Source organism: Salmo salar, chromosome ssa06 (genome assembly GCF_905237065.1).
Source record: "Salmo salar chromosome ssa06, Ssal_v3.1, whole genome shotgun sequence".
Lineage (NCBI taxonomy): Eukaryota > Metazoa > Chordata > Actinopteri > Salmoniformes > Salmonidae > Salmo > Salmo salar.
Genome location: NC_059447.1, coordinates 85,407,881 through 85,478,564, shown reverse-complemented (window position 1 = coordinate 85,478,564; position 70,684 = coordinate 85,407,881). Strand labels below are relative to the sequence as shown.

The window sequence follows — 70,684 nt, the reverse complement described above, 5'->3', positions numbered from 1 at the left end:
TAGAGTGGAGGGGGAGAGGATGAGGGGAGGAGGAGAATAGTAGAGTGGAGGAGGAGGAGGGAGAATAGTAGAGTGGAGGAGGGAGGAGGGAGGAGAAAGTAGAGTGGATGGAGGGAGGAGAATGTAGGAGGAGGGAGGAGAACAGTAGAGTGGAGGAGGGAGGAGAATAGTAGAGTGGAGGAGGGAGGAGAATAGTAGAGTGGAGGAGGGATGAGGAGGAGAATAGTAGAGTGGAGGAGGGAGGAGGAGAGGGAGGAGGAGAATAGTAGAGTGGAGGAGGGAGGAGGGAGGAGAATAGTAGAGTGGAGGAGGGATGAGGAGGAGAACAGTAGAGTGGAGGAGGGAGGAGAAAAGTAGAGTGGTGGAGGGAGAGGATGAGGGAGGAGGTAGGAGAATAGTAGAGCGGAGGAGGAGGAGAATAGTAGAGTGAGGGGGGAGGAGGAGGAGAATAGTAGAGTGGAGGAGGGAGGAGAAAAGTAGAGTGGAGGGAGCGGAGGGAGGGAGAATAGTAGAGTGGAGGAGGGAGGAGGGAGGAGAACAGTAGAGTGGAGGAGGGAGGAGAATAGTAGAGTGGAGGAGGGAGGAGAATAGTAGAGTGGAGGAGGAGGAGGAGAATAGTAGAGTGGAGGAGGGATGAGGATGGAGGAGGGTAGGAGAATAGTAGAGTGGAGGAGGAGGAGGAGAATAGTAGAGTGGAGGAGGGAGGAGAACAGAAGAGCGGATGAGAATGAGGAGGAGAGAGGAGAATAGTAGAGTGGAGGAGGGATGAGGGAAGAATAGTAGAGTGGAGGAGGGAGAGGGATGAGGAGGAGAACAGTAGAGTGGAGGAGGGAGGAGAATAGTAGAGTGGAGGAGGGAGGAGAATAGTAGAGTGGAGGAGGAAGGAGAATAGTAGAGTGGAGGAGGGATGAGGGATGAGGGAGGGGGAGGAGAATAGTAGAGTGGAGGAGGGAGGAGAATAGTAGAGTGGAGGAGGGAGGAGAACAGTAGAGTGGAGGAGGGAGGAGAACAGTGGAGTGGAGGAAGGAGGAGAACAGTAGAGTGGAGGAAGGAGGAGAACAGTAGAGTGGAGGAGGATGAGGATGAGGAGGAGGAGAATAGTAGAGTGGGGAGGGAGGAGAATAGTAGAGTGGAGGAGATAGGAGAATAGTAGAGTGGAGGTGGGATGAGGGAGGAGAATAGTAGAGTGAGAGGAGGGAGGAGAATAGTAGGAGGAGGAGGGAGGAGAACATGTGAGGAGGAGAGGGAGGAGAACAGTAGAGTGGATGAGGAGGAGAATAGTAGAGGAGGAGGGAGGAGAAAGTAAGTGGTGGAGGGAGGAGGGATGAGGGAGGAGAAAAGTAGAGTGGTGGAGGAGGAGGGATGAGGGAGGAGAACAGTAGAGTGGAGGAGGGAGAGGAGAGAACAGTAGAGTGGAGGAGGGAGGATAATAGTAGAGTGGAGGAGGGAGGAGGAGAGGAGAAAAGTAGAGTGGTGGAGGAGGAGGAGGGATGAGGGAGGGAATAGTAGAGTGGAGGAGGGGAGGGAGAGAGAACAGTAGAGTGAGAGGGAGGAGAACAGTAGAGTGGAGGAGGGAGGAGAACAGTAGAGTGGAGGAGGAGAGGAGAATAGTAGAGTGGAGGAGGGAGGAGGAATAGTAGAGAGTGGGGAGGAGAGGAGAACAGTAGAGTGGAGGAGGGAGGAGAATAGTAGAGTGGAGGAGGAGGAGAATAAAAGTAGATGGAGGGAGATAGTAGAGAGGAGGAGATAGGAGAATAGTAGAGTGGAGGTGGGATGAGGGAGGAGAATAGTAGAGCGGAGGAGGGAGGAGAATAGTAGAGTGGAGGAGGAAGGAGAATAGTAGAGTGGAGGAGGGAGGAGAATAGTAGAGTGGAGGAGGGAGGAGAATAGTAGAGTGGAGGAGATAGTAGAGTGGTGGAGATAGGAGAATAGTAGAGTGGAGGTGGGATGAGGGAGGAGAATAGTAGAGTGGAGGAGGGAGGAGAATAGTACAGTGGAGGAGGGAGGAGAATAGGAGAGCGGAGGAGGAAGGAGGGAGGAGAGATGAGAATAGTAGAGTGGAGGAGGGATGAGGGATGAGGGAGAAGAATAGTAGAGTGGAGGAGGGATGAGGGATGAGGGAGGAGAATAGTAGAGCGGAGGAGGGAGGAGAATAGTAGAGTGGAGGAGAGGGAGGGAGGAGAATAGTAGAGTGGAGGAGAGAGGAGGGAGGAGAATAGTAGAGTGGAGGAGAGAGGAGGAGAATAGGTAGAGTGGAGGAGGAGGAGAACAGTAGAGTGGAGGAGGGAGGAGAACTAGTAGAGTGGAGGAGATATGAGAAATAGTAGAGTGGAGGAGGGTGAGGAGGAGAATAGTAGAGTGGAGGAGGGAGGAGGAGAATAGTAGAGTGGAGGAGGGATGAGGATGGGGAGGAGGGAGGAGAATAGTAGAGCGGAGGAGGGAGGAGAACAGTAGAGCGGAGGAGGGAGGAGAATAGTAGAGTGGAGGAGGGAGGGGAGGAGAATAGTAGAGTGGAGGAGGAGGAGAATAGTAGAGTGGAGGAGGGAGGAAATAGTAGAGTGGAGGAGGGAGGAGAATAGTAGAGTGGAGGAGGGAGGAAAATAGTAGAGGAGGAGGAGGAGTAATAGTAGAGTGGAGGAGGAGGAGAATAGGGTGGAGGAGGGAGGAGAATAGTAGGGGTGGAAGAGGGAGGGAGGAGAATAGTAGAGTGGAGGAGGAGGAGAACAGTAGAGTGGAGGAGGGAGGAGAATAGTAGAGTGGAGGAGGGAGGAGAATAGTAGATGGTGGAGGGGGGGAGGGATGAGGGAGGAGAACAGTAGAGTGGAGGAGGGAGGAGAACAGTAGAGCGGAGGAGGGAGGGAGAATAGTAGAGTGAAGAGAGGGAGGAGGAGAACAGTAGAGTGGAGGAGGGAGGAGAAACAGTAGAGCGGAGGATAGGAAGAGAACAGAAGAGTGGATGAGGGAGGAGGAGGAGAATAGTAGAGTGGAGGAGGAGAGGAGGAGAGAAAAAGATGGAGGAGGAGGGGGAGTGTGGAGGAGGAAGGATGAGTGGAGGAGGGAGGAGAACAGTAGAGCGGAGGAGGGAGGAGAATGAGAGTGGAGGAGGAGAAGAGATGATGGAGGGAGGAGAATAGTAGAGTGGAGGAGGGATGAGGAGGAGAATAGTAGAGTGGAGGAGGGAGGAGAACAGTAGAGTGGAGAGAGATGAGGGAGGAGGAGAGGAGAATAGTAGAGCGGAGGAGGGAGGAGAATAGTAGAGTGGGAGGAGAGAGAAAGTAGAGTGGAGGAGGGAGGAGAATAGTAGAGTGGAGGAGGGAGGAGAAATAGTAGAGGGAGGAGGGAGGAGAACAGTAGAGTGGTGGAGGGAGAGGGACAGTGAGTGGGAGGAGAACAGAGAGTGGAGGAGGAGGGAACAGTGGAGCCGGAGGAGGAGAGAACGTAGAGCGGAGGAGGAGGAGAACAGTAGAGTGGAGGAGGGAGAGAGAGGGAGGAGAGATAGTAGAGCGGAGGAGGAGAGGAGGAGAATAGTAGAGTAGGAGGGGAGGAGGAGAGAGAACAGTAGAGTGGAGGAGGGAGGAGAATAGTAGAGTGGAGGAGGGAGGAGAAGAGTAGAGTAGGAGGGAGGAGGGATGAGGAGGAGGGAGGAGAAACAGTAGAGCGGAGGAGGAAGAGAAATAGTAGAGTGGAGGGGGAGGAGAAAGTAGAGTGGAGGGGGAGGAGAATAGTAGAGTGGAGGAGGATGAGGAGGAGAATAGTAGAGTGGAGGAGGGATGAGGGAGGAGGAGGAAGGAGAAAGTAGAGTGGAGGAGGAAGGAGAATAGTAGAGTGGAGGAGGAGGAAAAGAGGATGGGGAGGAGAGAGGAGAATATAGAGTGGAGGAGGGATGAGGAGAAGAATAGTAGAGTGGAGGGGAGGAGGAGAACAGTAGAGCGGAGGAGGGAGGAGAATAGTAGAGTGGAGGAGGAGGAGGAATAGTAGAGTGGAGGAGGGAGGAGAATAGTAGAGTGGAGGAGGGAGGAGAATAGTAGAGTGGAGGAGGGGATGAGGGAGAGGAGGAGGGAGGAGAATAGTAGAGTAGGAGGAGGGAGGAGGAGAATAGTAGAGTGGAGGAGGGAGGAGAACAGTAGAGTGGAGGAGGGATGAGGAGAAATAGTAGAGGAGGGATAGGAGGAGAACAGTAGAGTGGAGGAGGGAGGAGAACAGTAGAGTGGAGGAGGGATGAGGGATGAGGAGGAGAACAGTGAGGAGGAGGGGGAGAATAGTAGAGTGGAGGAGGGGAGGGAGGAGAATAGTAGAGCGGAGGAGGGAGGAGAACAGTAGAGCGGAGGAGGGAGGAGAATAGTAGAGTGGAGGAGAGAGGAGGGAGGAGAATAGTAGAGTGGAGGAGAGAGGAGGGAGGAGAATAGTAGAGTGGAGGAGAGAGGAGGGAGGAGAATAGTAGAGTGGAGGAGAGAGGAGGGAGGAGAATAGTAGAGTGGAGGGGGGAGAGAATAGTAGAAAGTGGAGGAGGGAGGAGAACAGTAGAGTGGAGGAGGGAGGAGAACAGTAGAGTGGAGGAGGGAGGAGAATAGTAGAGTGGAGGAGATAGTAGAGAGGAGGAGATAGGAGAATAGTAGAGTGGAGGTGGGATGAGGAGGAGAATAGTAGATGGAGGAGGAGGAGAATAGTAGAGCGGAGGAGGGAAGGAGAATAGTAGAGTGGAGGAGGAGGAGAATAGTAGGAGTGGAGGAGGGAGGAGAATAGTAGAGCGGAGGAGATAGGAGAATAGTAGAGCGGAGGTGGGAGGGAGGAGAATAGTAGAGTGGAGGAGGAAGGAGAACAGTAGAGTGGAGGAGGGAGAATAGTAGAGTGAGAGAGGGATGAGGGAGGAGAATAGTAGAGCGGAGGAGGGAGGAGAACAGTAGAGTGGAGGAGGGAGGAGAATAGTAGAGTGGAGGAGAGAGGGAGGAGAATAGTAGAGTGGAGGAGAGAGGAGGGAGGAGGAGAAATAGTAGAGTGGAGAGGAGAGGAGGAGGAGAATAGTAGAGTGGAGGAGAGAGAGGAGGAGAATAGTAGAGTGGAGAGGAGGGAGGAGAATAGTAGAGTGGAGGAGAGGAGGAGAATGAGCAGAGTAGAGGAGGGAGAGAGGAGGAGAACAGTGAAGTGGAGGAGGGAGGAGAACGAATGGAGGAATGAGAATAGATGAGAGTGGAGGAGGGATGAGGGAGGAGAATAGTAGAGTGAGAGGAGGGAGGAGATGATGGGAGGAGGAGATGAGGAGGAGGAGAATAAGTAGAGTGGAGGAGGGAGGAGGGAGAGAACAGTAGAAGTGGAGGAGGGAGGAGAATGGAGGAGGAGAGAATAGTAGAGTGGAGGAGGGAGGAGGGAGGAGAAAAGTAGGGGTGGAGGAGGGAGGAGAATAGTAGATGGAGGGAGGGAGAGGAGGGAGGAGAATAGTAGAGTGGAGGAGGGATAGAGGGGAGGAGAATAGTAGAGCGGAGGAGGGATGAGGGGAGAATAGTAGAGTGGAGGAGGGAGGAGAGGAGAATAGTGAGTGGAGGAGGTAGGAGAATAGGTAGAGTGGAGGAGGGAGAGGAGGAGAAGTAGAGTGGAGGAGAGGGATGAGGATGAGGAGGAGAATAGTAGAGTGGGAGGAGGATGAGGGAGGAGAATAGTAGAGTGGAGGAGGAGGAGGAGAATAGTAGAGTGGAGGAGGAGGAGAATAGTAGAGTGGAGGAGGAGGGAGGAGAAAAGTAGAGGAGGGAGGAGGGAGGAGAATGAGTAGAGGGGAGGGAGGGAGGAGAATAGTAGAGCGGAGGAAGGAGGAGAAGCAGTAGGAGTGGAGGAGGGAGAAGAATAGTAGAGTGGAGGAGGGAGGAGAATAGTAGAGTGGAGGGAAGGGAGGAGAATAGTAGGTGGAGGAGGGAGGAGAATAGTAGAGTGGAGGAGGGAGGAGAAATAGTAGAGTGGAGGAGAAAGGAGGGGTGGAGGAGGAGGAGATGAGTATAGAGTAGAGAGGAGGGATGAGGAGAGAATAGTAGAGAGTGGAGGAGGGAGGAGAATAGTAGAGTGGAGGAGGGAGGAGAATAGTAGAGTGGAGGAGGGAGGTGAGAATAGTAGAGTGGAGGAGGGAGGAGGAAGAATAGTAGAGTGGAGGAGGGATGAGGGATGAGGGAGGAGAATAGTAGAGCGGAGGAGGGAGGAGAATAGTAGAGCGGAGGAGGGAGGAGAATGAGAGTGGAGAGGGAGGAGAATAGTAGAGTGGAGGAGGGAGGGGAGAATAGTAGAGTGGAGGAGGGAGGAAAACAGTAGAGTGGAAGAGGAGAGAGGAGGGAGGAGAATAGTAGAGTGGAGGAGGGAGGAGAATAGTAGAGTGGAGGAGGGAGGAGAATAGTAGAGTGGAGGAGGGAGGAGATAGAGAGGAGGAGAAGAGAATAGTAGAGCGGAGGAGGGATGAGGGAGGAGAATAGTGAGCGGAGGAGGGAGGAGAATAGTAGAGTGGAGGAGGAAGGAGAGAATAGTAGAGTGGAGGAGGGAGGAGAATAGTAGAGTGGAGGAGATAAGTAGAGTGGTGGAGGAGGAGAATAGTAGAGTGGAGGAGGAGGAGAAAAGTAGAGTGGAGGAGGGAGGAGAATAGTGGAGTGGAGGAAGAGGAGAATAGTAGAGTGGAGGAAAGGAGGGAGAGAGAGAGAATAGTAGAGTGGAGGAGGAATGAGGATGAGGGGAGAATAGGAGTGGAGGAGGGAGAGGGATGAGGAGGAGAATAGTAGAGTGGAGAGGGGGGAGAATAGTAGAGCGGAGGAGGAGGAGAATAGTAGAGTGGAGGAGGAGGAGGGAGGAGAATAGTAGAGTGGAGAGAGGAGGGAGGAGAATAGTAGAGTGGAGGAGGAGGGAGGAGAATAGTAGAGTGGAGGAGGGAGGAGGGAGAATAGTAGAGTGGAGAGGGAGGAGAATAGTAGAGTGGAGGAGGGAGGAGAACAGTAGAGTGGAGGAGGGAGGAGAACAGTAAGTGGAGGGAGGAGAAAAGTAGAGTGGAGGAGGATGAGGAGAAGAATAGTAGAGTGGAGGAGGGATGAGGATGGGGAGAACAGTAGAGCGTGGAGGGAGGAGAACAGTAGAGAGCGGAGGAGGGAGGAGAATAGTAGAGAGGAGGAGAGAACAGTAGAGTAGGAGGAGGAAGGAGAATAGTAGAGTGGAGGAGGGAGGAGAATAGTAGAGTGGAGGAGGGAGGAGGGAATAGTAGAGTGGAGGAGGGAGGAGAATAGTAGAGGGAGGAGGTAGGAGAATAGTAGAGCGGAGGAGGGAGGAGAATAGTAGAGCGGAGGAGGGAGGAGAATAGTAGAGTGGAGGAGGGAGGAGGGAGGAGAATAGTAGAGCGGAGGAGGGAGGAGAATAGTAGAGTGGAGGAGGGGAGGAGAATAGTAGAGTGGAGGAGGAGGAGGGGAGGAGAACAGTGGAGGAGGGAGGAGGGAGGAGAATAGTAGAGTGGAGGAGGGAGGAGGAGAATAGTGAGGGAGGAGGGAGGAGAATAGTAGAGGGAGGAGGAGGAGAATAGTAGAGTGGAGGAGGAGGGAGGAGAGAGGAGGAGGGAGGAGAATAGAGAGTGGAGGAGGGAGGAGAATAGTAGAGTGGAGGAGGGAGGAGAATGGGAGGAGGGAGGAGAACAGTAGAGCGGAGGAGGGAGGGAGAACAAGTAGAGTGGGAGGAGGAGGAGAATAGTAGAGTGGAGGAGGGATGAGGAGGAAGCATAGTAGAGTGGAGGAGGGATGAGGGATGAGGAGGGGAGGAGATAATGAGTGGAGGAGGAGAGAGGAGAATAGTAGAGTGGAGGAGGATGAGAAAGTAGAGGGGGAGAATAGTAGAGTGGAGGAGGGAGGAGGAGGAGAATAGTAGAGTGGAGGAAAGAGGAGAGGAGAATAGTAGAAGAGGAGGGAGAGAATAGTAGAGTGGAGGAGGGAGGAGAAAGTAGAGCGGAGGAAGAGAGAACAGTAGAGTGGAGAAGGGAGGAGAAAAGTAGAGTGGGAGGAGGGAGGAGAATAGTAGAGTGGAGGAGGGAGGAGAATAGTAGAGTGGAGGAGGAGGAGAATAGTAGAGTGGAGGAGGGAGGAGAATAGTAGAGTGGAGGAGAGGAGGAGAATAGTAGAGTGGAGGAGGATGAGGAGGAGAATAGTAGAGTGGAGGAGGGATGAGGGAGGAGAATAGTAGAGTGGAGGAGGGAGGAGAATAGTAGAGTGGAGGAGGGAGGAGAATAGTAGGTGGAGGAGGAGAATAGTAGAGTGGAGGAGGAGAATAGTAGAGGGAGGAGGGAGGAGAATAGTAGAGTGGAGGAGGGAGGAGGGAGGAGAATAGGTGAGAGGTGGAGGAGGGAGGAGGGAGAGGGAGGAGAGATAGTAGAGTGGAGGAGGAGGAGAGGTGGGAGGAGGAGGGATGAGGGAGGAGAATAGTAGAGTGGAGGAGGGGAGGAGAATAGGAGTGGAGGAGGGAGGAGAATGAGTGGAGGAGGGATGAGGGAGGAGAATAGTAGAGTGGAGGAGGGAGGAGAACAGTAGAGCGGAGGAGGGAGGAGAACAGTGAGGAGGAGAAGGAGAATAGTAGAGTGGAGGAGGATAGGGGAGGAGGGGAGGAGAATAGTAGAGTGGAGGTGGGAGGAGAATAGTGAGTGGAGGAGGGAGGAGAATAGTAGAGTGGAGGAGGGAGGAGAATAGTAGAGTGGAGGAGGGAGGAGAAATAGTAGAGTGGAGGAGGAGGAGGAGAATAGTAGAGTGGAGGAGGGATGAGGGAGAATAGTAGAGTGGAGGGAGGGAGGAGAATAGAGAGTGGAGGAGGAGGAGAATAGAGTGAAGAGGGGAGAGAGGGGAGGAGGGAGGAGAATAGTAGAGTGGAGGAGGGATGAGGTAGGAGAATAGTAGAGTGGAGGAGGAGAGAGTGGAGGAGGAGGTGAGCGGGGAGAGAACAGTAGAGTGGAGGAGGAGGAGAATAGTAGAGTGGAGGAGGGATGAGGAGGAGGAGGAGAATAGTAGAGTGGAGGAGGGAGGAGAAGGTAGAGTGAGAGGAGGAGGAGAATAGAAGAGTGGAGGAGGGAGGAAGAGGAGTGGAGGAGGAGAGAGAATAGTAGAGTGGAGGAGGGGGAGGGAGGAGAATAGTAGAGTGGAGGAGGAAGAGGAGGAGAATAAGTAGAGTGGAGGAGGGAGGAGAATAGTAGAGTGGGTGAGGGAGGAGAATAGTAGAGTGGAGGAGGACGGAGAATAGTAGAGGGAGAGGAGGGAGGAGAATAGTAGAGCGGAGGGGGGAGGAGAACAGTAGAGTGGAGGGGGGAGAGAATGAGGGAGGAGGAGGGGAGGAGAATAGTAGAGTAGGAGGAGGGATAAGAATAGGAGAGCGGAGGAGGGAGGAGGAGAGGGGATGAGGGAGGAGAACAGTAGAGTGGAGGAGGGAGGAGAATAGTAGAGGAGGAGGGAGGAGAATAGTAGAGCGGAGGGGAGGAGAATAGTAGAGTGGAGGAGGGAGAGGAGAATAGTAGAGTGGAGGAGGAGGAGAATAGTAGAGTGGAGGAGGAGGAGAATAGTAGAGTGGAGGAGGGAGGGAGAAGTAGAGTGGAGGAGGAGGAGAATAGTAGAGTGGAGGAGGGAGGAGAATAGTAGAGTGGAGGAGGGAGGAGAATAGTAGAGTGGAGGAGGGAGGAGAATAGTAGAGTGGAGGAGGGAGGGAGGAGAATAGAGTGGAGGGAGGGAGGAGAACAGTAGAGTGGAGGAGGGGAGGAGGGAGGAGAATAGTAGAGTGGAGGAGGGAGGAGAATAGTAGGGAGGAGGGAGGAGAACAGTAGAGTGGAGGAGGGAGGAGAATAGTAGAGTGGAGGGAGGGAGGAGAATAGTAGAGTGGAGGAGGGAGGAGGGAGGAGAATAGTAGAGTGGAGGAGGGATGAGGGAGGAGAATAGTAGAGTGGAGGAGGGAGGAGGGAGGAGAATAGTAGAGTGGAGGAGGGATGAGGGAGGAGAATAGTAGAGTGGAGGAGGGAGGAGAATAGTAGAGTGGAGGAGGGATGAGGAGGAGAACAGTAGAGCGGAGGAGGGAGGAGAAAAGTAGAGTGGAGGAGGGAGAATAGTAGAGTGGAGGAGGGAGGAGGGAGGAGAATAGTAGAGTGGAGGGGGAGGGAGGAGAAAAGTAGAGTGGAGGAGGGAGGAGAATAGTAGAGTGGAGGAGGAGGAGAATAGTAGAGTGGAGGAGGAGGAGAATAGTAGAGTGGAGGAGGAGGAGGAGAATAGTAGAGTGGAGGAGGGAGGAGAATAGTAGAGTGGAGGAGGGAGGAGAATAGTAGAGTGGAGGTGGGATGAGGAGGAGAAAAGTAGAGTGGAGGGGGATGAGGAGGAGAATAGTAGAGTGGAGGAGGAAGGAGAATAGTAGAGTGGAGAGAGGGAGGAGAATAGTAGAGTGGAGGAGGGAGGAGAATAGTAGAGTGGAGAAGAGGGAGGAGAATAGTAGAGTGGAGGAGGGGAGGAGAATAGTAGAGTGGAGGAGGAGGAGAATAGTAGAGTGGAGGAGGGAGGAGAACAGTGAGCGGAGGAGGGAGGAGAATAGTAGAGTGGAGGAGGGATGAGGAGGAGAATAGTAGAGTGGAGGTGGGATGGGGAGGAGAACAGTAGAGTGGAGGAGGGAGGAGAACAGTAGAGCGGATGAGGGAGGAGAACAGTAGAGCGGAGGAGGGAGGAGAATAGTAGAGTGGAGGAGGGAGGAGAATAGTAGAGTGGAGGAGGGAGGAGAACAGTAGAGTGGAGGAGGGAGGAGATAGTAGAGTGGAGGAGGGAGGAGAATAGTAGAGTGGAGGAGGGAGGAGAATAGTAGAGTGGAGGAGGGAGGAGAATAGTAGAGTGGAGGAGGAGGAGAATAGTAGAGTGGAGGAGGGAGGAGAATAGTAGAGTGGAGGAGGGAGGAGAATAGTAGAGTGGAGGAGGGAGGAGAACAGTAGAGTGGAGGAGGGAGGAGAATAGTAGAGTGGAGGAGGGAGGAGAACAGTAGAGCGGAGGAGGGACGAGAATAGTAGAGCGGAGGAGGGAGGAGAATAGTAGAGCGGAGGAGGGACGAGGAAGAGGGAGGGGAGGAGATAGTAGAGCGGAGGAGGAGGAGAACAGTAGAGCGGAGGAGGGAGGAGAATAGTAGAGCGGAGGAGGGAGGAGAATAGTAGAGTGGAGGAGGGAGGAGAATAGTAGGTGGAGGAGGGAGGAGGAGAATAGTAGAGTGGAGGAGGGAGGAGAATAGTAGAGGAGCGGAGGAGGGAGGAGAACAGTAGAGCGGAGGAGGGGAGGAGAATAGTAGAGTGGAGGAGGGATGAGAGGAGAATAGTAGAGCGGAGGAGGGAGGAGAATAGTAGAGTGGAGGAGGGAGGAGGGAGGGAGGGAGGAGAACAGTAGAGTGGAGGAGGGAGGAGAACAGTAGAGCGGAGGAGGGAGGAGAACAGTAGAGTGGAGGAGGGAGGAGAATAGTAGAGCGGAGGAGGGAGGAGAATAGTAGAGTGGAGGAGGGAGGAGAATAGTAGAGTGGAGGAGGGAGGAGAATAGTAGAGTGGAGGAGGGAGGAGAATAGTAGAGTGGTGGAGGGAGGAGGGATGAGGGAGGAGAACAGTAGAGCGGAGGAGGGAGGAGAACAGAGAGTGGAGGAGGGAGGAGAACAGTAGAGTGGAGGAGGGGAGGAGAACAGTAGAGTGGAGGAGGAGATGAGGAGAATAGTAGAGTGGAGGAGGGAGGAGAATAGTAGAGTGGAGGGAGGGAGGAGAATAGTAGAGCGGAGGAGGGAGGAGAATAGTAGAGCGGAGGAGGAAGGAGAATAGTAGAGCGGAGGAGGAAGGAGAATAGTAGAGCGGAGGAGGGAGGAGAATAGTAGAGTGGAGGAGGGAGGAGAACAGTAGAGCGGAGGAGAAGAGAGGAGAATAGTAGAGTGGAGGAGGGATGAGGTAGAAGAATAGTAGAGTGGAGGAGGGATGAGGGAGGAGAATAGTAGAGCGGAGGAGGGAGGAGGATGAGAGGAGGGTAGGAGAAGAGTAGAGTGGTGGAGGGAGGAGGGATGAGGGGAGGAGGGAGGAGAACAGTAGAGCGGAGGAGGGAGGAGAATAGTAGAGTGGAGGAGGGAGGAGGAAGAGGGAGGAGGAGGTGGAGGGAGGAGAATAGTAGAGTGGAGGAGGGAGGAGAACAGAAGAGCGGATGAGAAATGAGGGAGGAGGGAGGAGAATAGTAGAGTGGAGGAGGGATGAGGTAGAAGAATAGTAGAGTGGATGAGGGATGAGGGAGGGGGAGGAGAATAGTAGAGTGGAGGAGGGATGAGGGATGAGGGAGGGGTAGGAGAATAGTAGAGTGGAGGAGGGATGAGGGAGGAGAATAGTAGAGTGGAGGAGGGAGGAGAACAGTAGAGCGGATGAGAAATGAGGGATGAGGAGAAGAATAGTAGAGTGGAGGAGGGATGAGAGGGAGGAGAATAGTAGAGAGGAGGGAGGAGAATAGTAGAGTGGAGGAGGGATGAGGGAGGACGGAGGAGGGAGGAGAATAGTAGAGCGGAGGAGGGAGGAGAACAGTAGAGCGGAGGAGGGAGGAGAACAGTAGAGCGGAGGAGGGAGGAGAACAGTAGAGCGGAGGAGGGAGGAGAACAGTAGAGCGGAGGAGGGAGGAGAACAGTAGAGCGGAGGAGGGAGGAGAACAGTAGAGCGGAGGAGGGAGGAGAACAGTAGAGCGGAGGAGGGAGGAGAACAGTAGAGCGGAGGAGGGAGGAGAACAGTAGAGCGGAGGAGGGAGGAGAATAGTAGAGCGGAGGAGGGAGGAGAACAGTAGAGCGGAGGAGGGAGGAGAACAGTAGAGCGGAGGAGGGAGGAGAACAGTAGAGCGGAGGAGGGAGGAGAACAGTAGAGTGGAGGAGGGAGGAGGAGAACAGTAGAGCGGAGGAGGGAGGAGAACAGTAGAGCGGAGGAGGGAGGAGAACAGTAGAGTGGAGGAGGGAGGAGAACAGTGAGGGGAGGAGGGAGGAGAACAGTAGAGCGGAGGAGGGAGGAGAACAGTAGAGCGGAGGAGGGAGGAGAACAGTGAGAGCGGAGGAGGGAGGAGAACAGTAGAGCGGAGGAGGGAGGAGAACAGTAGAGCGGAGGAGGAGGAGAACAGTAGAGTGGAGGAGGGAGGAGAACAGTAGAGCGGAGGAGGGGAGGAAGAACAGTAGAGTGGAGGAGGGAGGAGAATAGTAGAGCGGAGGAGGGAGGAGAACAGTAGAGCGGAGGAGGGGAGGAGAACAGTAGAGCGGAGGAGGAGGAGAACAGTAGAGCGGAGGAGGGAGGAGAACAGTAGAGCAGAGGAGGGAGGAGAACAGTAGAGCGGAGGAGGGAGGAGAACAGTAGAGCGGAGGGAGGGAGGAGAACAGTAGAGCGGAGGAGGGAGGAGAACAGTAGAGCGGAGGAGGGAGGAGAACAGTAGAGCGGAGGAGGGAGGAGAACAGTAGAGCGGAGGAGGGAGGAGAACAGTAGAGCGGAGGAGGGAGGAGAACAGTAGAGCGGAGGAGGGAGGAGAACAGTAGAGTGGAGGAGGGAGGAGAACAGTAGAGTGGAGGAGGGAGGAGAATAGTAGAGTGGAGGAGGGAGGAGAATAGTAGAGTGGAGGAGGGGATGAGGTAGGAGAATAGTAGAGTGGAGGGGATGAGGGAGGAGAACAGTAGAGCGGAGATAGGGAGGAGAACAGTAGAGCGGAGGAGGGAGGGAGGAGAAAAGTAGAGCGGAGGAGGGAGGAGAACAGTAGAGCGGAGGAGGAGGAGGAGAGAGTGGAGGAGGGAGGAGGGAGGAGAACAGTAGAGTGGAGGAGGGAGGAGGGAGGAGAATAGTAGAGTGGAGGAGGGAGGAGGGATGAAAGAGGAGGAGGGGAGGAGGGATGAAGGAGGAGGGAGGAGAACAGTAGAGCGGAGGGGAGAGGAGAATAGTAGAGTGGAGGAGGGAGGAGAATAGTAGAGCGGAGGAGGGAGGAGAACAGTAGAGCGGAGGAGGGAGGAGAACAGTAGAGCGGAGGAGGGAGGAGAACAGTAGAGCGGAGGAGGGAGGAGGGAGGAGAACAGTAGAGTGGAGGAGGGAGGAGGGAGGAGAACAGTAGAGTGGAGGAGGGAGGAGGGAGGAGAACAGTAGAGTGGTGGAGGGAGGAGGGATGAAGGAGGAGGGAGGAGAACAGTAGAGTGGAGGAGGGAGGAGAACAGTAGAGTGGAGGAGGGAGGAGAATAGTAGAGTGGAGGAGATAGTAGAGTGGAGGAGATAGTAGAGTGGAGGAGATAGTAGAGTGGAGGAGATAGTAGAGTGGAGGAGATAGTAGAGTGGAGGAGATAGTAGAGTGGAGGAGATAGTAGAGTGGAGGAGATAGTAGAGTGGAGGAGATAGTAGAGTGGAGGAGATAGTAGAGTGGAGGAGATAGTAGAGTGGAGGAGATAGGAGAATAGTAGAGTGGAGGTGGGATGAGGGAGGAGAATAGTAGAGCGGAGGAGGGAGGAGAATAGTAGAGCGGAGGAGGAAGGAGAATAGTAGAGTGGAGGAGGGAGGAGAATAGTAGGGGTGGCGGAGGGAGGAGGGAGGAGAATAGTAGAGCAGAGGAGGGAGGAGGGAGGAGAATAGTAGAGTGGAGGAGAACAGTAGAGTGGAGGAGGGAGGAGAACAGTAGAGTGGAGGAGGGAGAAGAATAGTAGAGCGGAGGAGGGAGGAGAATAGTAGAGTGGAGGAGAATAGTAGAGTGGAGGAGAATAGTAGAGTGGAGGAGAATAGTAGAGTGGAGGAGACAGTAGAGTGGAGGAGACAGTAGAGTGGAGGAGATAGGAGAATAGTAGAGTGGAGGTGGGATGAGGGAGGAGAATAGTAGAGTGGAGGAGGGAGGAGAATAGTAGAGCGGAGGAGGAAGGAGAATAGTAGAGCGGAGGAGGAAGGAGAATAGTAGAGTGGAGGAGGGAGGAGAATAGTAGGGGTGGCGGAGGGAGGAGGGAGGAGAATAGTAGAGCGGAGGAGGAAGGAGAATAGTAGAGTGGAGGAGGGATGAGGGAGGAGAACAGTAGAGTGGAGGAGGGAGGAGAATAGTAGAGTGGAGGAGGGAGGAGGGAGGAGAAAAGTAGAGTGGTGGAGGGAGGAGGGATGAGGGAGGAGAACAGTAGAGTGGAGGAGGGAGGAGGATAGTAGAGCGGAGGAGGAAGGAGAATAGTAGAGTGGAGGAGGGATGAGGGAGGAGAAAAGTATAGTGGAGGAGGGATGAGGGAGGAGAAAAGTATAGTGGAGGAGGGAGGAGAATGGTAGAGTGGAGGAGGGATGAGGGAGGAGGAAAGTAGAGTGGAGGAGGGATGATCTGACCAACAAATACAGTAACTGTCTCTTCACAGGGTCAACGGTTTCATTTTGAACTCGAAGAGCGCCTCCCTGAAAAGCAATTATGAAGAACTTTTGACAGTGTTTTTTATTTGTTTTAAGATTTGAACGCTAACTCACCAAAGGTAAGTAGTGGTGGAAATACTGCATGTGTCCTCTGATTCATTTGGCCCTCGAGTCCATCAACACTTCCAGCTCTGACGTCCATGTTTAATCCTTCCTAGACAAACATAGGAAACATGTAAGCCATTCAACATGAAATGTCATGCATGAATAAAGCAGAACACTGAGGTATAATAACAGATAAACAACAAAGGAATGATTCAAAACGAACATCAATCTAATAAAGTGGAAAACAAATATCATATTTTGTTACCATCAGGGGTGGAAATGAAAAATAAATCACTCTGGTTACCCACCAAGTTGGTCATGACCAGGTGACACCAAGCCCAGTGAGAGTTGACCAGGATAACCAGGTGACACCAAGCCCAGTGAGAGTTGACCAGGATAACCAGGTGACACCAAGCCCAGTGAGAGTTGACCAGGATAACCAGGTGTCACTAAGCCCAGTGAGAGTTGACCAGGATAACCAGGTGTCACCAAGCCCAGTGAGAGTTGACCAGGATAACCAGGTGACACCAAGCCCAGTGAGAGTTGACCAGGATAAGCAGAATAGGTCTGAAACCTGGTCATACTTTTGGGGGACCTTCTTCCGTATAAGGTGAAGCAGGCGGCCCAGAATGTGTCTGCCTATGGCTGTCTCTGACAGCTGCCTGGCCTGCCTTGTTCAACCCCCCAGCACTGCGTGTGTGTTGGGGGTTGAGACACACACACACACACACACACCATCAGCAATGGGTAGTCATCCCTGTAGGCAGCTGTTCCATTGGCCACAAATATTTTTTTAAATGCATTGCATCTTGGTGGACGTGATTTTTGTTTACCATTCAAAAAGACTTCTTTATCCATCACAGGCTTGTGCAGCCTAGCAGTGTGATAAAAAAAGGCAATTTTTTAAGTGAAAATCAAGCTAGAAGTATACAGTCTCTCGCTTGTGGTGGTGGTGGGCCACTGGTATATTCATTGCAAAGGACTTTCATTGTATTTTAGGGCCACCAACACGTGCAGTTCATGGCAACATTTTGACTTCACACCTGTTGTTGGGTGACTGGGACTGAGAGACTCCTGAGAGCAACTGTGGGGAAGGAACCATGGCTTTAGATAGTAAAGCAGATAAGCAGTTTGTCTGTTTTCAAAGAAATGTGCTTTGTGTCATAAAAACATATTAGTGGACATAAAAACAACCAAAAACATACTACTGAACTGAATGACACTGAGGGAGGAACAAAATGGAGATCCTTGACAGTGGGCTAATTGTATTCTCAGTTGTAACCTGTCCTTAACGCTATGTGATGGGATGTGCGTGCCACATGCCATCTCTAACAGCTTCTGGCAGTACAGCAGTAGACAGAATGCACCGTGAGAGGCATGTCAATCAAGAACAGCAATAGAAATATTACTGAAGTTGATGTGCGTTTCTCACTGTAAATCACTGACTGTAGCTGTCAGCAGAGGACTGGTAGTAAGCCATGGCACAATCAATTCACTCTGTTTCCTGAGGACCCTGACTGGTTCTAGAGGTGAGATTATATTGACTACTTAAGACCTCTATACTCTCTGAGACAGGATTTAGATGCAGTTGGACACCTTGTTGAGCCGTGGTGGGAAAAGTACTAAATTGTCATACTTGAGTAAAAGTAAAGATATATGAAAAGAAAGTAAAAGTAAAAGTCACCCAGTAAAATACTACTTGAGTATAAGTGTAAAAGTATTTGGTTTTAAATATACTTAGTATCAAAAGTAAATGTAATTGCAAAAATATACTTAAGTATCAAAAGTAAATCATTTTTAAGTATCAAAAGTAAATCATTTTAAATTCCTTATATTAAGCAAACCAGACAGCACGATTTTCTTGTTTTTGTAATTTATGGATCACCAGGGGCACACAGTAGGGATGACCAGGAATGTTCTCTCGATAAGTGTGTGAATTGGACCATTTTCCTGTCAAAATGTAATGAGTACTTTTGGATGTCAAGGAAAATGCATGGAGTAAAAATTATTTTCTTTCAGAATGTAGTGAAGTAAAAGTAAAAGTTGTCAACAATATAAATAGTAAAGTAAAGTAGATACCCCAAAAAACCTACTTATGTAGTACTTTAAAGTATTTTTACTTAAGTACTTTACACCCTTATTGTTGAGTAGGCTCTAAAGAAAGACCATGTGAGAAGGTTGGAGCATGAGTAAGTCATACAATTTGAAAAAGGTGAAAATAAATATGATTTATAGTATTTTATCTGCATTATTACTTAGTTGAATTATAACTGAATTCTCAACTCAAATAGCTAAACAGTTTGCCATCTACTGCCATTCTGTGAATGTGTGTTATAATTTACTGCCATGTGACGTGTGTGTGTAACTGTGTTTTACAGTGTGTTGTTATTGACAGGCATTCCGTTGTGTGGTTGTGTTTTACAGTGTGCTGAGAGAGGGACCTGTAGTAGGGAGTGGGGCAGTTTGAAGGCAGATGAGGTCGTGCCGACAGTTTGTCACATAGTGTCAGCTCTATAAATATGTGAAGTGCTTTGGAAGTTTCCATGTCAGCACTAACCCTGTTGTTGTCCTGTGCTGCTACAGGTGTGTGGTGGTTGGGGGAGTGTGTTAGGGGAGGGGTTACTGTTTATGTGTGTTGGGTTGCATTGCACATACTGTATAATGTCCTACAATCATCTGTCCTATTGTGAATTATATTCATATCAACACTAAAAAGAGTAGTTTACAAGACTAGTTGAGGTGAGCTTTGGAGGATGACCCTGAATGGTTGGTCAGATTTACCACCACACAGCTGAGGAAGACTTACTGTAGTAAGCCTAAATCACCAAACAAAGTCAACCCCTGCAGGGTGGAAGAGAACTGATGAAGGCATTTTTGACAGGGCACAACAGCGAGTTAATAGCTAGCCTAGAAGTCATGGGGAGAGTTTAAATATATGACGGACAAAAATAGCATTTATTTCATTATATTTTTACACAAACTGGAGAACAGAGCCATCTTCTGCCCAAAACTTCACCAAATACCGTGTAAAAAAAAAAAAAAAACATTTCTGCATTGCATTTGATATAATATGAAATATGCATTGAACCCATATAATGTATTTTTTTTATGTCTATTTTATCATTTATCTGAGCAAGATACAGTGCTCCCTTTTGCAAATGAACTTATTTCATTGGCTGAGGCGATGTCAGCAACCTCAACGCGTTTCCACAGCAACAGGAGACATGGTGGACGAAAAGAAAGAAAGTTATCCAACTATTGATACGTATTCATCTAAATGTTTCTTTTTTTGTGACTGCGTGTATATTCTGTCAAATGAGGATGGTCCTCCTGCGGCTGAGCCTACACTGCAAGATGGGACTTTCCAAATTGCTGGAACTATCTCTAACAGCGAGGGGAGAATTCCCCGTTTTGAATTAGAATGCTATTTAGTGAGTATTTATACAACGGGTGGGTCTAATTCTGAATGCTGATTGGTTAAAACCCCATTCCAGACAAAAACAACTTTTTATTTACCATTCAGGAAAAGTCCAAGCTCTCCATTTATGATGTGGTGGCGGGTGTCCAATATAGAATGGGAGAACCTTCTGGACTACTTCTTTATTAGACTATCAAGGCTTCGATGGATGTTTTATCACTTTTTTTTCTGGCTCGACTCACCAGGGTGTGTTGGCTTGGAGTTTGCAAGAGTTCGTGTTTTTGGGCCTGGCATAAATATTTTCCGTACCATTTATGTCAGCGACCTTGCAGAGTTCCTGTTTTTCTATGGGTCCATTCCATTATGGAGATGTTCATTTACTGCTTATTCAAAGATATCTGCCAGAGTTTGGGTGAAAAAAAATAGTATTCCTACAAATACTGTTTACTTTAGTCTACAAGGGTTATCCAGAATGTTATCAACCACAAGCCAAAATACACACAGTTTCATCGCTGTAGATGATTCCAAGTACGCTGGAGGATATTGTCCCATGTGGCTCAGCTGGTAGAGCACGGCACCTGCCTTCGCACAAGGTTGTGGGTTTGATTCCCAATGGGGACCAGTATGAATTTTTTGGTGGGTGAATGTATGCATTCACAACTGTAAGTCACTCTTGATAAGAGTGTCTGCTAAATGACTAAAATTTTGTTTTATTAAAAAGCTAAGCCAGACATATTTATGATCATTAAGTGTATTTCTAAAATTGTTGCATTTCTTTCTTTTAAATAGATGTGTAGATTTAATTCAGCAATCTGGGACTGGTCTAAATTGGAGCATCAGTTTGACCCATTTAAAAAAAAAAATAATTGCACACAGATGTGAATTACTGTAGTGTCAATAACCAGTCTTCTGAAGGATACCTTCCTTCTCCACTGGGTGTTCGAGGCTGGAATTGTTGATAAATCAACCGGGTGGTGGAGGAGAGTGGTCCAGCTGTGGTATTAACAAGAAAAGCTGTCAGCATCAGTTTACAATTATGTATTATAGGAGTACAGGGCTGTAGCAAGTACACAGCAATGCTGAGTGTACCATGGTATTATTGCCTTATACCCATTTTCAAGCCAGACATAGAATATTGAGATATTGTGCTGTTTGTTTTCCAATCAGTCTGTCTCCTGGGCCCTCCAGCGGTAGGGAAGAGTACTGTGGCAGAGATACTGTGAAGCTGACATTAGGGACAAGGCAGAGAGATGTAAGACCTCGCTCTCACACAGTATCTGCGCATGTGCACTGGTTCTTAACGTGGGAAACAAAACAGCGTACAAGTTTAACCTCGCGCTTCAACGCTATTAGTTGTTGCGGACATTGACCCACTATGCGGTTTACTTTGCATCTATGTCATATCGCTGAGTCTTTAATACAAAAACGTACAAAGATACATTTAGGAAATATTCTATTGCAGGAGGAGGCTATGAAAATGGTTGAGCGGGAGAGTGAAGAGTCAAAAGCATTTCCCAAGTTCATGGAAATCACCAGTGGCGACGACCAATCATACCGAGTGGTTCCCATGACGAATGTGACGCTCTGCGACCAATCGCTGGTGACGTTCTTCAGCAAATAGAAATACCAGGATGGACGTAATAACGTCATGAGGCGTGCAAAAAAATTCTTAGTTAACGTAGGTAAACGCATATGTCATAAAGTTAATTTACGAAAATCGCTATTTAGCAAGCTAGCTGACTACTAGCTAACATTAACCAGCTAGGTAACGTTAGCTTTATGGATGTTGTGACATTGTAATTCTGGTTGTTTAATGGTTTTAGGGACTCCTGAGAAAACCAGCCTTTCGTCTTGTGAAACAGTGGATGTAAAGAATCTAGAAAAGCATTTACTGCAAATTAATGTAAAATTGTTTAAGCTTGCCTTGACATTTCCCATGCAATGCAGCTGAAGTAATGTAGCTAGAAATCTAGCTATTTTCTTGCTTGTGGAGTATAAAAATACCTGTATGCCCATGGATGTATACCTAGCTATGAAACTTTAGCCGATCTGTGTATGGACCCTAAAATGTTTGGTATAAATATTGGTTCAGAACCTGGCTATGAACCTCAGCTATCATAGCCTGTTGTAATGACTACAAAACAGTCTGAATGAAGCCTATGGATTGAGTAGAATATAATAACGTTTTGCCAAGGATGCAAGTCCTATATACATGTAGTTATTACCAAGCATGAGATCCTCACATTTAATATATTCACTGATCATGTACTCTAAATTAGCAAATAAAGGTGCGATTCAGGTATGAATGTCAGAGACATTTCAGTCATATCCAATACCAGGAGTATCAAACTCTATTCTTGAATGATGCTGTGTATGTATGACAATTATAGACTTCCACTGTTTACCAAGCCGGGTCCTGGGACCTCAATGGTTACACATTGTAACTATGCAATAGACTAGAAACATGAGTTAAGTAGTTAAAGGCTGATTTGTAATTCATATATACAGAAACAGAATAATATATATTTTTTAAAACAGTACGCTACACTTCCTTTGCATCATGTAACTACTATAAAACCAGTTCATCTCAATGTCAAAACACTTGTGCATTGATCTGAGGACACAGGATAGGTGTAGAATGTCATCAAACGAGACTTCATTTCAACCAGTAGAGAATGTGAAACCCTTTACTGAAAATTCATTATCCAAGTGTTATAAATACATGCATTATAGATGTAATATATTCTAAATAAAATGTTCAGTCTGTACTTCAATGCACATCTGGTGGCCATTATAAATACAGATGAAAAGAAAGTTGGGGAGAGGTGTGAGAGACAAAATAGGTATGAACAGAGGAGCACGGAAGACATATGATTAATGAATTACAGGTTTACCCTGATATGTAACTGTGATAAACTGAGAGAATAAGTGTCTCTAGCCATGTCTCCAAACAGCCTCGGGCACCCAGTTTATCCTCTCACATCAGAACATACCTGGAGACGAGAGACAGAATAAAAAAATAAAACAAGACAATCATCCCCTAACACTCAGTCATCAGTAGGTGAAATGCAAAACTAACCTTGTAGTAGTCCCAAAGTTAATAATACATCTATTTCAACATAATCTAATAATACTTCCTGTTGACCCGACCAAGTGACCTCTTACCTCTGAGCATGCTGTGCCCTTTCTCACCTGGTGTCCACACTAAGTGGCTGCAGAGTACTTTATACTGAAAGACAGACATGACAAACAATATAGCGTAGTATTCTAAATAATGAAGCATCTTACTATTCTCCATGGTTGGTTCTCTTGCATATTCTTTGAAGGTGGAAGGAGCCACAGTTACACCTGAGCCTGCACAACAGATTGATACACAAGTGTGTAGGTTATAGGGTGTCTAGTTAATTTGTATTTATTTTATTAAATATGGGCGACTCTTGAGGATACCCTAGGATAGGGGGCGCCACAGCGCATTTTGAAAAAAAATCGTTCCCATTTTCAACGGCCTACTAATCAAACTCAGAAGATAGGGCATGCATATACTTATTATATATGGATAGAAAACACTCTAAAGTTTCTAAAACTGTTTGAATGGTGTCTGAGTATAACAGAACTCATTTGGCAGGCAAAACCCTGAGACATTTTCTGACAGGAAGTGGATACCTGATGTGTTGTATTGACTTTAAACCTATCCCATTGAAAAACACAGGGGTTTAGGAATATTTTGGCACTTCCTATTGCTTCCACTAGATGTCGCCAGTCCTTTCACAGTGGTTTGAGCCTTATAGAGTCAAAACTCAGTGAATGACAGGAGTTTGAAATTGGTCACAGGGGATGGGCCATCACCATTATGACGCCGGCGGCCATGTCTGCCCCTACCTTTGGAAACGGTTTTAAAGGCCATGACATCATCCCCCTCGAATCTTATTGGCTCTCTTGGTGTCAGAGGCCCTGAAGATTTATTTTATACAACGTTTGACATGTTTGAACGAACCTACATGCGCGAGGATTGCTTTCATTATGAACTTCAGAGCTGCGCTTGGAGAGAGCCATAGGACGCGCTACCAACATCAGGCTAATGGAACGTGAAGTATGGACTTTTTGACCGAAAATACATCTGTTGTGGACCTGGGATGCTTTCTGATGAAGACAACTAAAGGTAGGCGATTATTGACAATATTATAGAAGATGAGATGGTTCATACTGTTGCGTCCAAGATGGCGCCGAGCACTGTATATTAGCTGATTTTCTGAGTATCGCATCTCCTTTTATCGCAAAGTGTGATTACCCAGTAAAGTTAATTTAAAATCTGGTATGACGGGTGTTCTCAAGAGATATTCATCTATAAATGTTAGATTGACAATATACATTTAAAAAAATCGTTATAGTATAGCAATTTATTGAAACGTAGCATTGTTTACCGGGACGCTTTTGAGGGGAAATTAGGTAGTCAACGTCAGACAGAGATGTAAAATGCTGTTTTTATATATAAATATGACCTTTATTGAACAAAAGAATGCATGCATTGTATAACATGATGTCCTAGGGGTGCCATCTGATGAAGTTTGTAAAAGGTTAGTGCTACATTTAGCTGTTTATTGATTATATGTGATGGAAGTGGTTGGTCGGAAAATGGCTATGAAGCTGCTTTTTACGATGGACTCATCTAATATAATCTAATGATTTGCTTTTCCTGTAAAACCTTTTTGAAATCGGACGACGTGGGTCGATTCAGGAGAGGTGTATCTATAAAAAAAAAAAATATATATTTTTTATTTTTGTAAAAAATTATGATATTTTTTTAATGCTAATTGGCGATATGATTTTTCGCTGGATTTTGATCCCGCTAACGGGATCAGATGCTCAAGAGGTTACACCTGAGCCTGCACAACAGATTGATACACAAGTGTGTAGGTTATAGGGTGTCTAGTTAATTTGTATTTATTTTATTAAATATGGGCGACTCTTAATAGAGCCCGTTTTGTTTTTGTACAGACATCACCCTCACCTGAACAGCACCCTCACCTGAAGTAGAAATCAAAAGGAAAGAAACCTGGAATTGAATAACTGCATTTGACAAAGCTAAGTAAATGGAAGACTCCTCTTATTGCAATGTGGACGGCTCTTAAGAGCATTTGGTTGTACATAGTGTAGTCTGGTGTTGCCAGGGAACAGCACCCTCTTTTAAGGTGAAGATCTCCCACACATGGATTGCCTCCTGTGCTGAGTTGTTTGCCCCCCCATCCTTGAAACCTCTCCTCTGGCACACAGCGGCAAGCTGCAGATCCCCTCCTGGTCCTCGTGTCCATTAAGTTATGCAGGACACAGGTAGCCGTCACACACACCTGAAGACCCTCAGGAGGCAGTCCCAGATGGCCCTGATCACCAAACCTTCCAGTGTAAAGTTGGCTAGATAGCTAGCTAGTAACGTTAGCGGCTCATTTGAGTTAGACTGCACTGTAGCTAATATAGTTTACATTTGAAATGCATTTACTTACTTGAATAGGTTCTCCCAGCCATGTGGACGATTGGAAACAAGGCAGCAAAGTCTGTGACCAGAGCAGTTAAGAGCATATTACCATTTACCTGTGAATAAAGTAATGAAATGGAGAATGGATTAAACTATTTAAAATAACCAGACCTTCATACAAACTTGCTATGCTGAATTATTGATGCACAAATCAAACGTGCTGCTATATGCTGCCAGCACACCCACAAGTGAGCCACTCTGGGGTGGCTGAAAACAGCAATTTACCATGTGCTAGTGTACACAAGCCATCAATGCTCAGGTCCAACTGGCCTCACTAAAAGGGACAGCATGGAGCAAAATTAAGGTGTTCATATCCCAGTTCTTTATGTGAAGGACACCTGTTGAGGGGAGTTTGCTCTCAAATTGAGATATGGTAGTGTGTGTGTATGGAGTTGTGGCACGAGTTCTTAGTGAAAGCATGTTTGTAGATTTTATTTAGACTTGCTGCATCGTCTTATGTTGGATTTCATATTATTCAGATAGAAATGTTACAAAAACAGAAGCGGAGTTAGTGGTTTCATAAATGTCATTATTCTTGCAGGTCACCACAAGGAGTCGCTAGAGCACGATGGGAATTAGGGCTTTCCGGCCGGTCAAACCCTCACGGCGCTGGGCCAATTTTGCACTGCCTCATGGGTCTCCTGGTCGCAGCCGGCTACGAGAGCCGGGGATCGAACCCGGGTCTGTAGTGACGCCTTAGACCGCTGCGCCACTTGGGAGGCCACCTGTGTTTTACAGATTTTATTTTCTCTCTGGAGGCATCTGATGACTTCTTAATGGAGCAGGTGCAGAACCAGGCTGAGGCAGAGTAGACACGTTACTCTCAAGACAAGTACCTTAACCAGCTGAAGAAATATAGAATGTGGAAGATGAAATGGTTCTGAAATACTTTGACATGCTGGAGAGTCACCAAGAACACAATTGGTAAGGCTAGAATATAATACTGATTTAGCCAAAGCATTTCAAAAACTCCAATATGCAACCTAATTATCAGAATCAGTGTATAGTAATTGTAGTAAATTGAATAGAACTTAACGCAGTGAGAGGAAATCTGTCAGTCTTTCATTGTCTGTCAGAGGTGAACAATGCGGTACTGTGATGGAGATCACCACCAGGCTGGTGGGGCATCTCCGGATCTACGTTTTAGAATCCCTCATTAAGTCAAGGTCCACCCACCAAAAAAAAAAGTGTTGTTCTGTGACCCAGAAAACAGAACTGCAAAATGTCAGTAACACTATGTAGCTAACGTTATGGACATGAACACTGTGCGATTCAAAACTTGTAAAAGAGCATAAGTTCTCTTTAAATCAAAGGTAGGATATTCGGCATCAAAATCACAGCACATCTTGAATAATTTCCCTAGCAACACTGCCGTTTCACCTTGGTTACTTTTGTTCCCACACTGGTGCACAGAACTGTGTGTTCGTCCTTGCATCAGCTCAAGCGACACGTTGCCTTCACTGATCCAGATGAATCCCGAAACGAGGAAATATATTTTGTCTGTACAGTGGTTCTCAGTTAATGTAGGAGGTTTTGGCAGCTGCATTTAGTCTACAAGAGCCATCATTGCTCTTGCCTGCTAGCCAAACTAAAGAAAGAGGTTTGCTAGTGTAACCAATATGAAATGGCTAGCTAGTTAGCGGGATGCGCGCTAATAGCGTTTCAGTCGGTGACGTCACTCGCTCTGAGACCTTGAAGTAGTTGTTGCCCTTGCTCTGCAAGGGCCACGGCTTTTGTGGAGCGATGCTTTGAGGGTGGCTGTTGATGTGTGCAGAGGGTCCCTGGTTCGAGCCCAGGTAGGGGCAAGGAGAGGGACGGAAGCTATGCTGTTACACTAGCTAACACATCTCTCAAAAATTGACCCCACAGCTAAATAAAGCACTGTTCTGGCATCCCAATTTTTTAAAATATATTTAGCATGTTTCAAACGCTTCTTAACTCGTATTATTTGGGGATTCCTTCGGTCTGGTAAATGCATTGCTTTCTGCAAGCATGGACAACTTAACGTGTGGAACAATTGTAACATGTCAACCTCAAAATGTTGCTAGTTAAAAATTACACAAAATGCGCTGATTTCAAAATCATAGGGTGGCGATTTATAATATTAATGTGCAACTTTTACAATTTTGAAACCATAGTGTTCATATTCGTAAAATGTTGACTTTTGCAGTTTTGTTTCCTGGGTCACAGAACACCTTTTCTGAAGCCTTTGGTGGGTGGCCCTTGGAATATATAGGCTCATCTCCACATTGCTTACTTCTAGCCAGTCCGCTCAGACCTGTGAACTCTTAAAACCACTGTATACCATCAAAGAGTTGGCCACCAGCAACAAACCATGGAGCTGTAGTTGTATACACACGTATGTGTATCTTTAGAACAGTCACGTGACTGAGGTGAAGAGGCAGGAGCATGAGCTGCTGGAGGCTCGCTTCACCCCCCTGAGAAACTACCTGATGCCCTCTCTCACTGAGGGCACGATGGAGTGCTGCAAGGCCAAGCCAGACGACCCTGTAGACTTCCTGGTAATGTTGTTACTTTTTTTAAATCCCACAAAGAGAATCTGATTTTTCACCAGAAAGGCACGTACAGAAACATGCATATCAGGGTGGCAGGTAGCCTAGCGTTGGGCCAGTAACCGAAAGGTTGCTGGATCGAATCCCCGAGCTGACAAGGTAAAAATCTGTGTTTTGCTCCTGAACAAGGCAGTTAATCCACTGTTCCCCGGTAGGCCGTCATTGTAAATAATAATTTGTTCTTAACTAACTTGCCAAGTTATATATACACTGCTCAAAAAAATAAAGGGAACACTTAAACACAATGTAACTCCAAGTCAATCACACTTCTGTGAAATCAAACTGTCCACTTAGGAAGCAACACTGATTGACAATAAATTTCACATGCTGTTGTGCAAATGGAATAGACAACAGGTGGAAATTATGGGCAATAAGCAAGACACCCCCAATAAAGGAGTGGTTCTGCAGGTGGAGACCACTTCTCAGTTCCTATGCTTCCTGGCTTATGTTTTGGTCACTTTTGAATGCTGGCGGTGCTTTCACTCTAGTGGTAGCATGAGACGGAGTCTACAACCCACACAAGTGGCTCAGGTAGTGCAGCTCATCCAGGATGGCACATCAATGCGAGCTGTGGCAAGAAGGTTTGCTGTGTCTGTCAGCGTAGTGTCCAGAGCATGGAGGCGCTACCAGGAGACAGGCCAGTACATCAGGAGACGTGGAGGAGGCCGTAGGAGGGCAACAACCCAGCAGCAGGACCGCTACCTCCGCCTTTGTGCAAGGAGAAGCACTGCCAGAGCCCTGCAAAATGACCTCCAGCAGGCCACAAATGTGCATGTGTCTGCTCAAACGGTCAGAAACAGACTCCATGAGGGTGGTATGAGGGCCCGACGTCCACAGGTGGGGGTTGTGCTTACAGCCCAACACCGTGCAGGACGTTTGGCATTTGCCAGAGAACACCAAGATTGGCAAATTCGCCACTGGCGCCCTGTGCTCTTCACAGATGAAAGCAGGTTCACACTGAGCACATGTGACAGAGTCTGGAGACGCCGTGGAGAACGTTCTGCTGCCTGCAACATCCTCCAGCATGACCGGTTTGGCGGTGGGTCAGTCATGGTGTGGGGTGGCATTTCTTTGGGGGGCCGCACAGCCCTCCATGTGCTCGCCAGAGGTGGTAGCCTGACTGCCATTAGGTACCGAGATGAGATCCTCAGACCCCTTGTGAGACCATATGCTGGTGCGGTTGGCCCTGGGTTCCTCCTAATGCAAGAATGCTAGACCTCATGTGGCTGGAGTGTGTCAGCAGTTCCTGCAAGAGGAAGGCATTGATGCTATGGACTGGCCGACCCGTTCCCCAGACCTGAATCCAATTGAGCACATCTGGGACATCATGTCTCGCTCCATCCACCAACGCCACGTTGCACCACACACTGTCCAGGAGTTGGCGGATGCTTTAGTCCAGGTCTGGGAGGAGATCCCTCAGGAGACCATCTGCCACCTCATCAGAAGCAAGCCCAGGCTTTGTAGGGAGGTCATACAGGCACGTGGAGGCCACACACACTACTGAGCCTCATTTTGACTTGTTTTAAGGACATTACATCAAAATTGGATCAGCCTGTAGTGGGGTTTTCCACATTAATTTTGAGTGTGACTCCAAATCCAGACCGCCATGGGTTGAGAAATTGGATTTCCATTGATTATTTGTGTGTGATTTTGTTGTCAGCACATTCAACTATGCAAAGAAAAAAGTATTTAATAAGATTTTTCATTCAGATCTAGGATGTGTTGTTTAAGTGTTCCCTTTATTTTTTTGAGCAGTGTATAAAAATTTATTTTTTTAAATATACAGAGCGCCGATGGCTGGTGAAATGAGCACAAACCAAATGGGTTCAAGATAGCGTAGAAGAAGTAGGCTACTACCTCCATTCTATAGGTTGCACTTCAACAATAAATGGGAATTGTTGTCAGGTATCAATACGTGAAGTAGCTAGGTCTACAGTAAAGTAGTCAACTGAAGTGTTTATATAAAAATAAACAAAATCAATAATGTGTTTCTGTTTCAGGCGGAATATCCCCTCCGGAACAATTCACAAGACTAGTGTGATGTGGTTAACACTTCAAACATCTAGGAGACCTTGTCGACTGGTATTTAAATGTTGTCCTGACAGTGTTAAGGCTCTGTGTTGATCAAGTCTTGCAATACACCTTGTTTATTTTTCCCAGGAGATAAACATGCATTCCTCTATTTTGACTCTTGAGTTTTTGTAAAGATACAACTAAATGGTACATTTTATGAAGAAAATGTGCGCTTGCCTGAGCTACACCTACCCTAGCACGTGATATAATCTAATTACAAACCCACAGGATCTGAATTGCAATGGTTCCTATCTTTATGATAGCCACATTAGCATTTACATTTGTTGGGGGTAAATACATTTATAAGTGACCTTGTCCGAGAGAGATTTACACATTAATCAAAACATCAGGATAAGCCTAAAAAGTGGGAAAACAGCTGTGCTATAGAGCCCCACAGTGAAGATGTCATAATACCTTGTGGTCAAACGGGGTATCGTGGCAAAATTACAAACTCAGTGCTCTGTATACACATGTGCTGTAAAGCTTTAAACCTGTACATTGCCACTGTCTTTCTCTCATAAGAAGTGTTTTCCCTCTTGTTTCTGAGTAGCTTGGTCACGCGGCCAAAAACAAAGAGCCTCAGAGTGACCACACTTTTTTGGTCCATCCTGTCCTTTCCGTATCTTTCAAGGGCACAGCTGTGTGACGATACGAAGGGAACAGAGGCTAGCTTGAGCAGCAGCGACAATCCTATCAGCAAAAAGGAGTAACACTGTTGTTATCACTTGTTTGTACACCACGTTCCCACCATGATCTCACACACCTGCTAAACTGACACGTAGACAGAGGTTGTATTTCCCTATAAAGGCTGAGACCCAACTCTTGTTTGAAGGGCCCTTAACTCTGCACTGTTGTTGAGTGGATCTTTAACCAGCTTCAGATTTGCAAATCTAATAATAAAGATTGATTGTTTGAAGAAATGATATTCTAACCAAGTGAGAGACTTTCACAGACAAGGGAAATGGTTCCAATCATTTTCCACTATTCATTTTTCCCCCTATAAAAGGGATTTTTAGAAACACTTAAAGGGCTGTGTTTTGTGTATGCTTACCACGGCGTGACGTTTTGATAACCATGTAAATCTTTCTCAGACAAGGTGATTTATCAATATATTCAGCTCTTTACGCTCAGATTTTAAAATGCTAATTGGAATCAAAGTAGATATCATGCAAAACTACAAGCATCCTGCACTTCATCTCTAGCTGACATGTTCCCCAACAGGTACATTTAAAGATACAGCAGTCAATTCATTCATTATTACATTAAGGTAAATGTATAGTTAATCCAGAGATTCTTACCTTTGCCTCGATTCAACAGCCTCATCCAGATAATCATGGCATTTGTATTTCTTTATGATAGCCACATTAGCAGCTAATTACAATTTCATTTGTTGGGGGTAGAGAGATTTACACAGTTGTCAAAACATCAAGGTAAGCCTACACAAAGCACAGGCCCTTAATTGAAGTGTTTGTAAAATCCCCTATGGGGAAAAACAAATGGAACCATTTCCCTGTTTGACTGCTAGGATTATGGGTATTATGACATACTGTGGTACTCTATTCCAGGTAACAGTGATGCTGAGATTTCGATTTTTCACTTTAAAAAAGGTTAAACTAAAACTAATGATTGCAAAAGTTAAACAAACCATAATTCTATGCACAAGGACTACTTTTAACAAAAATCACGTTTACTTGAACAGTGCAAATACAAAGTTTAGTAACAGAATGATGGTTTGTGCCATCATTCTGTTACCAAACTTTGCATCTGCACTCAAGTGAATGTGTTTCTGTAAAATTGTTAAGTAATCCTTGAATACCCAACTACTAGATATTCAAATACATCTATTGTTTAGTAAAACATGAAGGCTATGCAGCAGATGAGTTATACTGTATATATTAGACCCAACCCCCTGAAGGTAAAACTGAGTAATACATAAATAGACACCCTCCTAGGGTAAGGATGTATGATAAACTCAGAGTACTTACTACACAGAGCTCTTAAAGCTTACAATTGACTCATTCATCCCCCTCCTCCTATCCCCTGAAACTATTCCCCAGGTCGTTGCTGTAAATGAGAATGTGTTCAGTCAATTTACCGTCTATTTTAAAAGACTACAGTTCCCATGTGATAAAAGTGTGCTCTACATTATGACGTTAACACAACCCACTCACAGTGCGAGTTTGTTGCAGAGACCGCACAGCTTGAATACGCGCCATGTTTAGAGGAAACAAAAGGTGTAAATCCCACTGCTCGGTTGCTGGTTAAATAACATAGCTAGCTAAATAAAATAAGAAACGAGTATGAGAAGGGAATTTTGGGAAGGCTGATTGGACTTGCTGGAGGTTGTTTCAATGGCCCTGTAAGTATCTCGTTACTTTGAAAAGATACGTGTTTGGAAAGGGGATTGGGCCTACCGATGCTGGCGAGCCAGTTTGTCAAGTATTTATTTTTGGTAGCAAGTTTTGTAGCGGGAAATGGTATAGAAGCAATTATTGAGTATTAGCTAGCTACAATAGTTATCGTTAGTACGGTCTGACTTTCAACCCAATGCATTCAAGCGTTCTTGGCAAGTGAATTCGCAAACGGCTAGTTAGCATTTCCAGGAGTTAGCTAGCATAACAAAACACGTTGACGTTAGCTTTATGCTATGTTTGCGCCATCTAGCTAGCTAGCAGGTAATTAATTCGGTAACCAGCTAACGTTAGTTAGCTACGTGTTCGCTAGTGCCAAAGTTTAGTGTAAAGTTGATATTGGAATTTGTCAGTTGCAAACGTTAAGCTAAAGGTTAAATACAAACAAAGAACGTTACGCTAGTTACTGTTACTACTCCAATTCGCTTGTATTTTGTCCTTCGCAATTATGTTAAATATATGTCAGATACAACTAAAATACCATGTGGCTTCATTGCCAGTTTGAGAAAGTTGGCTGTTCAGGAGTCTTACCCGCGGTTATTTAGGCGTAGCTCTTACATGCTGGCCATCATGTTGGTTTTGTCCTTCCACACCAGACACGATCAGGACACGCAGGTTGAAATATCAAAACGAACTCTAAACCAACTATATTAATTTGTGGACAGGTCGAAAAGCATTAAACATTTAGCAACTTAGATAGCTAGCTTGCAAATTTGTCCAGGGATATAAACAACGGGTTGATATTTTACCTGAAATGCACGAGGTCCTCTTCTCCGACATTTAATCCACAGGTAAACGTTTGTTTCAAATAGTCTCTCCTCTTTCTGGCTTCTTCAGACTTTATATAGCAGTAGGCAACCAACTTTAAGGTGCATTACCACCAACTACTGGAGTGTGGACCTCAGTTCATCTTTCAATCACCCACGTGGGTATATGCTCCTAAAAACCAATAAGGAGATGGGAGAGGAGGGACTTGCAGCGTATCAAGTGTCACAAATACAACCAAGTTCTATTTTAGGCAAGCGAGCAGTGTGGGTGCAATGATTGAATAACATGTATGTGTACATTTATTTTGCGACGAGAGCGGTGTGGTCAGCATGTTATGTTTTACATTGTGATGGGTCACTAGACGTGTCAAATCAGCTTGGTACCAAAATATATTCTCTTACATGCTAACAGCACTGCTCGCGTTGCAAAAATAAATGTACACATGTATGTTATTCAATCATTGCACCCACACTGCTCGCACGTGTCTGAATAGCCAGGCGCTAAAATAGAACTTGGTTCTATTTGTGACACTTGACAGTTGGTTCAGAGTTGGTTTTGATATTTCAACCTGCGTGTCCTGATCGTGTCTGGTGTGGATGGACAAAACCAACATGCGCGCGATGGAGGGCACATGCGTGCCTGGTCTGGTCAGCATGTTAGGCCTTTGTAATGTCATGTCAACATCAAACTGTAACATTACAGAAGGTCACCAAGTTGATGTTCACTATGTCCTTGGTGGCTCTGTTCAGTCAAAACATTTTAGATAATGAGGCATGACATCATCAGAATCCATTCAGAAGCCTCTGTGTTTTTCCCCAGAGTCCAATAGGAAGATGTATAGCTATGTCTGTTTTTCTCTACCACCACACCCACAGAAACCACAGCAGGCAATGTATGCTAGGGAGTCAGTATAGAACTAACTTTAAAAGACACACTACACGCAACATTTGTATGTGCTGTGATGCCATTAGGCACTTTCTGTATGGGTTGTCATGTATATTTGTATTGATGGATTGTTGATGTGTGGATGTTTCTTTGTACAATACCAAGAAAAATTCCTAGTAACATTTGTTACATGGCACATACCGTAATTTCCGGACTATTAAGAGCACCTGAATAAAAAAAATATATATATTATTTTGAACATAAATAAGCCGCACATGTCTATAAGCCGCAGGTGCCTACCGGTACATTGAAACAAATGAACTTTACACAGGCTTTAACGAAACACGGCTTGTAACAAAAATAAATAGGCTTTAACGAAACACGGCTTGTAACAAAAAAATAAATAATTAGCAGTAAGCTTTAGTTATCTTTTTGCACTGAGTCAATTCCTCACGCTGCTGTTTCCAACGTCTTTATCATCGACTCATTAAGACCAAGCTACCATGCAGCAGCTCTATTTCCTTTTCCAACAGCCAGATCAATCGCCTTCAACTTGAAAGCTGCATCATATGCATTTCTCTGTGTCTTTGCCATGATGAGGGTGACAAAATGACTACCGTAATCAGAATAATGGGAAGTTTGAGAGCGCTCGATTTAATCTAAACACTAAACAAAAATAGTTGTTTGACCTTAACCCGTTCGGCAATTTCATTGGTCTAATGAAAGCTTCATGCCGCCAAAAAACTGAGCACGTCACAGAATGTGTTTTTTTGGAGAGAAAAAAATTTAAAGCGGGAAAAATCCATATATTAGCCGGGTCATTGTTTAAGCCGCGAGGTTCAAAGCCTGGGAAAAAAGTTGCGGCTTATAGTACGGAATTTACGATACGTTTATTCAGATCACAAACACATCTGTCCTGTTTTCAGTCCAACTGCTAACCAGGTGTCGTTGGGTCGGGAGACTCCCAAGCACTATGGGATCACTTCTCCTATCAGCCTGGTCCAAGCTAAGGAGGCTGACCTTGTCCTCACACAAAGGCTGACTGAGGCCCTGAAACCGTACGGGGTGTTTGAAGAGGAGCTGGAACTTCAACGCAGGTAGGATGGTTGTCACTAGTAAAAGGTCATGTTAGAATGGACACAAGTTATATCAGGTAGTGTCAAGGCCTATGAGGAGGAGAACTTTATCCAATATCTTGCCAGCACATCAGCCAATTATTTTTATGTTGGGGTTTCAGTCAGTACTTGGTAAACTGTATTTTAAAAAAATTACACATTTAACTAGGCAGGTCAGTTAAGAACAAATTCTTATTTACAATGATGGCCTACAGGGGAACAGTTGGTTAACTACCTTGTTCAGGGGCAGAACGACATTTTTTTACCTTGTCAGAGGTAGAACGACATATTTTTAACCTTGTCAGCTCGGGGATTCGATCTAGCAACCTTTCGGTTACTGGCCCAACACTCTTACCGCTAGGCTACCTGCCGTGGTTATAAAGTGACATACTTCTATAGTTATTTATGATATATTTTTAAAGTTATAGATATTTTAGACATTTTCTATTTGGCTTTACTGCTGTTGTAATTGGCTCATTCATCCCACCTCCTCTCCCCTGAAACGATCTATAATGTCTGTCCTATGTCTGAAAGATATAAGAAATATACAGTACTGTTTCAAAAGTTTGCGGTCACTTAGAAATGTCCTTGTTTTTGAAAGAAAAGCACTTTTTTTTTGTCCATTTAAAATGACGTCAAATTGATCAGAAATACAGTGTAGACATTGTTAATGTTGTAAATGACTATTGTAGCTGGAAACGGCAGATTGTTTTTAATGGAATATCTACATAGGCATACAGAGGCCCATTATCAGCAACCATCACTCCTGTGTTCCAATGGCACGTTGTGTTAGCTAATCCAAGTTTATAAATTTCAAAGGCTAATTGATCATTAGAAAACTCTACTGCAATTATGTTAGCACAGCTGAAAACTGTTGTCCTGATTAAAGAAGCAATAAAACAGGCCTTCTTTAGACTAGTTGAGTATCTGGAGCATCAGCGTTTGTGGGTTCAATTACAGGCTCAAAATGGCCAGAAACAAAGACATTTCTTCTGAAACTCGTCAGTCTATTCTTGTTCTGAGAAATGAAGGCTATTCCATGTGAGAAATTGCCAAGAAACTGAAGATCTCGTACAACGCTGTGTACTACTCCCTTTACAGAACAGCGCAAACTGGCTATAACCAGAATAGAAAGAGGAGTGGGAGGCCCCGGTGTAAAACTGAGCAAGAGGACAAGTAGATTAGAGTGTCTAGTGAGGCGTCTTTTTCTCAAACAAGTCCTTAACTGGCAGCTTCATTAAATAGTACCCACAAAACACCAGTCTCAACGTCAACAGGGAAGAGGCGACTCCGGGATGCTGACCTTTTCTGTCTAGTGTCTGTGTTCTTTTGCCCATCTTAATCTTTTCTTTTTATTGGCCAGTCTGAGATATGGCTTTTTCTTTGCAACTCTGCCTAGAAAGCCAGCATCCCGGAGTCGCCTCATCACTGTTGACGTTGACACTGGTGTTTTGTGGGTAATATTTAATGAAACTGCCAGTTGAGAACACCGATTTTCGGGGTGTCTCATAGTCTGACAAACACCACTCTAGCTCTGTCACCTCCGATGCGGCATCAGCGGATGCAGTGGATGGAGATGCATCCAATGCAATTTTTTATAGATATGCTGAAATCTAATTAGCATAATAAAAATGATCCTAAAAAATCCATCAGTTTAAGCTAGAGAGAGAGAGAGATTTTTATTTTTTATTATGCTAATTACATTTCAGCAAGGGCGTGAACATCGACTAGGGGGTTAAATTTCAAAATACCACAGACTTCCTCTAAATCATGCCTTGTTTTCCATAGAATACATGTGTTGGGAAAACTCAACACACTGGTAAAGGAATGGATCCGTGACGTCAGTGAGACAAAGGTATTATTTTACATTCACCTATAGACAGTTCTCTGATACAGCAAGAGGTCTGGTGATAACATCGACTCTGCACTATAAAAGGGAATAGTGTGCTATTTGGTATGCAGATAATATTAGGTTGATATGACAACCGCATGGCACTGTTACCTACCATGATGCAACAGTTTGTAAGGATTGTATGTACGGATTGTTTTATTTTTTTCCTAGAATCTGCCTGCCTCGGTGATTGAGACTGTTGGAGGGAAGATATTCACATTTGGGTCGTACAGGTTAGGAGTTCACACTAAAGGTAAATGTTATGTCCACTTTTCACTGCAAAAGTTCCAGTAAGAGTTGTTGTCCAACAGGAATGCTTATTTTCATTTCAAAATATTTTCCTGTTTGGCACCTACTGAATATGACTACCAACCACACAGATTCAAAAGTTCAGAAAACATATGACCACAGAGTTTACATCTAAACAAGGTCTTCTGTCCTTGTGCTCGTCTTCTAGGGGCAGACATTGACGCCCTCTTTGTGGCTCCTCGGCATGTGGAGAGAACAGACTTCTTCTCCTCGTTCCTGGACAAGCTGAAGGAGCAGGAGGAAGTCAAGGATTTGAGGGTGGGTATTGTATTGGTAGAGTGGGACTTGTGTTGGTAGTAGGTGAGAGTGAAGTGGGTATTGGTAGAGTTGGAGGTAAGATGCATACCCATGAACTTCTGTCTTTATTTTCCAGGCTGTTGAGGAGGCATTTGTCCCGGTGATAAAGCTGTCTTTCGACAGCATTGAGGTGTGACATTTGAACATATTTTTCTTGTTCATGATTTCTTTATAGGCCTATAATGTGAACATTTGCATCATTGCAAGGAATGCATGCACAACTGGTTCTGTACATCCAGTATTGAGATGTACCACTTTTTAAAAAATGTCCATGAACTGTTTGTTGTGTATTTTTAGATCGACATCCTGTTTGCTCGGTTAGCATTGCAAACCATCCCAAAGAATCTGGACCTTCGAGATGATGGGCTGTTGAAGAACCTTGACATCCGCTGCATTAGGAGTCTCAATGGTAATACGGAGCTCTTTGTATCCTCTGAGCTTGGGTCCTGATGTGGTTTACTTGGTGAAAGTGTGGCGTTATCAGCACCAGGGTGATGGGTTCGATTCCCGCTGGGGTCACAGATACTAAAATGTACAGTGTATTCGGGAAAGTATTCAGACCCCTTGACTTTCTCTACATTTTATATTACAGCCTTATTCTAAAATGTATTAAATTGTTTCTGCCCCTCAATCTACACACTACCCAATAATGACAAATCAAAAACAGGTAGATCTTTTGCTAATTTATTAAAAATAAAATGCATATCACATTTACATAAGTATTCAGACTCTTTACTCTGTACTTTGTTGAAGCACCTTTGGCAGCGATTACAGCCTCAAGTCTTTTTGGGTATGACGCTACAAGCTTGGCACACCTGTATTTGGGGAGTTTCTCCCATTATTCTCTGCAGATCCTCTCAAGCTCTGTCAGGTTGCATGGGGAACGTTGCTGCACAGCTATTTTCTAGTGTCTTCATAGATGTTCAATCGGGTTCAAGTCCGGGCTCTGGCTGGGCCAATTAAGGACATTCGGAGACTTGCTCTAAAGCCACTCCTGCATTGTATTGGCTGTGTGCTTAGGGTCGTCGTCCTGTTGGAAGGTGGACCTTTACCCCAGTCTAAGGTCCTGAGTGTTCTGAAGCAGGTTTTCATCAAGGATCTCTCTCTACTTTTCTCTGTTCATCTTTCCCTCGATCCTGACTCGTCTCCCAGTCCCTGCTGCTGAAAAACATCTCCACAGCATGATGCTGCCACCACCATGCTTCACTGTAGGGATTTTGCCAGGTTTCCTCCAGACGTGACGCTTGGCATTCAGGCCAAAGAGTTCAATCTTGGTTTCATCAGACCAGAGAGTCTTGTTTCTCATGGTTTGAGAGTCCCTTTAGGTACTTTTAGCAAACTCCAAGTGGGCTGTCACGTGCCTTTTACTGAGGAATGGCTTCAATCTGGCCACTCTACCATAAAGGCCTGATTGGTGGAGTGCTGCGGAGATGGATGTCCTTCTGGAAGGTTCTCCCAACTCCACAGAGGAATTCTGGAGCTCTGTCAAAGTAACAATCAGGTTCTTGGTCACCTTCCTGACCCCCCATTTCCCCCGATTTCTCAATTTGGCGTGCGGCCAGCTCTCGGAAGAGTCTTGGTGGTTTCAAACTTCTTCCATTTAAGAATGATGGAGGCCACTGTGTTCCTGGGGACCTTCAATGCTGCAGAAATGTTTTGGTACCCTTCCCCAGATCTGTGCCTCAGCACAATCCTGTCTCGAAGCTCGTCGGGCAATTCCTTCGACCTCATGGCTTGGTTTTTGCTCTGACATCCACTGTCAACTGTGGGACCTTTTATATAGATAATGTGTGCCTTTCCAAATAATGTCCAATCAATTGAATTTACCACAGGTTGACTCCATGTTGTAGAAACATCTCAAGGATAATCAATGGAAACAGGATACACCTGAGCTCAATTTTGAGTCTCATAAAAAAAAAAGGGTCTGAATACCTACGTAACTAAGGTATTTCTGTTTTTTATTTTGAATACATTTGGAAACATTTCTAAAACCTGGTTTTGCTTTGTCATTATGTGGTATTGTGTGTAGATTGATGAAAAAATATATAATTATGTAATCCATTTTAGAATAAAATGTAGAAAAAGTAAAGGGGTTGGAATACTTTCCAAATGCACTGCATGTACTGTGTATATACTGTACTGTAAGTCGTTTAGGATAAAATAATTAGCTGAATGGTATCTCAGTACACTGATCCAAGGTAAAAACAGTGTGGTTTGAATGGTTGAAAGGCCTCTTAACAATTGGTTGTTGACTCACCTCTAACCGTACCTACAGCTGGTTGAAAGCAACTGCTGTGTTGTAGGTTAAGTGTTCTCTCTGCATTGTGTTGTAGCCTGACTGTCTGTCTCTATTGTGACTGTGGGTTAGTTACGGGGATACATTGTAGCCTGACTGTCTGTCTCTATTGTGACTGTGGGTTAGTTACGGGGATACATTGTAGCCTGACTGTCTGTCTCTATTGTGACTGTGGGTTAGTTACGGGGATACATTGTAGCCTGACTGTCTGTCTCTATTGTGACTGTGGGTTAGTTACGGGGATACATTGTAGCCTGACTGTCTGTCTCTATTGTGACTGTGGGTTAGTTGAGGACAATAATGACTTGACCTTGTGTTTTCAGGTTGCAGAGTTACAGATGAGATCCTTCATCTTGTACCCAACATTGAGAACTTCAGATTGACTCTGAGGACCATCAAGCTGTGGGCTAAACGTGAGTTGGATCTGTAGTATTGTTGTTGCGTAGGAGCACAATCATTTGTCTTGGTGGATAACAGACCTGTGTCTGAGTCGGTATCTTCCGTAAGCGCGCGCGTGTGTGTGTGTGTGTGTGTGTGTGTGTGTGTAACACTGAGTGACTGAGACTGTTGTGGCTAGGCAGGTAGGGATTATCTCACTCATTCTCACCTTGCCCTCTTTTCACACTAACAATCAACTAATGACATGTGAACACGCTGGGCCCAAACTGAGCTCCTACTTCCTAAACAGGATTATACTGGAGAATCCACTGGCCATGTGAAATGTAGAGGGTGCGAGGCACTTCTAAATTAGGACAGTAGGAAGACGGGTAGGCTACTTCTCTGAGCCTGCAGGAAGAAGGGTAGGCTACTTCTCTGAGCCTGCAGGAAGAAGGGTAGGCTACTTCTCTGAGCCTGCAGGAAGAAGGGTAGGCTACTTCTCTGAGCCTGCAGGAAGACGGGTAGGCTACTTCTCTGAGCCTGCAGGAAGACGGGTAGGCTACCTCTGAGCCTGCAGGGAGACGGGTAGGCTACTTCTCTGAGCCTGCAGGGAGACGGGTAGGCTACTTCTCTGAGCCTGCAGGGAGACGGGTAGGCTACTTCTCTGAGCCTGCAGGGAGACGGGTAGGCTACTTCTCTGAGCCTGCAGGGAGACGGGTAGGCTACTTCTCTGAGCCTGCAGGGAGACGGGTAGGCTACTTCTCTGAGCCTGCAGGGAGACGGGTAGGCTACTTCTCTGAGCCTGCATGGGTATGTGTGCAAATAGATTAAAAAGTTAGGAGGAGTTAGCACTGTGTACGTATTAGGCCAGTTTCTGTCAAACAGGTGCTGTTAGATTAGCAGGGCCTAAAACACCCGCCACCTGCCAAATCCTGGTACATTTTGGCATTGGTAAGGTGTCTTTCACTAGCCACATTGACAGGTGGTCAGGGCGCCACAGTGCGAGCATTTCACTTGTATTTGTGAATAGAAATAGTCAAGTATGCTCCCATTTTATAGTAAAATGCTGCAGTTGCTGTTTTCAAAGTATTTCTGGCGCTTTTGTTTCATAGCTGGTTAAATTAATCGCACAAACTCAGAGAACTAGGAATCCTATCCCCCTCCTCGTGCTGCAACACTAACTGGCTGGATCTGTGATATTTTGGTTAAGATTCAGATCACAAAAAATGAAATGGAAACAATATACCACATGGTTAAAAATCAGAGTGACTGGTAGATTTTTACATGTGTTTGTTGGACCTATAGATTAGCCCTCTAAAGAATCCTGCCCGTTTGGAACAGTGTAAACCCTAAATACATTCTGAGATATCCCAGAGAGTTTGTTCAGTTCTTTTATTTTGACGCATTTATTACATCATGGCAAAAGATTTAAAAACAGTTTAATTGGGGAAATTGCTTTATCTGACAGATGTTGTGTGAATCTTAGAGCTCACGGAATCAGTATTAAACAAACACTCAACAGAACCAGGATCTGTCTCATTTCTGAAGATATTTCTGAATGTGTTTTAACCTGTTGGGTCTAGGGGGCAGCATTTGCACGTCTGGATAAAAAAATGTACCCGATTTAATCTGGTTACTAATCCTACCCAGTAACTAGAATATGCATATACTTATTATATATGGATAGAAAACACTCTAAAGTTTCCAAAACTGTTTGAATGGTGTCTGTGAGTATAACAGAACTCATTTGGCAGGCAAAACCCTGAGACATTTTCTGACAGGAAGTGGATACCTGATGTGTTGTATTGACTTTAAACCTATCCCATTGAAAAACACAGGGGTTTAGGAATATTTTGGCACTTCCTATTGCTTCCACTAGATGTCACCAGCCTTTACAAAGTGTTTTGAGTCTTCTGGAGGGAGATCTGACCGAACAAGAGCCATGGAACGGTGATGTCCCATTAGACACCTGGCGCTACTTCATGTTGGGTACCCTCGTTCCAATACGTTATAAAAGGCTATGCATTCGTCCACCTTGAATATTATTCATGTTCTGGTTAAAAAAAGGCCCTAATGATTTATGCTATACAACGTTTGACATGTTTGAACGAACGGAAATATATTTTTCCCCTCGTTCATGACGAGAAGTCCGGCTGGCTTACATCATGTGCTAACGAGACGGAGATTTTTGGACATAAATGATGAGCTTTTTTGAACAAAACTACATTCGTTATGGACCTGTGATACCTGGAAGTGACATCTGATGAAGAGAATCAAAGGTAATGGATTATTTACATAGTATTTTCGATTTTAGATCTCCCCAACATGACGTCTAGTCTGTATCGCAACGCGTATTTTTCTGGGCACAGTGCTCAGATTATTGCAAAGTGTGATTTCCCAGTAAGGTTATTTTTAAATCTGGCAAGTTGATTGCGTTCAAAAGATGTAAATCTATAATTCTTTAAATGACAATATAATATTTTACCAATGTTTTCTAATTTTAATTATTTAATTTGTGACGCTGACTTGACTGCCGGTTATTGGAGGAAACGATTTCCTCAACATCAATGCCATAGTAAAACGCTGTTTTTGTATATAAATATGAACTTGATAGAACTAAAAATGCATGCATTGTCTAACATAATGTCCTAGGAGTGTCATCTGATGGAGATTGTAAAAGGTTAGTGTATCATTTTAGCTGGTTTTATGGTTTTGGTGACCCTGTCTTTGACTTGACAAAACATTACACACAACTCTTGTAAATGTACTGTCCTAACATACTCTAAATTTATGCTTTCGCCGTAAAACCTTTTTGAAATCGTAAAACGTGGTTAGATTAAGGAGATGTTTATCTTTCAAATGGTGTAACATAGTTGTATTTTTGAAAAATTTGAATTTTGACATTTATTTGGATTCAAATTTGCCGCTCTTGAAATGCACCTGCTGTTGATGGAGTGCACCACAGGTGGCACGCTAGCGTCCCACCTAGCCCCAAGAGGTTAACCTCTAAAATGATGCACTAACCTTTTACAATCTCCATCAGATGACACTCCTAGGACATTATGTTAGACAATGCATGCATTTTTAGTTCTATCAAGTTCATATTTATATCCAAAAACAGCGTTTTACTATGGCATTGATGTTGAGGAAATCGTTTCCCTCCAATAACCGGCAGTCAAGTCAGCGTCACAAATTAAATAATTAAAATTAGAAAACATTGGTAAAATATTATATTGTCATTTAAAGAATTATAGATTTACATCTCTTGAACGCAATCAACTTGCCAGATTTAAAAATAGCCTTACTGGGAAATCACACTTTGCAATAATCTGAGCACTGCGCCCAGAAAAATACGCGTTGCGATACAGACTAGACGTCATGTTGGGGAGATCTAAAATCGAAAATACTATGTAAATAATCCATTACCTTTGATTCTCTTCATCAGATGTCACTTCCAGGTATCACAGGTCCATAACGAATGTAGTTTTGTTCAAAAAAGCTCATCATTTATGTCCAAAAATCTCCGTCTTGTTAGCACATGATCTAAGCCAGCCGGACTTCGTCATGAACGAGGGGAAAAAATATATTTACGTTCGTTCAAACATGTCAAACGTTGTATAGCATAAATCATTAGGGCCTTTTTAACCAGAACATGAATAATATTCAAGGTGGACGAATGCATACTCTTTTATAACGTATTGGAACGAGGGTACCCAACATGAACTCGCGCGCCAGGTGTCTAATGGGACATCATCGTTCCATGGCTCTTGTTCGGTCAGATCTCCCTCCAGAAGACTCAAAACACTTTGTAAAGGCTGGTGACATCTAGTGGAAGCAATAGGAAGTGCCAAAATATTCCTCAGCCCCTGTGTTTTTCAATGGGATAGGTTTAAAGTCAATACAACACATCAGGTATCCACTTCCTGTCAGAAAATGTCTCAGGGTTTTGCCTGCCAAATGAGTTCTGTTATACTCACAGACACCATTCAAACAGTTTTAGAAACTTTAGAGTGTTTTCTATCCATATATAATAAGTATATGCATATTCTAGTTACTGGGTAGGATTAGTAACCAGATTAAATCGGGTACATTTTTTTTATCCAGACGTGCAAATGCTGCCCCCTAGCCCTAACAGGTTAATAATCCTGGCACATTTTTAACAGTTGATTTATAACTAAGTTGGGGTTTCCTTAAGAAAAGTCAGTGGAGTGAGTAAAGGGCTGTTTCCTTGTCTCCTCACTCCTCTGCCGACTCCGCCACATTGTTCTCATGATTGGGACCTGTTAGTGGTATTTTTTTCCCTTCCGTTTAAATGTTCACACCCCTATTGTATGTATCAGATATGTATGTATTGCTGTTACGACTACTACAACTCACCTCTATTCTGCCAACTGCCTTGTAGGGCAACAACAAATCTAACCTCTTAGTGGTAGCCAGGACCTACCAGCTCTACCAACACCATTTTATATATATACACCTAATGTTATGTTATTGTTCTTTCCCAGGCCATAACATCTACAGTAATATCCTGGGCTTCCTGGGTGGTGTATCCTGGGCCATGCTGGTAGCCAGGACCTACCCAACACCATTTTATATATATACATCTAATGTTATGTTATTGTTCTTTCCCAGGCCATAACATCTACAGTAATATCCTGGGCTTCCTGGGTGGTGTATCCTGGGCCATGCTGGTAGCCAGGACCTACCCAACACCATTTTATATATATACATCTAATGTTATGTTATTGTTCTTTCCCAGGCCATAACATCTACAGTAATATCCTGGGCTTCCTGGGTGGTGTATCCTGGGCCATGCTGGTAGCCAGGACCTGCCAGCTCTACCCCAACGCCGTGGCCTCCACCCTCGTACACAAGTTTTTCCTCGTCTTCTCTAAGTGGTGAGACGTCTCTCTCTTTCAGGCTTACTCTGTGACCTGTTTTCAGATGGTCATTCGTTTTTCTGTGCTTTGCCAGTGACGTGTCGTTTTTGTATGCGGTGTTTATGAACGAGGGTTTTCCGTGGTGCCGGACAACGTGACCGGGAAGATTTTCAATTTACTGTCCATTTGAGAAATTTACCGGCCCCATATGCATTGGGTGCAGAAGCCATTAGGGCGTCCAGCCACGATGTTCAGAATGACAGAAATCACATGTAGATTATGGTAATTCATCTTAACAGAACATACAGCTGTAATGAAGCAGCCAATAAAACGTAATTTTCAAACATTTGCCAAAATGTAGTTAGCGGGAAAACACCATTCTTAACAGCGTGTCTAGGAAAAGACCATTCTAAACAGAGCATCTGATAGTGTTTCTGTTAGATTCTCCCACTTTCTACATTTCTAAAGATGAAACAACTAGGATGGGTTTCTGATATGACTAGGACTGTGCATTTGTCTTCTGGACAATGAAGGAAAGTTGATATGAAAACCAATAGAACAGGAGAGAAATGGTATAGTGGTGGGTCTAATAGAACAGGAGAGAAATGGTATAGTGGTGGGTCTAATAGAACAGGAGAGAAATGGTATAGTGGTGGGTCTAATAGAACAGAAGAGAAATGGTATAGTGGTGGGTCCTATAGAACAGGAGAGAAATGGTATAGTGGTGGGTCCTATAGAACAGGAGAGAAATGGTATAGTGGTGGGTCCTATAGAACAGGAGAGAAATGGTATAGTGGTGGGTCTAATAGAACAGAAGAGAAATGGTATAGTGGTGGGTCCTATAGAACAGGAGAGAAATGGTATAGTGGTGGGTCTATTAGAACAGGAGAGAAATGGTATAGTGGTGGGTCCTATAGAACAGGAGAGAAATGGTATAGTGGTGGGTCCTATAGAACAGGAGAGAAATGGTATAGTGGTGGGTCTAATAGAACAGGAGAGAAATGGTATAGTGGTGGGTCCTATAGAACAGGAGAGAAATGGTATAGTGGTGGGTCCTATAGAACAGGAGAGAAATGGTACAGTGGTGGGTCCTATAGAACAGGAGAGAAATGGTATAGTGGTGGGTCTAATAGAACAGGAGAGAAATGGTATAGTGGTGGGTCTAATAGAACAGGAGAGAAATGGTATAGTGGTGGGTGTAATAGAACAGGAGAGAAATGGTATAGTGGTGGGTCTAATAGAACAGGAGAGAAATGGTATAGTGGTGGGTCCTATAGAACAGGAGAGAAATGGTATAGTGGTGGGTCTAATAGAACAGGAGAGAAATGGTATAGTGGTGGGTCTAATAGAACAGGAGAGAAATGGTATAGTGGTGGGTGTAATAGAACAGGAGAGAAATGGTATAGTGGTGGGTCTAATAGAACAGAAGAGAAATGGTATAGTGGTGGGTCTAATAGAACAGGAGAGAAATGGTATAGTGGTGGGTCCTATAGAACAGGAGAGAAATGGTATAGTGGTGGGTCTAATAGAACAGGAGAGAAATGGTATAGTGGTGGGTCCAGTAGGAAATTAAATGGAAATTTGCCTAAATTATATAATTACTCCTGTCTATACTAAATAAAATAATAAAAAATACTTGAACAGAAAGCATAACTTTGACAAAGAGGAATAAATGTACCATTAATCCCTTTCAGTTGTTGATGCATGTATTAATTAGTAATTTACCGTTCTCATTCTCCGAGCGGAAACATTTGCGGAGTTCACAACTTGCTACGCTTGTGAGAACCAAGTTTTGGTTTATTTCGTAACCATCATTTAAGAGATTTTTCCATTGAATTTTTTTTTCATTGTCTTTTGTTTGGTGAGCAATGGGTACGTGTCTGGTTTCTCTGTCCTGATAATGTTGAGAGAGCACACCTAGTACCTGTACCTGGCCTGCTGTGCAGAAATGTAGGAAAGTCTTTTATTGTTTTACATTCATTGCGAATTATATTTCAAAACTATAGTTCCTCACAGTAAGCTATTTGAAAAATCTTTCCAACAATGTCTCGATAATCACCAGTCGTCGGTGTGAAAGATCAATGGAAGTTATAGACCTACTGCTGCATTGGCCTATAGGCTATGAGTTCCATGCGCTCATTTCTTTAGTCTCCCGAGTGGCTTAGCAGTCTAAGGCACTGCATCTCAGGGCTTGATGCATCATTACAGACACCCTGGTTCGATTCCAGGCTGTATCACAACCGGTCGTGATTGGGAGTCCCATAGGGCGGCGCACAATTGGCCAAGTGTTGTTTGGGTTTGGCCGGTGTAGGCCGTCATAGTAAATAAGAATTTGTTCTTAATAATTTCTTAGAATTTTTTTTTTTGTTGCCGCCAATGGATCACGACGTATCAGTGTGTCCATATGGCAGAGGATGAAGATCCCTCATGGCTTTAACTTTTAGAATGATTAACCACGTGACGATGATTGAAGAGAGAGCAGAACATTATTATTGAAATTAAACTGATCATAACTAGCATATAGAATGGTAGGTTAAATTGTAAGCTTCCCCTAACATGAAACTCACGTGCCGCCTATGTAAAACTCAAACGTTTCAATGGTCAGATTTTGCCTATAGGCTACTTTGAAGCAAGGTAAGACATGCCTCATAAACAAAATTCAGGTTTAAGAAATGTTAAGTTTGTTTTCGAAATGCATACGGCCTCCAGCTCACATTGTAAAGTGGTGGGTGACTCGCTGATTGCATGTTGCCTGCACTTAAATGGTGACTGGGAGGTGCACTTCAATTACCAGTTGAGAAATAAAAAAAATTAGTAGCTCTATTTTAATCGTGCAGCAACCAGCTGAGAAGCTCCAGGATAAATCCGGCTCAAAATAGGCTCTGTATGCTGTGCACGTGATAAACAAAATAGGCTCTGTATGCTGTGCACGTGATAAACAAAATAGGCTCTGTATGCTGTGCACGTGATAAACAAAATAGGCTCTGTATGCTGTGCACGTGATAAACAAAATAGGCTCTGTATGCTGTGCACGTGATAAACAAAATAGGCTCTGTATGCTGTGCACGTGATAAACAAAATAGGCTCTGTATGCTGTGCACGTGATAAACAAAATAGGCTCTGTATGCTGTGCACGTGTGATAGTTGTTGGATAATGTTAGGTTCTGAACAAACAGCGTAGAAAAAGCTCAAACCAAGTTTAATCACCCACTGGGTCATACAGCAGGAAAGACAACATCATTCCTCAGTAACTGGTCTGCCTTATCAAGAACTGACACTAGATTGTTGCCCTTTGCCTCCCTCCTTAGGAACATTCATATTCAACAATAACATATTTCAACAGAATATGATCTTTCTGCATTACCCTTTTTCTCACTCAGTAACTTTCCACATCACTCAGTAACTTTCCACATCACTCAGTAACTTTCCACATCACTCAGTAACTTTCCACATCACTCAGTAACTTTCCACATCACTCAGTAACTTTCCACATCACTCAGTAACTTAGCACACACCTATTTCACATTTACCCTTCCTTGACCTCTCATACTGTATACGTTCTTATACGTGTAAAGTAATCAATACATTCTGGTATGGTAACATTAACAAGTATATTTCAAGCTAGAATCCAACAATACATAAGATGCATGATAACTAAGGAAAATACAGACAAGTCAATTTAATTCCACTCCATTATACTAAACAGCCCTGCTATACACCAATAAGCATGACTGTCAAATGTATTTACATCAATTAATTTAATTTAAAAAAACATTATTTTGCAATTTATAATTTTAAAAAATTTATTTTTTGCTCCCTGTCATTTGCCAACAACTGTTTTTATTTATTGGCTTCAAATAAAACGATTTAGGGCCAAAAGCCGGCGTTTCCCGCCTACCAGAAACCCTGTTATGAAGCAGGATTTAATAGACACCCTTTCTATATTATGGTCAGGGATTGTTCTGCCATTCTAGTCCTTAGGGGGCCGCTTAAATGTATTTTCGGGTCGCCTAAAAGCTTTGTGTAAACTCAAACGACTAAAACCACAGGTCCATTATCTTTTAATATAATATAGTCTTTCAGAACTAACAATCACCAAAATAAAAACTAGACAGTCAGAGAATTGAAAATTCCAAAAACAATGAATTTAGCTGTGTTCATTTTGTTATGTTTGAGCAAAAGAACACAGCATTATCCATGGCAAAATGCACAGAATTGCAGGAAACATCTTTAAAACTGCAACATTTTCACTCCGCTCCATGGCAAAATGTGTAGAATTGCAGGAAATTAACCTTAAAAAAATAAATATATATATCTATGCTCTATAGAGATATTTATATAATTGCAGGCAATTGGCTTAAGAATGCAATGTCTCTACAGTGCCAAGATGGAGGCCTCTAAAATGTAGCTGTGCCGACGGTCCTCGTTGCCACACCCCCTGCCCTTTTTGATCCAGAGAGAACCCTGATTGTCATCACATTTTCTCAGTCCTTGGTGCTTTTGTCAGCCTTAATTACTCCTGTATTTCTTAGGAACATAGTGAAACAAGATGGCTAGTGCAAAGGATTGAGTGACTGATTGTATACTTGGTCCGTATCATCACACTGAACTTGAGTTGTTGTGTTGCAGGGAATGGCCCAACCCTGTTCTCTTGAAGCAGCCAGAGGACTGCAACCTGAACCTGCCAGTGTGGGACCCCAGGGTAATGTTGGTCATGCTGATACAAGTCCTTTCCTGAGCAACACTAATACATCAAGGACTGTCATAAACATGAAGTTAACTTTATTTTATTATTTTTATTTTTTAAAGCGGTTATTAACACCTGTTCCTCCAGGACACAGACACATCCCACTTGTATCAACCATTTAAAGTCTAGGGCCAGGGATTTTACCTGTGATCTGAATCCCGAGTCAGTTACTTATTTCATCTGTTCCAGTACAAACAATTTGATCCAACTGCATTTGAGGCTTAATATATCATACAACTGACTGAATTGAAATGAAACTGACTCCAACCCTGCTAGAGGCCCTGTATTCCCATGTAGGATATAACTGTCTGAGAATGTGTCACTGTGTTGTTCCAGGTGACACCCAGTGACAGGTATCACCTGATGCCCATCATCACACCAGCCTATCCCCAGCAGAACTCCACCTACAACGTCTCCGTCTCCACACGGGCTGTCATGGTGGACGAGTTCAAACAGGGTCCGTTGGCCGTCTCAAATGTTTTACTTTTATACACAAACTTTTGCATCCACAGGCCCTCTGTGCTCTTTTTATACAAAACCCTTCAGATCAATGTCCTAACTTCAGAGACTTGAGTGAGAAACTTACTCAAACATTTACATAAATTATACATTGATGTCAAAGGGAAGTTTCATCAAATGTAAGTTTTGCGTGCATATCAAGTAAATTCCATCTAGTCTGGCCTTTTTATTTAGTTATTTTTTGTTGTTGAAGGGGTTCCTAACGTCCTACTTCATTGTAGCCTAGATACGTTGTCTCATCTTTAGTTCTCCTCGTCGGTTAACAAGGTTTCCTTTAGTTCTCCTCGTTGGTTAACAAGGTTTCCTTTAGTTCTCCTCGTTGGTTAACAAGGTTTCCTTTAGTTCTCCTCGTTGGTTAACAAGGTTTCCTTTAGTTCTCCTCGTTGGTTAACAAGGTTTCCTTTAGTTCTCCTCGTTGGTTAACAAGGTTTCCTTTAGTTCTCCTCGTTGGTTAACAAGGTTTCCTTTAGTTCTCCTCGTTGGTTAGCAAGGTTTCCTTTAGTTCTCCTCGTCGGTTAGCAAGGTTTCCTTTAGTTCTCCTCGTCGGTTAGCAAGGTTTCCTTTAGTTCTCCTCGTCGGTTAACAAGGTTTCCTTTAGTTCTCCTCGTTGGTTAACAAGGTTTCCTTTAGTTCTCCTCGTTGGTTAACAAGGTTTCCTTTAGTTCTCCTCGTTGGTTAACAAGGTTTCCTTTAGTTCTCCTCGTTGGTTAACAAGGTTTCCTTTAGTTCTCCTCGTTGGTTAACAAGGTTTCCTTTAGTTCTCCTCGTTGGTTAACAAGGTTTCCTTTAGTTCTCCTCGTTGGTTAACAAGGTTTCCTTTAGTTCTCCTCGTTGGTTAACAAGGTTTCCTTTAGTTCTCCTCGTTGGTTAACAAGGTTTCCTTTAGTTCTCCTCGTTGGTTAACAAGGTTTCCTTTAGTTCTCCTCGTTGGTTAACAAGGTTTCCTTTAGTTCTCCTCGTTGGTTAACAAGGTTTCCTTTAGTTCTCCTCGTTGGTTAACAAGGTTTCCTTTAGTTCTCCTCGTTGGTTAACAAGGTTTCCTTTAGTTCTCCTCGTTGGTTAACAAGGTTTCCTTTAGTTCTCCTCGTTGGTTAACAAGGTTTCCTTTAGTTCTCCTCGTTGGTTAACAAGGTTTCCTTTAGTTCTCCTCGTTGGTTAACAAGGTTTGCTTTAGTTCTCCTCGTTGGTTAACAAGGTTTGCTTTAGTTCTCCTCGTTGGTTAACAAGGTTTCCTTTAGTTCTCCTCGTTGGTTAACAAGGTTTCCTTTAGTTCTCCTCGTTGGTTAACAAGGTTTCCTTTAGTTCTTTCGTTGGTTAACAAGGTTTCCTTTAGTTCTCCTCGTTGGTTAACAAGGTTTCCTTCCTCCTTCCTCCCACAGGTCTGTCCATCACAGATGAAATTTTGCAGAATAAAGCAGAGTGGTCCAAACTATTTGAAGCACCAAACTTCTTTCAGAAATACAAGTATGTATTAAGCAGCTTATCCTGTGGGACACACATGGTGAGACAAACCAACTATTTCAATAAAGGTTTCTATTTTCTAAATATACCAACATACTTTTCAGTAAATGTGAAGTTCTCCTCTTCGTCTTTTATATTCAACTGTATATGTAATCCACTCCTTCAGTTTGAATTACCTGTATTATTAAATATACACTTCAGGCTTTCATACAAGACTCAAAATAAGCTTTCTTCTTACCTAAGCATCCTCTTTGATTCACAAAACAATTATCATAAACGCAAATACTATGTTAACGTTATGCAGGGCCTGAAGCCCAGTGTTATCAGTAATATTTAGTATAGACTGTGCCTCTCTAATGTAAGCACAACTCAATATTTCATGTTTGTATATTTTAGTAAAGGTAGGTACTTCAGTTGTACGGTTTCCTATATTAAACCATCTCCTGGTTTTCCTTGTCTTGTTATATTGTCTATCAATTCCCAAATAAAATGCTTTAGTTCACAATTTGCACAATGTATTTCTTGTTAGTCTTGATTTTGTAGACATGTTTTTTTATTTTCCTCATCAAGTTTTGATCATGATAAATACGTAAATTGTAGCACTAAGCATTAGCAAGAAGCCGTGTGAAGAACACCAAAAATGAAAGCGTCATTTTAATGAAAGTGTCATTGGCTCTTTCAGTTTAATTCTATACATGAATCCAGATCACTAACTCACATCCTGGATTCCATTTTCACTTAGCAGTTCTGCTCAAATTTGAGTGTTAATCTGTGTATAGAGAAATGTATTTACATTTGTTTTACATTTCAGCTTTATTTAACTAGGCAAGTCAGTTAAGAACACATTCTTAAGGGAGGGATACATAGCTAGATAGGTTTTAGATATAGATACGTTTTTAATTGGTTTATCAGTAGTATGCAAGAGCATGATGATAGGACAGTGGCCACAGTTCTGTTACCCAAGAGGCATTGTCCTTGGAAGAGGAGGCATTTCTCCTTTTGCAGCCCCAATCAACGTGTAGACCTATTTTCAGAATGCAGAGCTTTTTGCTGCCCAATACCCTCCACTTTTAGCTTAAGTGTTCTATTGAGAGTTTAGTAATCCAATCCTCTCCTTCATTTACCAAAATCTTCCATTACTGGAGTGCTCCGTTTGCAGTGAAATACCCTCAGTCTTCTGGCAAATCAGTTTGATCCATACACCCTTCTTGGCCAGAAAAATGTTTATATATTGCCTACAGCACACTCTGGCTAAGCACACCTCTGGTTTGCTGGCAGAGGAAAGGTTGTCGCCTTAAGCACACCCTGCCTTAAACACAAGTCCTCCTCCTCCTCTGGGTTGTTGACAGCACACCCTGCCTTAAACACAACTCCTCCTCCTCTGGGTTGCTGGCTGAGAAAAGGAGACAATGCAACAGAACATTCTGGATGGCCTTTTTATAGCACTGGAGAGCCTGAAAAAAATGAATGATAATTTAAGTGAATAAATACATCCAGCCTGTGGATTGGACAGGAGCATTAGAGATGTAATTCCACTTTGATTGTCATCCAGGTTAGACTTTTACACATCAGGCTTGATTAATAGATTTCAGAATCAGACCATCCTGCTGGCTTGGGTGGCGTCCTGCTGATTACTGCAACTGGTTTCTCTGTACTGTTGTTTGAATAAATCTGTCATTTTATCCCGGGCTCAGACCTTTTTTTTATTTTCAATGTGGCCTGAAAATGAAAAACTATCCTTCCCGTTATCATCTGCTTGTCATTTTAAACCTATTATAATATTGTAACCTCATGGGAAATAATCAGAGTACAAGCTCCTGTGATTGAACGAACAGTGAGGTGGTTTTTAACAAGATGCAAGGCAGAGCTCTTCCACACAGAGCATAGACAGAACTTTATGGTGCTACAGTGGTAACTGCGTAGAGAGAACTTTATGGTGCTACCGTGGTAACTGCGTAGAGAACTTTATGGTGCTACAGTGGTAACTGCGTAGAGAGAACTTTATGGTGCTACCGTGGTAACTGTAGAGAGAACTATACGGTGCTACCGTGGTAACTGCGTAGAGAGAACTATACGGTGCTACCGTGGTAACTGCGTAGAGAGAACTTTATGGTGCTACCGTGGTAACTGCGTAGAGAGAACTTTATGGTGCTACCGTGGTAACTGCGTAGAGAGAACTTTATGGTGCTACCGTGGTAACTGCGTAGAGAGAACTTTATGGTGCTACCGTGGTAACTGCGTAGAGAGAACTTTATGGTTCTACCGTGGTAACTGCGTAGAGAGAAATCTATGGTGCTACCGTGGTAACTGTGTAGAGAGAACTTTACGGTGCTACCGTGGTAACTGTGTAGAGAGAACTATACGGTGCTACCGTGGTAACTGCGTAGAGAGAACTTTATGGTGCTACCGTGGTAACTGTGTAGAGAGAACTATACGGTGCTACCGTGGTAACTGCGTAGAGAGAACTTTATGGTGCTACCGTGGTAACTGTGTAGAGAGAACTATACGGTGCTACCGTGGTAACTGCGTATTGAGAACTATACGTTGCTACCGTGGTAACTGTAGAGAGAACTATACGGTGCTACCGTGGTAACTGTAGAGAGAACTATACGGTGCTACCGTGGTAACTGTAGAGAGAACTATACGGTGCTACCGTGGTAACTGTGTAGAGAGAACTTTATGGTTCTACCGTGGTAACTGCGTAGAGAGAACTATACGGTGCTACCGTGGTAACTGCGTAGAGAGAACTTTATGGTGCTACCGTGGTAACTGTGTAGAGAGAACTTTATGGTGCTACCGTGGTAACTGTGTAGAGAGAACTATACGGTGCTACCGTGGTAACTGTGTAGAGAGAACTATACGGTGCTACCGTGGTAACTGTGTAGAGAGAACTTTATGGTGCTACCGTGGTAACTGTAGAGAGAACTATACGGTGCTACCGTGGTAACTGCGTAGAGAGAACTTTATGGTTCTACCGTGGTAACTGCGTAGAGAGAACTTTATGGTGCTACCGTGGTAACTGTGAAGAGAGAACTATACGGTGCTACCGTGGTAACTGTGAAGAGAGAACTATACGGTGCTACCGTGGTAACTGTAGAGAGAACTATACGGTGCTACCGTGGTAACTGTAGAGAGAACTATACGGTGCTACCGTGGTAACTGTAGAGAGAACTATACGGTGCTACTGTGGTAACTGTGTAGAGAGAACTTTATGGTTCTACCGTGGTAACTGCGTAGAGAGAACTATACGGTGCTACCGTGGTAACTGCGTAGAGAGAACTTTATGGTGCTACCGTGGTAACTGTAGAGAGAACTTTATGGTGCTACCGTGGTAACTGCGTAGAGAGAACTATACGGTGCTACCGTGGTAACTGTGAAGAGAGAACTATACGGTGCTACCGTGGTAACTGTAGAGAGAACTATACGGTGCTACCGTGGTAACTGCGTATTGAGAACTATACGGTGCTACCGTGGTAACTGCGTATTGAGAACTATACGGTGCTACCGTGGTAACTGTGTAGAGAGAACTATACGGTGCTACCGTGGTAACTGTAGAGAGAACTTTATGGTGCTACCGTGGTAACTGTGTAGAGAGAACTTTATGGTGCTACCGTGGTAACTGTGTAGAGAGAACTATACGGTGCTACCGTGGTAACTGCGTAGAGAGAACTTTATGGTGCTACCGTGGTAACTGCGTAGAGAGAACTTTATGGTTCTACCGTGGTAACTGTGTAGAGAGAACTATACGGTGCTACCGTGGTAACTGCGTAGAGAGAACTTTATGGTTCTACCGTGGTAACTGTGTAGAGAGAACTATACGGTGCTACCGTGGTAACTGCGTAGAGAGAACTTTATGGTTCTACCGTGGTAACTGTGTAGAGAGAACTATACGGTTCTACCGTGGTAACTGTGTAGAGAGAACTATACGGTGCTACCGTGGTAACTGTAGAGAGAACTTTATGGTGCTACCGTGGTAACTGCGTAGAGAGAACTATGCGGTGCTACCGTGGTAACTGTGTAGAGAGAACTATACGGTTCTACCGTGGTAACTGTGTAGAGAGAACTCTATGGTGCTACCGTGGTAGCTGTGTAGAGAGAACTCTATGGTGCTACCGTGGTAACTGTGTAGAGATTGTACACAGACAGACAATACTAGTTTTGCTCAGTTATAGTATAATAGTGACTATCAGGATACTTTTTAATATTGTGGAAGATATGTTTTCTAGTCTGAATCAGGTTTGTTCTCTGACATGATGATGATTTGCAGAATAAATTATTGTTTTAGTTCTATTGGTTTTATTTGACTAGTTTGATGTGCTGTGACGCATTTGTAGCTGATACTGTGATGTGCTGCTGTAAGACAGTGTCACGTAAGCTATTGACGTTTGTGTCTATCATTTATTGCCTTAACTACAGGACTTTGGTATTAGTCCTGCAGTTTTTAGCAGTTTGAGAGAAGTGTGTTTAATATATTAAAAAAATATACACTGCTCAAAAAAATAAAGGGAACACTAAAATAACACATCCTAGATCTGAATGAATGAAATAATCTTATTAAATACTTTTATCTTTACATAGTTGAATGTGCTGACAACAAAATTACACAAAAATAATCAATGGAAATCCAATTTATCAACCCATGGAGGTCTGGATTTGGAGTCACACTCAAAATTAAAGTGGAAAACCACACTACAGGCTGATCCAACTTTGATGTAATGTCCTTAAAACAAGTCAAAATGAGGCTCAGTAGTGTGTGTAGCCTCCACGTGCCTGTATGACCTCCCTACAACGCCTGGGCATGCTCCTAATGAGGTGGCGGATGGTCTCCTGAGGGATCTCCTCCCAGACCTGGACTAAAGCATCCGCCAACTACTAGACAGTCTGTGGTGCAACGTGGAGTTGGTGGATGGAGCGAGACATGATGTCCCAGATGTGCTCAATTGGTTTCAGGTCTGGGGAACGGGCGGGCCAGTCCATAGCATCAATGCCTTCCTCTTGCAGGAACTGCTGACACACTCCAGCCACATGAGGTCTATCATTGTCTTGCATTAGGAGGAACCCAGGGCCAACCGCACCAGCATATAGTCTCACAAGGGGTCTGAGGATCTCATCTCGGTACCTAATGGCAGTCAGGCTACCTCTGGCGAGCACATGGAGGGCTGTGCGGCCCCCCCAAGAAATGCCACCCCACACCATGACTGACCCACCGCCAAACCGGTCATGCTGGATGATGTTGCAGGCAGCAGAACGTTCTCCACGCCGTCTCCAGACTGTCACATGTGCTCAGTGTGAACCTGCTTTCATCTGTGAAGAGCACAGGGTGCCAGTGGCGAATTTGCCAATCTTGGTGTTCTCTGGCAAATGCCAAACGTCCTGCACGGTGTTGGGCTGTAAGCACAACCCCCACCTGTGGACGTCGGGCCCTCATACCACCCTCATGGAGTCTGTTTCTGACCGTTTGAGCAGACACATGCACATTTGTGGCCTGCTGGAGGTCATTTTGCAGGGCTCTGGCAGTGCTCCTCCTTGTACAAAGGCGGAGGTAGCGGTCCTGCTGCTGTGTTGTTGCCCTCCTACGACCTCCTCCACGTCTCCTGATGTACTGGCCTGTCTCCTGGTAGCGCCTCCATGCTCTGGACACTACGCTGACAGACACAGCAAACCTTCTTGCCACAGCTCGCATTGATGTGCCATCCTGGATGAGCTGCACTACCTGAGCCACTTGTGTGGGTTGTAGACTCCGTCTCATGCTGCCACTAGAGTGAAAGCAACGCCAGCATTCAAAAGTGACCAAAACATCAGCCAGGAAGCATAGGAACTGAGAAGTGGTCTGTTGTTACCACCTGCAGAACCACTCCTTTATTGGGGGTGTCTTGCTAATTGCCTATAATTTCCACCTGTTGTCTATTCCATTTGCACAACAGCATGTGAAATTTATTGTCAATCAGTGTTGCTTTCTAAGTGGACAGTTTGATTTCACAGAAGTGTGATTGACTTGGAGTTACATTGTGTTGTTTAAGTGTTCCCTTTATTTTTTTGAGCAGTATATATTTCCATGACACGCTGTGAGAGCGGTGGCGATCTGGTCCGGGCCTCAGTGCCTCTCTCCTAGCCTGGGGCTCTCCTAGCCTGGGTTCGTTGCCTGGCCTCTGTCCTTTTAGGGTGTAATGGTATTGTTCTCTCTTATGTTCCAAGGCATTATATTGTGTTGCTAGCGAGCGCCCCCACCGAGAAGCAGCACCTGGAATGGTGAGTACTGACAAAAACAAATTTAAAAAAAACAGGAAAAACCTTGGGATGAGAATTAGATGAGGGTGGAGACCTAGTGTATTGCATTTCATCTGTGTTGCTCCTAAAGCCAGAAGATGGGTCTTTATCAGATTACTGTTGGGGAATAGATTGATAAAAGCACTGTTTTCTCTGTCCCTGCAGGGTTGGTCTGGTTGAGTCTAAGATCAGGATCCTTGTGGGGAACCTGGAGAAGAATGAGTTCATAACGCTGGCCCATGTCAACCCCCAGTCCTTCCCTGGACCCAAGGAAAGCAGGGAGAAGTGAGTTTATTATTGAGCTGGGACATTTGATTGATTTCATGTATTTATGCAAGATTGTAACAAACTCTTACTTCACCATGGACATGGTCTCTTTCTTTTATAACTCTGTGTCTCTCTCTCTCTCTGTCTCTCTCCCTGTGTGTCTCACTCTCTCTCTCTCTCTGTCTGTCTCTCTCCCTGTGTTCCTCTCTCTGTCTGTCTCTCTCTGTGTCTCTCTCCCTGTGTGTCCCTGTGTGTCTCTCTCTCTGTCTCTGTGTCCCTGTGTGTCTCTCTCCCTGTGTGTCTCTCTGTCTCTGTGTCTCTGTCTGTCTCTGTGTCTCTGTCTGTCTCTGTGTGTCTCTCTCCCTGTGTGTCTCTCTCCCTGTGTGTCTCTCTCCCTGTGTGTCCCTGTGTGTCTCTCTCCCTGTGTGTCTCTCTCCCTGTGTGTCTCTCTCCCTGTGTGTCTCTCTCCCTGTGTGTCTCTCTCCCTGTGTGTCCCTGTGAGTCTCTCTCCCTGTGTGTCCCTGTGTGTCTCTCTCTCTGTGTCCCTGTGTGTCCCTGTGTGTCTCTCTCCCTGTGTGTCCCTGTGTGTCTCGCTCCCTGTGTGTCTCTCTCCCTGTGTGTCCCTGTGTGTCTCTCTCCCTGTGTGTCTCTCTCCCTGTGTGTCCCTGTGTGTCTCTCTCCCTGTGTGTCTCTCTCCCTGTGTGTCTCTGTGTGTCTCAGAGAGGAGGTCAGCACCATGTGGGTGATAGGAGTTATCTTTAAGAAGATGGAGGCATCAGAGAACCTCAATGTTGACCTAACCATTGACATCCAGTCCTTTACTGACACAGGTATGATCACCTCACTCAAACAAAGTCATACGCCATGGGAACGCCATGGGATGTAGAATTACAAATGTTCCAGATTTGGATTATTGTCCTGTTTTCTGTATTTATTATTTGACACAAACTGGTGCTAATGTTCTATAAAAAGGACCATAATCCTAGTTATTTTCTAAATGTTTCCTGCAGTGTACCGCCAGGCGATCAGCAGTAAGATGTTTGAGGCAGACATGAAGATCCAGGCCATGCATGTGAAGAAGAGACAACTGCATCAGCTACTGCCCAGCCTGGTCATGCCCAAACGCAGGAAGGTACGACAGACTCCCATTTCCTTATCCTCCACCTCTGATCAACCTACAGCTAGCTGTATGTCATTAACCATTCAGATATGCATCTTCAGCTGGTGTTTTTAACTCTATAGAAGTGGAACAGATACTCTGCTTGTCTCTAATTTCGCTGACTGCATGCTTCCTGTAACCCGTGTCATTTTGTTCTGTCCTCCAGCACTCTACAGAGGGGCTTCGTCAGATGAATGACAGTAGTCTGGACCTATCGCTGGACAGTGACAACAGCATGTCAGTGCCCTCCCCCACAGCCTTGTCAGCCGCAGTGCCCACGTTGACCCCAGTGAAGAGTGGCCCACTAGGTCCCCCTCCCAGTCCCATCGCGGCAGCAGCCAGCCAACCAGAGGTCCAAGCTTCCACTATGAGTCCGCCAGCTGTGAAGAGACCTGGTTCCCCTATGCAAGAAGAGAGGAAGAGGTTAAAATCAGACTCAGAGGTATTCTATTCAATATTAATTGTCATTGTGCAGCCAGGAGTTTACAGAACGTACAACATGTATACACCACGTAAAAGTTTGTTGTTGTTGCAGATGTTTGTTGCTGCCATTTTGGGACGGTAGACTCCAGTTATTGATCCAGTTTGATAATGTTCTTCTCTGTTTCCTGTAGGAGTCAGCCGCTGAGAGACAGACCTCAGGAGACCCCGTCCCCAGCAGCCAGAACCCCACTCCTCCTCCCTGCATGGGTCCCCCAGGGGCCCCCCAAACCCCCTCTCCTCCCGCCACCATGGGTCTCCCAGCGGCCCCCCAAACCCCCTCTCCTCCCACCACCATGGGTCCCCCAGTGGCCCCCCAGAGCCCATCTCCTCCCCCCACCATGGGTCCCCCAGTGGCCAACAAGACCCCTAACCAGGAGGTGCTGGAGGAGAAGAGCCCTAAGGAGCACCAGATGGAGGACCCCTCCATAGTCCCAGAGACAAAGACAACAGAGGATAGAGGTGCAGCTAGCGCAGGAGAGGGAGAGGTACACAACAAGCTTATCATCATGACCCAATTTCATGTATGGATACCATTTTTATGTCTCTGCGTCTCCTAATGTATTGCAGAAGTTGACTACAGATATTCACATTTATTGAAAAACTTCAAATAAATAGTTTGGACGGTGTTGAAAAACCATCTGTTTTTCCAAATACCTTGGTATACGGTATACTGCCCCAGCCTAGTAGTTGTGATAAACTGTTCTGTGGGTCCTGGTGTTTCCAGGTGAATGGTAGTTGTGATAAACTGTTCTGTGGGTCCTGGTGTTGCCAGGTCAATGGTAGTTGTGATAAACTGTTCTGTGGGTCCTGGTGTTGCCAGGTGAATGGTAGTTGTGATAAACTGTTCTGTGGGTCCTGGTGTTTCCAGGTCAATGGTAGTTGTGATAAACTGTTCTGTGGGTCCTGGTGTTGCCAGGTGAATGGTAGTTGTGGTAAACTGTTCTGTGGGTCCTGGTGTTGCCAGGTCAATGGTAGTTGTGATAAACTGTTCTGTGGGTCCTGGTGTTGCCAGGTCAATGGTAGTTGTGATAAACTGTTCTGTGGGTCCTTGTGTTCCCAGGTGAATGAGGACAGTATATCTGAGGAGATGGCTGCTTCTGAAGGGGAAGTGAAGATGGAGGCAGACATTAAGGTGTCACCTCTCTTTCTCTTGTCCCTCTCGCTCTCTGTCTCTCGTCTTTCTCTCTCTCTGTCTTTCATCTCTCTCGTCTCTCTCTGTCTTTCATCTCTCTCTCTGTCTCTCTCTGTCTTTCATCTCTCTCTCTGTCTTTCTCTTGTCCCTCTCTCTCTGTCTTTCATCTCTCTTGTCCCTCTCTCTCTGTCTTTCATCTCTCTTGTCCCTCTCTCTCTGTCTTTCATCTCTCTCGTCTCTCTCTCTCTCTGTCTTTCATCTCTCTCGTCCCTCTCTCTCTGTCTTTCATCTCTCTCTCTGTCTTTCTCTTGTCCCTCTCTCTCTGTCTTTCATCTCTCTCGTCCCTCTCGCTCTGTCTTTCATCTCTGTCTCTCTCTCGTCCCTCTCTCTCTCTCTCTGTCTTTCTCTCGTCCCTCTCTTTCTCTCGTCCCTCTCTTTCTCTCGTCCCTCTCTTTCTCTCGTCCCTCTCTCTCGCTGTCTTTCTCTCTCTCAATTCAATTCAAGGGGCTTTATTGGCATGGGAAACATATGTTTACATTGCCAAAGCAAGTGAAATAGATAAAAACAAAAGGGAAATAATCAGAAATGAACAGTAAATATTACACCCACAAAAGAGTATCTCTCTCTCTCTCTCTCTCTCATAATTCTAGGTAGGCTACAGGTAATTTTCTCCACTTTGGTCTGTTTATATAGTGAATTTTACAGCCAAATAACAACTTAATAATCTCTCTCTCCCCTCAGAGAGTGGTGAGTACGGATCTGTCTGACGTGCCTCTCTTGCCAGCCAACCCCATTCCAGTGGTGAAGAACTCTATCAAGCTTCGTCTCAGCAGGTAGGAGAGGGCAGACGGACACACCAATCCAGACTCCCCAACCCCTGACTGCTACGGTGGCTGTCCTAAGACCTACTTGTCCTCTGTCCTTTGCCACGGAATGCCCACAGTGCTGCAGACAGACACAGACAGACAGGGCGGACGCACAGGCGACTAGACACACACAGACAGCGCTCTCTCGACTTGGGACATTGTCAGTTGACATGCAGGACGTAGTTGCAACTATCTTCACAAGAGGGCGATGTTGCCCTTCTACTGGATTCTCCCAGGCAGCTTCCAACCTCTACCTTACTGGTTAAATTTAAAGTTGTCCCATTGGCACAGATCTGGGATCAGCTTACCTTCCCCTGTGTCTTCACCTTAACCATTGAGGGAAAACACAAAACTGTCCCTAGATCAGCGTTGAGGCATCTTCATCCTACTTCTTCCAGAGCTGCTGGAAGGAGTAGAATGTTGCACAAAGATGTCACAGTGACTCTGCAGACAGACAGACACACGTGCTCACATACGCCGGTTCTAACATGTTATTTCCGGTCTTCTATAACAGATTAGAGATGACTGACTACAGGTTATGACACCCTGTTCCCTATAGCAGGGTTAATAAACTCTGACCCCTACGAGGTCTGGAGCCTGCTGTTTTTCTATTCTACCTGGTAACTAATTGCACACATCTTGGTGTCCCAGGTCTAAATCAATCCCCGTTTTAGACGGGACCAATGAAAAGTGGAACTGGCTTGGAGGCCCTATATAGTCCACTATTTATAACCCTGGTCACTATATAAAGCCATTTGTGTTTCAGTCTATAATCCATGGGCAGGTAATCACTGTCTGTCAGATAACTGTTGGGATATGAGGTGGCCTTCAGGGTATACAGGTAGTGTATGAGGGGACGCATCATAACGATGTCCACGCTGTCATCACGTGCAGCTACACGCTTGCTAATGGAACTACATCAGGTTTGTGTACATGTACAACACAATAACTTTGACCAAAAAAACAAATATCTCAGAATGTCTCTGTGGCACAGGATGGCATAGTTTCTCTGTCTAGGATGCATGTTTATAATCTAGAGATGACATAAGGGAGTTAAGAGTTTAGTCATCTTTCTACATTCACGCTAACGTTCAGATTATCTCTGATTTATGTCCGAGGACTGCTACAGTAAGAAAGGGCAGTAGCAGAGTGCTATAGGCCGAGTGTAGAGTAGAGAGGTGGTCTGGTGTCTGACTAAAGCGTTCAGCTATACATTGTATAGAATCCAAATGATTAGAATGGACATAGACCACATTTAGATTCTATGTTTACATGCATTGTACAGTAACCATTAGTGTCTGTCTTGTACAATAACATTAAAATGATGAAAAACAATGCTTCTTTTTTGCTTAGAATATAAAAGACTTGGAGCTTTCGCCTTGGTGAATTTTTTTTGAAAGAATTTGCATAAAATGGTGCAAGTTGAATAAAGATAATTATTCTAACATTTACATAGAGGGTTTAGTTCATAAGACCAATTGTCTTTGTTGGTTATTCATTTTGGATTTGCTTGTTCACATCGTAATGGATGTGGACTTTGTGGGAATAGTCAACGGGTTTAAAACTTGTCAGTAGGGTTAGCAAACAAAGTAACACATATTTTTGGTTCAGTTTTTTTTTTAAGTTTAAAAACAATGTGTACTGACTTTTAACATTTTAACTTTCTCAATATTTTCTAGATGTATTAACAAAATGATACTTTTGTTTGGATTTGTTTGTGCTAATCGTGTGGACTTGTATGGTAACGATGAATCAGAAGACAACTGTCTACCTACAGTGTGTTAATCAACATGTACAGATGTTTTTCTTCAATGACTACCATTTAAATGTTATGTCCCCTGTTCTTACAATGCTCTTTTTCTGTTGAACGTTTCTTTTCTTAGGCGTATTTGTAAGGATGCGGTATTGTACTTTTTTTCACAAATAAAGGTATACCTTGTTGCAAAGAGATGCTTGTGTTCTTGTTCAAAGTGCGCCACAACTGCGTGAGGAAAAACGCAGCAAGAAGTTCCGACACAGTCGCATAACACCACAGCGGACTCTTACCCCTGCTGTTTCCCCATCTCGGTCTTCGGTAACTGAAGGGGTTGCACGTTTTGGTTTTTGCCCTAGCACTACACAGCTGATTCAAATGATCAACTAATCATTCAACTTTGATCGTTTTGAATAAACTATGTAGTGTTTGTTAGGGCAAAAACCAGAACGTGCTCCAGGACCGAGTTGGGGAAGCCCTGGGTTGTTGATTTGTGCTATATGAGACCTATGGTTCAAATGAGAGTGCTTACATTATCAGATTTATCACATTTCTATTCATTTTAAAATGTTCTTACTTTTTAACTTGATTTACCACATTACAGTGAAATCTAAGAAAAAATCCTAAATTGTTTGTAAATCTGAAGTAAATTTATAAAGTAGGAAATACATTTCCTTTTGCTTCTTAAGTATCTCAACTCCTAGTAGACGTTGAGACTGGTATACCCAGGGAGCAGTCTCCTAGTAGACGAAGAGACTGGTATACCCAGGGAGCAGTCTCCTAGTAGACGAAGAGACTGGTATACCCAGGGAGCAGTCTCCTAGTAGACGTAGAGACTGGAGTACCCAGGGAGCAGTCTCCTAGTAGACGTAGAGACTGGAGTACCCAGTGAGCAGTCTCCTAGTAGACGTAGAGACTGGTATACCCATGGAGCAGTCTCCTAGTAGACGTAGAGACTGGTATACCCAGGGAGCAGTCTCCTAGTAGACGTAGAGACTGGTATACCCAGGGAGCAGTCTCCTAGTAGACGTAGAGACTGGAGTACCCAGTGAGCAGTCTCCTAGTAGACGTAGAGACTGGTATACCCATGGAGCAGTCTCCTAGTAGACGTAGAGACTGGTATACCCAGGGAGCAGTCTCCTAGTAGACGTAGAGACTGGAGTACCCAGGGAGCAGTCTCCTAGTAGACGAAGAGACTGGTATACCCAGGGAGCAGTCTCCTAGTAGACGTTGAGACTGGTATACCCAGGGAGCAGTCTCCTAGTAGACGAAGGGACTGGTATACCCAGGGAGCAGTCTCCTAGTAGACGAAGAGACTGGTATACCCAGGGAGCAGTCTCCTAGTAGACGTAGAGACTGGTATACCCAGGGAGCAGTCTCCTAGTAGACGTAGAGACTGGTATACCCAGGGAGCAGTCTCCTAATAGACGTAGAGACTGGAATACCCAGGGAGCAGTCTCCTAGTAGACGTAGAGACTGGAGTACCCAGGGAGCAGTCTCCTAGTAGACGAAGAGACTGGTATACCCAGGGAGCAGTCTCCTAGTAGACGTAGAGACTGGTATACCCAGGGAGCAGTCTCCTAGTAGACGTTGAGACTGGTATACCCAGGGAGCAGTCTCCTAGTAGACGTTGAGACTGGTATACCCAGGGAGCAGTCTCCTAGTAGACGAAGAGACTGGAATACCCAGGGAGCAGTCTCCTAGTAGACGAAGAGACTGGTATACCCAGGGAGCAGTCTCCTTTTAGACGTTGAGACTGGTATACCCAGGGAGCAGTCTCCTAGTAGACGAAGGGACTGGTATACCCAGGGAGCAGTCTCCTAGTAGACGAAGAGACTGGTATACCCATGGAGCAGTCTCCTAGTAGACGTAGAGACTGGTATACCCAGGGAGCAGTCTCCTAGTAGACGTATAGACTGGTATACCCAGGGAGCAGTCTCCTAGTAGACGTAGAGACTGGAGTACCCAGTGAGCAGTCTCCTAGTAGACGTAGAGACTGGTATACCCATGGAGCAGTCTCCTAGTAGACGTAGAGACTGGTATACCCAGGGAGCAGTCTCCTAGTAGACGTAGAGACTGGTGTACCCAGGGAGCAGTCTCCTAGTAGACGTAGAGACTGGAGTACCCAGGGAGCAGTCTCCTAGTAGACGAAGAGACTGGTATACCCAGGGAGCAGTCTCCTAGTAGACGTAGAGACTGGTATACCCAGGGAGCAGTCTCCTAGTAGACGAAGAGACTGGAATACCCAGGGAGCAGTCTCCTAGCAGACGTTGAGACTGGTATACCCAGGGAGCAGTCTCCTAGTAGACGAAGAGACTGGAATACCCAGGGAGCAGTCTCCTAGTAGACGAAGAGACTGGTATACCCAGGGAGCAGTCTCCTTTTAGACGTTGAGACTGGTATACCCAGGGAGCAGTCTCCTAGTAGACGAAGGGACTGGTATACCCAGGGAGCAGTCTCCTAGTAGACGAAGAGACTGGTATACCCATGGAGCAGTCTCCTAGTAGACATAGAGACTGGTATACCCAGGGAGCAGTCTCCTAGTAGACGTAGAGACTGGTATACCCAGGGAGCAGTATCCTAGTAGACGTAGAGACTGGAGTACCCAGGGAGCAGTCTCCTAGTAGACGTAGAGACTGGAGTACCCAGTGAGCAGTCTCCTAGTAGACGTAGAGACTGGTATACCCATGGAGCAGTCTCCTAGTAGACGTAGAGACTGGTATACCCAGGGAGCAGTCTCCTAGTAGACGTAGAGACTGGTGTACCCAGGGAGCAGTCTCCTAGTAGACGTAGAGACTGGTATACCCAGGGAGCAGTCTCCTAGTAGACGTAGAGACTGGAGTACCCAGGGAGCAGTCTCCTAGTAGACGAAGAGACTGGTATACCCAGGGAGCAGTCTCCTAGTAGACGTAGAGACTGGAGTACCCAGGGAGCAGTCTCCTAGTAGACGTAGAGACTGGTATACCCAGGGAGCAGTCTCCTAGTAGACGCAGAGACTGGAGTACCCAGGGAGCAGTCTCCTAGTAGACGTAGAGACTGGTATACCCAGGGAGCAGTCTCCTAGTAGACGTAGAGACTGGTGTACCCAGTGAGCCGTCTCCTAGTAGACGAAGAGACTGGTATACCCAGGGAGCAGTCTCCTAGTAGACGTAGAGACTGGAGTACCCAGGGAGCAGTCTCCTAGTAGACGTAGAGACTGGTATACCCAGGGAGCAGTCTCCTAGTAGACGTAGAGACTGGTATACCCAGGAAGCAGTCTCCTAGTAGACGAAGAGACTGGTATACCCAGGGAGCAGTCTCCTAGTATACGTTGAGACTGGTATACCCAGGGAGCAGTCTCCTAGTAGACGAAGGGACTGGTATACCCAGGGAGCAGTCTCCTAGTAGACGAAGAGACTGGTATACCCAGGGAGCAGTCTCCTAGTAGACGTAGAGACTGGTATACCCAGGGAGCAGTCTCCTAGTAGACGTAGAGACTGGTATACCCAGGGAGCAGTCTCCTAGTAGACGTAGAGACTGGAATACCCAGGGAGCAGTCTCCTAGTAGACGTAGAGACTGGAGTACCCAGGGAGCAGTCTCCTAGTAGACGTAGAGACTGGTATACCCAGGGAGCAGTCTCCTAGTAGACGAAGAGACTGGAATACCCAGGGAGCAGTCTCCTAGCAGACGTTGAGACTGGTATACCCAGGGAGCAGTCTCCTAGTAGACGAAGAGACTGGAATACCCAGGGAGCAGTCTCCTAGTAGACGAAGAGACTGGTATACCCAGGGAGCAGTCTGCTTTTAGACGTTGAGACTGGTATACCCAGGGAGCAGTCTCCTAGTAGACGAAGGGACTGGTATACCCAGGGAGCAGTCTCCTAGTAGACGAAGAGACTGGTATACCCATGGAGCAGTCTCCTAGTAGACGTAGAGACTGGTATACCCAGGGAGCAGTCTCCTAGTAGACGTAGAGACTGGTATACCCAGGGAGCAGTCTCCTAGTAGACGTAGAGACTGGAGTACCCAGGGAGCAGTCTCCTAGTAGACGTAGAGACTGGAGTACCCAGTGAGCAGTCTCCTAGTAGACGTAGAGACTGGTATACCCATGGAGCAGTCTCTTAGTAGACGTAGAGACTGGTATACCCAGGGAGCAGTCTCCTAGTAGACGTAGAGACTGGAGTACCCAGGGAGCAGTCTCCTAGTAGACGTAGAGACTGGAGTACCCAGTGAGCAGTCTCCTAGTAGACGTAGAGACTGGTATACCCATGGAGCAGTCTCCTAGTAGACGTAGAGACTGGTATACCCAGGGAGCAGTCTCCTAGTAGACGAAGAGACTGGAATACCCAGGGAGCAGTCTCCTAGCAGACGTTGAGACTGGTATACCCAGGGAGCAGTCTCCTAGTAGACGAAGAGACTGGAATACCCAGGGAGCAGTCTCCTAGTAGACGAAGAGACTGGTATACCCAGGGAGCAGTCTGCTTTTAGACGTTGAGACTGGTATACCCAGGGAGCAGTCTCCTAGTAGACGAAGGGACTGGTATACCCAGGGAGCAGTCTCCTAGTAGACGAAGAGACTGGTATACCCATGGAGCAGTCTCCTAGTAGACGTAGAGACTGGTATACCCAGGGAGCAGTCTCCTAGTAGACGTAGAGACTGGTATACCCAGGGAGCAGTCTCCTAGTAGACGTAGAGACTGGAGTACCCAGGGAGCAGTCTCCTAGTAGACGTAGAGACTGGAGTACCCAGTGAGCAGTCTCCTAGTAGACGTAGAGACTGGTATACCCATGGAGCAGTCTCCTAGTAGACGTAGAGACTGGTATACCCAGGGAGCAGTCTCCTAGTAGACGTAGAGACTGGTGTACCCAGGGAGCAGTCTCCTAGTAGACGTAGAGACTGGTATACCCAGGGAGCAGTCTCCTAGTAGACGTAGAGACTGGTATACCCAGGGAGCAGTCTCCTAGTAGACGTAGAGACTGGAGTACCCAGGGAGCAGTCTCCTAGTAGACGTAGAGACTGGAGTACCCAGTGAGCAGTCTCCTAGTAGACGTAGAGACTGGTATACCCATGGAGCAGTCTCCTAGTAGACGTAGAGACTGGTATACCCAGGGAGCAGTCTCCTAGTAGACGTAGAGACTGGTGTACCCAGGGAGCAGTCTCCTAGTAGACGTAGAGACTGTAGTACCCAGGGAGCAGTCTCCTAGTAGACGAAGAGACTGGTATACCCAGGGAGCAGTCTCCTAGTAGACGTAGAGACTGGTATACCCAGGGAGCAGTCTCCTAGTAGACGAAGAGACTGGAATACCCAGGGAGCAGTCTCCTAGCAGACGTTGAGACTGGTATACCCAGGGAGCAGTCTCCTAGTAGACGAAGAGACTGGAATACCCAGGGAGCAGTCTCCTAGTAGACGAAGAGACTGGTATACCCAGGGAGCAGTCTCCTTTTAGACGTTGAGACTGGTATACCCAGGGAGCAGTCTCCTAGTAGACGAAGGGACTGGTATACCCAGGGAGCAGTCTCCTAGTAGACGAAGAGACTGGTATACTCATGGAGCAGTCTCCTAGTAGATGTAGAGACTGGTATACCCAGGGAGCAGTCTCCTAGTAGACGTAGAGACTGGTATACCCAGGGAGCAGTCTCCTAGTAGACGTAGAGACTGGAGTACCCAGGGAGCAGTCTCCTAGTAGACGTAGAGACTGGAGTACCCAGTGAGCAGTCTCCTAGTAGACGTAGAGACTGGTATACCCATGGAGCAGTCTCCTAGTAGACGTAGAGACTGGTATACCCAGGGAGCAGTCTCCTAGTAGACGTAGAGACTGGTGTACCCAGGGAGCAGTCTCCTAGTAGACGTAGAGACTGGTATACCCAGGGAGCAGTCTCCTAGTAGACGTAGAGACTGGAGTACCCAGGGAGCAGTCTCCTAGTAGACGTAGAGACTGGTATACCCAGGGAGCAGTCTCCTAGTAGACGTAGAGACTGGAGTACCCAGGGAGCAGTCTCCTAGTAGACGTAGAGACTGGTATACCCAGGGAGCAGTCTCCTAGTAGACGAAGGGACTGGTATACCCATGGAGCAGTCTCCTAGTAGACGTAGAGACTGGAGTACCCAGGGAGCAGTCTCCTAGTAGACGTAGAGACTGGTATACCCAGGGAGCAGTCTCCTAGTAGACGTAGAGACTGGTAAACCCAGGGAGCAGTCTCCTAGTAGACGAAGAGACTGGTATACCCAGGGAGCAGTCTCCTAGTAGACGTTGAGACTGGTATACCCAGGGAGCAGTCTCCTAGTAGACGAAGGGACTGGTATACCCAGGGAGCAGTCTCCTAGTAGACGTAGAGACTGGTATACCCAGGGAGCAGTCTCCTAGTAGACGTAGAGACTGGTATACCCAGGGAGCAGTCTCCTAGTAGACGTAGAGACTGGTATACCCAGGGAGCAGTCTCCTAGTAGACGTAGAGACTGGAGTACCCAGGGAGCAGTCTCCTAGTAGACGAAGAGACTGGTATACCCAGGGAGCAGTCTCCTAGTAGACGTAGAGACTGGTATACCCATGGAGCAGTCTCCTAGTAGACGAAGAGACTGGAATACCCAGGGAGCAGTCTCCTAGTAGACGTTGAGACTGGTATACCCAGGGAGCAGTCTCCTAGTAGACGAAGAGACTGGAATACCCAGGGAGCAGTCTCCTAGTAGACGTTGAGACTGGTATACCCAGGGAGCAGTCTCCTAGTAGACGTAGAGACTGGAATACCCAGGGAGCAGTCTCCTAGTAGACGTAGAGACTGGTATACCCAGGGAGCAGTCTCCTAGTAGACGTAGAGACTGGTATACCCAGGGAGCCGTCTCCTAGTAGACGTAGAGACTGGTATACCCAGGGAGCAGTCTCCTAGTGGACGAACAGACTGGTATACCCAGGGAGCAGTCTCCTAGTAGACGAAGAGACTGGTATACCCAGGGAGCAGTCTCCTAGTAGACGAAGAGACTGGTATACCCAGGGAGCAGTCTCCTAGTAGATGAAGAGACTGGTATACCCAGGGAGCAGTCTCCTAGTAGACGAAGAGACTGGTATACCCAGGGAGCAGTCTCCTAGTATACGTAGAGACTGGTATACCCAGGGAGCAGTCTCCTAGTAGACGTAGAGACATGTATACCCAGGGAGCAGTCTACTAGTAGACGAAGAGACTGGTATACCCAGGGAGCAGTCTCCTAGTAGACGTAGAGACTGGTATACCCAGGGAGCAGTCTCCTAGTAGACGAAGGGACTGGAATACCCAGGGAGCAGTCTCCTAGTAGACGTAGAGACTGGTATACCCAGGGAGCAGTCTCCTAGTAGACGTAGAGACTGGAGTACCCAGGGAGCAGTCTCCTAGTAGACGAAGAGACTGGTATACCCAGGGAGCAGTCTCCTAGTAGACGAAGAGACTGGAATACCCAGGGAGGAGTCTCCTAGTAGACGTAGAGACTGGTATACCCAGGGAGCAGTCTCCTAGTAGACGTAGAGACTGGTGTACCCAGGGAGCAGTCTCCTAGTAGACGTAGAGACTGGTATACCCAGGGAGCAGTCTCCTAGTAGACGTAGAGACTGGAGTACCCAGGGAGCAGTCTCCTAGTAGACGTAGAGACTGGTATACCCAGGGAGCAGTCTCCTAGTAGACGTAGAGACTGGAGTACCCAGGGAGCAGTCTCCTAGTAGACGTAGAGACTGGTATACCCAGGGAGCAGTCTCCTAGTAGACGTAGAGACTGGAGTACCCAGGGAGCAGTCTCCTAGTAGACGTAGAGACTGGAGTACCC

At 45.6% G+C, this 70,684-nt stretch overlaps 1 protein-coding gene and 1 long non-coding RNA gene across 4 annotated transcripts; one reads left to right on the top strand and one right to left on the bottom strand.

Annotated features, from left to right (window-relative positions):
• Positions 1-18,375: 18,375 nt before the first annotated feature.
• LOC106608232 (uncharacterized) lies at positions 18,376-32,331 on the bottom strand. Of its 2 annotated transcripts, none has more exons than XR_006770343.1 (4): positions 32,194-32,331; positions 23,735-24,443; positions 22,146-22,205; positions 18,376-21,850 (listed from the first exon to the last, which is right to left on the bottom strand). It is a non-coding gene; the product is annotated as an uncharacterized lncRNA (long non-coding RNA). The 2 variants fall into 2 exon arrangements; XR_006770344.1 differs by having other exon boundaries at positions 22,146-22,211; positions 24,356-24,443.
• On the top strand, positions 31,199-63,112 carry LOC106608231 (poly(A) polymerase beta). 2 transcript variants are annotated; one of them, XM_014206067.2, is made up of 20 exons: positions 31,199-31,392; positions 34,024-34,194; positions 36,001-36,067; positions 36,275-36,356; positions 36,561-36,670; positions 36,786-36,839; positions 37,007-37,118; positions 39,329-39,418; positions 44,143-44,281; positions 48,893-48,965; positions 49,347-49,467; positions 50,909-50,993; positions 57,186-57,239; positions 57,423-57,542; positions 58,245-58,354; positions 58,535-58,656; positions 58,850-59,125; positions 59,298-59,651; positions 60,227-60,298; positions 61,040-63,112. In XM_014206067.2, the coding sequence occupies exons 1-20, from the start codon at positions 31,385-31,387 to the stop codon at positions 61,133-61,135; spliced, it is 2,316 nt and encodes a 771-aa protein (XP_014061542.1). In that variant the 5' UTR covers positions 31,199-31,384; the 3' UTR covers positions 61,136-63,112. The 2 variants fall into 2 exon arrangements, with proteins under 2 accessions (XP_014061542.1, XP_014061543.1); XM_014206068.2 differs by lacking the exon at positions 60,227-60,298.
• The last annotated feature ends 7,572 nt before the right edge of the window (positions 63,113-70,684 follow it).

What these genes read in the sequence shown, in the direction of transcription:
- LOC106608231 (XM_014206067.2), top strand. An exon ending in CTAGCGCAGGAGAGGGAGAG is followed by an intron (nt 59,652 to 60,226) that starts GTACACAACAAG and finishes TTGTGTTCCCAG; the next exon opens with GTGAATGAGGACAGTATATC. An exon ending in AGATGGAGGCAGACATTAAG is followed by an intron (nt 60,299 to 61,039) that starts GTGTCACCTCTC and finishes CTCTCCCCTCAG; the next exon opens with AGAGTGGTGAGTACGGATCT.